Genomic DNA, 72,089 nt, shown 5'->3' on the forward strand with positions numbered 1-72,089 from the left:
CGCAGTCCGCACAAAATGGAATCGCGGACCACGTTGAAGCACCGCAGACCACATAAAAAGGATTGCGGTCTGCGGTGGGTGCTTGGTCAAGGCACTGCGTTAGGGTTCTTGATCTTGCATTTTTGTTCAAATTTTCACCTAACTTTGTCCCTACTCAATTTACCCAGTTAATAATACTCCTCAAGCATGAAAAACTTAACAGTTAAACTAAACTAACATCAAAATTGAAGAATTATGGGGGAAAGAAGCCTACACAGTTAATAGAAAATGACATAAAATGAAATTAACTAATTAAAATAACAAGAAGTGGTTCAATTGTTAATAGATATTGAGAAGAAGTGAAGAAACACAATGCAAACAAGCTAGTATAAAGAAGAGGGAAGATGAACAGTGATTTTTAGGTCTTTGAGAATCAATTTTTCGAAAAGGGTAACCGGTGACCTTAGAGGTATATTTATAGAAAATCACGTGGGACACATCCTCACCTACTAGCGCGGCCGCACAAAACGGACCGCGGACCGCGCTGGGTTTGTTTAGAAGAAGCTTGAGAAGGCAACCTCCGCGGTCCGCACAAAACCGACCGCGGCCGTGGAGGTCCACCGCGGTCCGCACTAAATGGAATGCGGCGGCGGTGGCAATCATCATAGATCACCTCACTTGTCCTTCACCAGTGCGGACCGCACAAAGTGCAATGCGGCCGCACTGGCAGCTTCAGAGACTGTTCATTTTTCCCAAATTGTTTTGCACTGTATCAACACAGTCCCTGCAACATCTCACAACCAATTAGCTCAAAAATCAATCCTACACTACAAATAAAATAAAATAAAACAAGAAGAAAAAGACATGGGTTGCCTCCCAAGAAGCGCCTGATTTAATGTCGCGGCACGACGCATGTTACCATCACATCACTTTAGATGAAGAAGTGCCACCACGTGGCTGTCATCAAATTTTCCAAGATAATGCTTGACTCGGTGCCCATTAACTCTGAAACCTTCACCATTTTTGTTCCTTAGATCAAGAGCACCAAATGGGGTCACAAACACAACTTCAAATGACCCACTCCACTTTGACTTGAGCTTACCTGAAAATAGACGTAACCAGAAATTGAACAAGAGAACCATATCTCCAACCTTGAACTCCTTACCCCGAGCATATTTATCGTGAAGGTACTTCATTTTGTCCTTATACAAGGATGAACTTGAGTAGGCATGGAATCTAAACTCATCGAGCTCATTGAGTTGTTCAACACGAAGATATGCTGCAACATCCCATTCCAAATTCAACTCCCTCAAAGCCCACATAGCCTTGTGCTCTAACTCAACCGGAAGATGACAAGCTTTTCCAAACACCAACCGATACGGAGACATACCAATCAGAGTTTTGTAAGCCGTCCGATAAGCCCATAGAGCATCATCCAACTTTTTCGACCAATCGGTCCTATTAGCATTGACAGTTTTTGACAAGATGCTCTTAATTTCTCTGTTGGAGATTTTTACTTGACCACTAGCTTGAGGATAATAGGGGTAGAAAACTTATTATTGACACCGTACTTGGAAAGCAACGTGTCAAAAGCCTTGTTGCAAAAGTGAGACCCCCATCACTAATAATCACACGAGGAGTGCCAAACCTTGTGAAAATGCTCTTTTTAAGAAACACAACAACACTCCGGGCTTCATTATTAGGCAAAGCCACGACTCAACCCATTTTGAGACATAATCAACCACCACGAGAATGTAAGTATTCCCACAAGAGCTAACAAATGGACCCATGAAATCGATGCCCCAAACATCAAAGATATCCACTTTAAGAATCGTATTGGGAGGCATCTCATCCTTTTTTGAAATTCCGCCCGCTCTTTGGAACTCATCACATCTCTTCATCAAATCGCCTGCATCTTTGAACAAGGTATGCCAATAAAATCCACAACTAAGAACTTTCGAGGTGGTCCTCACCCCACCATGATGGCCACCATAGGGTGAAGAATGGCAAGCCTCTAAGATACTCAATTGTTCTTCCTCTGGGACACATCTAAGAATCACACCATCCGTGCAAATCTTGAACAAGTATGGCTCATCCCAATAGAAGTCCAAACTATCCCGCTTGAGCTTCTTCCTTTGGTTAGAATGGGATTATTTCGGTCACAAGGTAATTGGCAACATCGGCAAACCATAGCATATCCTTCATTGACACCGCAAGGAGTTGTTCGTCGGGAAATGAATCATTGATCTCAAGGCCATCACAAGGCCTCCCCTCCTCCTCCAAATGGGACAAGTGGTCCGCCACTTGATTCTCACTACCCTTCTGGTCAATAATTTCTAGATCAAACTCTTTAAGAAGTAACACCTATCTCATCAATCTCGCCTTGGAGTCTTTCTTGGTCATCAAATACCTAAGGGCCGCATGGTCGGTGTGCACTATAACTTTGGCCCCCATAAGGTAAGGTCGAAACTTTTCCATAGCAAACACAATAGCCAACAACTCTTTCTCGGTGACTGTATAATTCCTTTGATCCTCATTCATGGTCTTGCTTGCGTAGTACACCGGATGAAATATCTTGTTGATTCTTTGGCCCAAAATATCCCCAACCGCAACGTCACTAGCATCACACATGAGCTCGAGAGGCAAGCTCCAATTTGGTGCGGTAATGATGGGGCTAGAAGTCAACTTGAGCTTGAGAATCTCGAATGCTTGCATACAACCCTCGTTGAACAAGAATTTTGCATCTTTCTCTAGCAACTTGCACAAAGGGTGTACCACTTTAGAAAAATACTTTATGAACCTCTGATAAAAACCCGCGTGCCCAAGAAAACTCCTCACCCCTTTGACAGAAATAGGGGGAGGAAGCCTTGAAATCTCCTCTATCTTGGATTTGTCAACCTCAATTCCTCGCTTCGAGATTTTGTGACCCAACACTATACCCTTTTCAACCATGAAATGACATTTTTCCCAATTGAGTACGAGGTTTGTGTCTTCACACCGGGCCAATACTCTATCAAAATTTTTCAGACACTCATCAAAAGAATCCCTAACCATACTGAAATCATCCATGAAAATCTCCAAGTTATCCTCCACCATGTCGGTAAAAGTAGCCATCATGCAATGTTGGAAGGTTGTCGGAGCATTACACAATCCGAATGGCATTCGAGAGAAGGCGAATGTACCATAGAGACATGTAAAAGTTGTCTTCTCTTGGTCCTTCAGGGCAATTAAAATTTGATTGTACCCCGAGTAACCATCCAAGAAGCAATAGAAACCACACCCCGCAAGACGATCTAGCATTTGGTCAAGGAATGGCAATGAGAAATGATCTTTTTTGGGTCACCTTGTTTAGCTTCCGGTAGTCCATACATACTCTCCACCCGGTGACCATGCGAGTAGGAATGAGTTCATTATTGTCATTGGCCACCACAGTCATACCACCCTTCTTCGGCACACATTGTACCGGAGAAGTCCAAGAACTGTCATAAATAGGATAAACCACACTGGCATCCAACCACTTGATAACCTCTTTCTTCACCACTTCTTGCATCGCCTCATTTAATCTTCTTTGATTCTCCAAGGAAGGCTTTGCATCCTTCTACAAGTTGATTTGTGCATGCAAAATGCGGGGCTTATTCCCCGAATGTCAGCTAGAGTCCATCCAATTGCCCTTTTTTGCTTTTGAAGCACCACCAACGCGGCCTCAACCTGCATGTTAGTAAGTCAAGAAGAAAGAATAACTGGTAAAGTAGAATTTGAACCCAAGAATTCATACCTGAGGTGTGGAGGAAATGGCTTCAAGTCGAACATCGGTGGCTCTTCAATTGATGGCTTTGTTGGTGGAGCTTTCCGATTTTCAAGATCCAAAGATAGCTTCCTCAGCTCATAATAATAAGAGCCTATCCCATGTAGGGCATTGACACTTTCCACTCTACTAGCATCATCATTGACATCCATGTTCAAGAGCACTGCTTCAAGCGGATCTTCCACGTTGATCATAACACTGGTATCATCCACAATCAGTGTTGTGACAAGGTCTACAAATGAGCACACCTCGGTGCTATTGGGCTGCTTCATAGATTTGCAAACGTGGGAAATGACCTTTTAGTCTCCCACTCGGAAAGTGAGCTCACCCGCTTCAACATCAACCAATGCCTTCCCCGTTGCAAGGAAAGGTTTGCCCAAGATAATTGTAACCTCATAGTCCACCTCACAATCCAAAATCACAAAGTCGGCCGACAATATGAATTTGTCCACCCGGACAAGCACATCATCAATAATGCCTAAATGTAGCTTCATCGATCGATCCGCCATTTGAAGTCTCATTAAAGTTGGCATAGGTTGCCCAATACCCAAAGTTTTGAAAACCGAGTAAGACATCAAATTGATACTAGCTCCCAAGTCACAAAGAGTTTTAGCAAAATCCGCACTCCCAATAGTGCAAGGAATGGTGAAAGCACCGGGATCTTCAAGCTTCGGGGCCATTGACGCACTAACCTGGTGATTCATCTTTATAGTTTCACAGTCCATAGAATGCTTCTTTGTAACCAAATCTTTCATGAATTTTGCATAGCCCGACATTTGTTCAAGTGCCTCCACCAGAGGCACATTAATAGATAAGCTCTTCATCATGTCAATGAACTTTTTAAACTAATTATCAATCTTCTTCTTTGCGAGCTTTTGAGGATAAGGTAGAGGTGGCCTTGCCAGAGGAACCTTGGCTTTTGGCAACACCGGCTTGGGCATGTCAATCACGTGTTCCCTAGATGGGTTCACGACATCATGGGTTTCTACCTCGGCCTCACCAATATCAATCCTTACATCATTGTTCACATTCTCTTCAACCACATCTTCAACAATCAAAGGTACATCAACATCCCGCAACTCAACGTCTTCATCCACAACTTGCTTTTGCTTTGATGGATTCACATCACCACCTCTTCCACTTCTTGTTGTAACCGCCATCATATGATTGTTATTTCCACCCTTCGGGTTCACTACCATATCACTTAGTAGAGCACCTTTCAGGCGAATATTCAATGATTGAGAGATTTGTCCTAATTGCACCTCCAAGTTTCGGATAGAGGTGTTTTGAGAAGCTAACTGTGCATCAGAATCTGCATTCCTCTTCATCATCTGCTCGAACATCATTTCAATTCTACCCATATCATTACCAGAAGAACTAGGACCCTGAGAAGAGAAAGGGGGTGGATTGTTCGGTTGTTGGTACATTGGGGGCCTTTGAAAGCCTTGCCCCCGGATGCCTTGGTTTCCATTGTTGTTCCACCCGCCTTGATTGTTGTTGTTGCCCCAATTGTTGTTATTTCCATTCCAATTGCCTTGGTTGTTGTTCTAATTACCCCAATTGTTGTTTTGGTTGTTGTTCCAATTGCCACCACTTTGTTGTTGATTGCCCCAATTTCCTTGGGGTCGCCATTGTTGGTTTGAAGAGTTTCCCCTATTGCCTTGATAGTTGTTGACATATTGTACCTCTTCACTTTGGTCATCATAACCATCATTTTGACACCCATCATATTCACCAACAAATTGCTCAGAATTTCCTTGATTTTGTTGCCTCTTTTGACTTCTCTTGTTGACAAGCATACTAACACCCTCCATGGCATTCACTTGGCGAGGATTCTGAACTTGTTGCAGTTGTGCCTTAGCCAATTGATTCATCGTGGTGGTAAGCTCAGCTATCGCTTGCCCGTGATCATGTAATTCCTTGTGCAAATGGATAACCATAGGGTCACCTTGAGGCATATTTGCTCTACTTTGCCATGCTGAAGATGTGTCCGCCATTTCATCAAGTACATCACATGCCTCCTCATAAGAAAGTTTCATAAAATTGCTCCCGGCCAATTGGTTAACAATGCATTAATTTGTAGTATTTATGCCTCGGTAGAAGGTTTGTTGGATCATGGCCTCGGTCATATCATTATTTGGGCACTCCTTCACCATCATTCTATATCACTCCCAAATCTCATGCAAAAGTTCCGTTGGCTCTTGCTTGAAGGATAATATTTCATCTCGAAGTGCCACCATATGACTAGGAGAGAATAATTTGGCAATAGACTTATCCGCCAACTCATCCCAAGTTGTGATGGAATGGTTGGGGAGTCTGTCGAGACAATCCAATGCCTTTCCCCGAAGTGAGAACGACAAAAGTCTCAATCTCAACGCATCCTCGAACACATTCGTCTGTTTGCTTCCCCAGCATGTATCTACGAACCCCTTGAGATATTTGTAGGCATTTTGATTTGTAGCGCCCGTGAAGTACCCACGCTGCTCAAGTAAGGTCAACATCACATTGGTTATCTGAAAGTTGCCCGCCCGGATTCGGGGTGGGACAATAGCACTTGTGTAGCCCTGGTTCGGTAATACTCTGGGAACCACTCTTGGGGGAACCGGGGGAGGGTCTGGAATATTGTCATTTGGAATAGCATTTGCATTCCAGCCTCTCCGTTGACCTTGAGGCGTAAGAGGCACCTCATATTGTTCAAGATCATCTACCTCCTCCCCCGCTATCACGTTTCCAAGAGGATTATTAGCGTTGTTTAAAGACATATTGGTACCTGAGTAATGACACAAACAAGTAAGTAACAAGGAAGGAAAGAAGAACAATACACAAAACTAACTAAATAGATAGCCAAAATCGTTAGCTCCCCGGCAACTGCGCCAAAAAGTAATCACTTCAAACTCCACACTACTAAAAATTAGGAAGAGAGGGTCGCAATAGCTTTTACCCGATATGAGGGTCGGGATCGATTTCCACAGGGAGCTAGGAATGGAGTCGAGTATCTATCTAGACTAGAAGTGTGTATTTGTTCCAAATGTCACTTCCATACATTTTAGGGTTTTTAGATTATAAACTACTATTACCAAGCTATTATTTGAAACTAGATTATGCTACGAGATAATTGATAAGTTGTATCTAATGGGAAGAAGGGCACTAGGGTCATGGCATTACCTAGGTGGGTAATTGACGGGTAGAAGTTACTAAAGTTCGATTGACATAATTGGGGCTTATGCTATAACCGTTGCACAATTTTACCCACTCTCACACCTCTCGGTAGAGAGAGTGATTTTAGCCAATTGACTCTCTCGAGACCAAACGGGTAGGCAAATTACAAGTGGGGTAATTACTCACTCGAAGTTTAACCCTTTAATTGGGACTATCAATTCTCTTGAGTCCATCCCAATTCCATGTTGGGTCAATTTTGGAGACTTGGGCTCTCTTTCTCAAGAAGAGCCAAGTCAACTTAGCACAAACCAGTGTTTGCAACCACCAATTCATAGATTAAACCATAAAATTGACCCAAATAACAAACATCCATAGTTAATCTAACAATAAATGGCAACACCCATCAATTACCCACACTAGGGTTGAGCCACAACCCTAGCTAATGGGTTTAGCTACTCATGCTTGAAGAAGAAAATAGAGAAATAGATGAAGAACAAGGCATATTAATTAAATGCTAAATGAAAATACAAGAATCTATCGTTAACTTGAAGCTAAGATGCCAAAAAATGGCTACAGATGAAGCTCCCACGAGCGCAGCTAAGTTCTGGATATATCTGATAACCTAAAAATGATAAATTGTTCTATTTATACTAGGCTGGAAAAACTGGATAAAAATACCCCTGCGGGGTCAACGCGGGCCACGTAAAATGAACTGCGGCCGCGCTAGGCTCTTAGACTTTAATTCTGGGTTCTCTGACTTGGGCTCCGCAGGTCACGTAAAATGGATCGCGTCCGCGGAGGCAGCTGTCGCGGTCTGCACAACAATGACCACAGACCGCATTAGCATTTTCCATCTCTCTGAATATCTCTTCCACAGACCGCACAAGAAGGCAGTGCGGCCACAGAACCTTCACCGCGGACCGCGCACTGTGGACCGCGGCTGCGTTGCCTGAGGCCTGGTTTTTGTCATCTCTCTGAATACCTCTTCCGCCGACAGCACAAAAAGGCAATGCGACCACTGCAGCCGCGTTGCTTGAAGCCTGATCTTGCCATCTGTCTGAATCAACTAGTGCGGCCGCATTCCATTTTGTGTGGTCCGCACTAGGCTTGTTTGCCCTCAGTTTACTTTGTCTTTGATACTTGAGTAGGTATCACTCCGTTTGAGCCGATCTTTGACATTTCGTCACTTTGTCGATCAAACCTGCAATCATGCACAACTTATGAGCCTTTTGGGACTATATTGTAATGATTTATAATCAAAACATAAGCAAGAAGGAGCATAAAACTCGTTAAAATCTCTACTTATCACTTACTCAGTCAAAAATCCTCACAGGCCACTCGGGCAATAATAAAACATGGTTCTCAGCCCAAAATATCATTTAAAAGATCATGTAAGTGTTTAAAACAGAGTAAACATGGTTGAGTACGAAAAGAGTGAAATATAGCATGACTGAGTTCAAATATAAATTCAAAGCAGTGAGGAAATACCAGTAAAAATCCCCGAAGGGTTCAAATAGTTGGCACAAGGCCCAAATATGGCATTCAGCCCAAAGTTTGATGATAGCAAATATATTTCAGTCAAATACGCAGTAAAATCATCAATCGGGACAGAGCAAGCCATAATACCCAATAGTGCGCGACTCACGCTCGTCATCAAGCATGTGCCTCACCTCAATATAGCACTATGAAGTGCAATTCAGGGTTTCAAACCCTCAGAACATCATTTACAATCATTACTCACCTCGAACCGGTCAAATCTCTAGCTCGCGATGCCTTTGTCACTCAAATCGGCCTCCACTCGCATCAAATCTATCCAAAATCAGAACGAGGACGTCAAAATATGCTAAGGGAACGAATCCCAAGCGAAAATAATAAAAATACGACACAAATCCCGAAATTACCAAAACCCGACCCCGGGCCCATGTCTCGGAATTTGATAATTTTTACATCAATATATTCCTTATCTCCCCATGAGTTCATACATATCAAAAGTTCTGAAATCCGACCTCAATTGGTCCTTCAAATCCCCAAGAGAATGTCTAAGTTTCCAAGCCCTAGTTTTCCCCAATTTTCACCATTAATTTCCATAATTTCTAGCTCTAATCCGTGAAATAATAGCATAGGAACGAGTTTTAAGTCCAAATTCTTTACCTCAATGAAGTTCCCTTGAAATCCCTCTTTCAAATCGCCCAAAAAGCTCCCAAGCCGAGATAAAAATGGTGAAATAGCTCAAAATTCGCGAAGGCCACGTTTTATACTTTCTGCCCAGAACGTTTCGCATCTGCGGCCCAATACCCGCTTCTGCGGTACCGCATTTGTGGTTGTTTCTCCGCTTCTGCGGTTCCTGACTCCCTCAGCACTTTTCGCTTCTGCGACCTCCCTTATCGCACCTGTGGTCCCCAATCCGCAGGTGCGGAAATACCATAAGCAACAAATTCAGCTGCTGCAACAAAATTTATACTTCTCCATTAACCATCCGAAATCATCCCGAGGCCCCCAGGACCTCAACCAAAAGCACAAACATATCCTAATACCTTATTTAAACTTGTACCAATCTTCAAAACACCTCAAACAACATCAAATCAACCAAAACACATCGGATTCAAGCCAAGTTTTTCTAAAATCTTCCGAATTCCGCTTTTGATCAAAAACCCAACCAAACCACGTCTGAATGACCTGAACTTTTGCATAGACATCCCAAATGACACAACGAAACTACTGCAACTCTCAGAATTCCCTTCCGATACATACATCAAAATCTCACCTACCAACCGGAAATCGCCAAAATATCAACTTTGCCAATTCAAGCCTAAATCTACTACAAACCTCCAAAATTCATTCCGATCATGCTCCTAAGTTACAAATCACCTCCCGAAGCTAACCAAACCATCATAACTCACATCCGAGCCCTCTAACACATATGTCAACATCCAGTTGACCTTTTTCCAACTTAAACTTCCTTAAAAGAGACTAAGTGTCTCAAACCTTACCAAAATCATTTCGAATTTGATCCGACCAACCCCGATACCACATAACACAGATTAACAAAGCATAAAGAAGAAGAAATGGGGGAAATAGAGCGGTAACTCATGAGACGACTGGACGGGTCGTCACATCCTCCCCAACTTAAACAAGCGTTCGTCCGCGAATGAATCAAGAAACATACCTGAAGCCTCAAACAGGTGAGGATATCTTCTTTGCATCTCCTGCTCGGTCTCTCAGGTAGCCTCCTCCACGGGTCGACCTCTCCACTGCACTTTCACCGAAGCTATATCCTTTTACCTCAACTTTCAAACCTGACGACCCAAAATAGCTACTGGCTCCATATCATAAGTCAAATCACCATCCAACTGAACCGTGCTAAAATCCAAAACATGAGATGGATCCCTAATATACTTTCGAAGCATAGAAATATGAAATACCGGATGAACACTCGACAAGCTGGGTGGCAAGGCAAGATCATAAGCCACCTCCCCAATCCTCCGAAGCACCTCAAAAGGCCCAATAAACCGCGGACTCAATTTCCCTTTCTTCCCAAATCTCATAACACACTTCATGGGCAAAACCTTTAATAGAACCTTCTCACCAAGCATATAGGACACATCTCGAACCTTTTTGTCAGCATAACTCTTTTGCCTCGACTGCGCTGTATGAAGCCTCTCCTGCATAACCTTCACCTTTTCTAAGGCATCCTACACCAAGTGTATCCCCAATAGCCTAGCCTCACCGGGCTCAAACCAGCCAACTAGAGATCTACACCGCCTCCCATACAAAGCCTCATATGGAGCCATCTGAATACTCGACTGGTAGCTGTTGTTATAAGCAATCTCCGCAAGCGGTAGAAACTGATCCCATGACCCTCTGAAATAAATCACACAAGCACGCAACACGTCCTCCAGTATCTTAATAGTGCGCTCGGACTGCCCGTCCGTCTAAGGGTGAAAAGTTATGCTCAACTCAACCAGAGTACCCAACTCTCGCTGTATAAACCTCCAAAATTGCGTTGTAAACTGAGTGCCCCTATCCGAAATGATAGAAACTAGGACACCATGCAAACGAAAAATCTCCCGGATATAGATCTCTGCAAACCGCTCCGAAGAATAGGTAGTACACACAGGAATGAAGTGCGTGGACTTGGTCAGCCGATCCACAATTACCCAAATAGCATCGAACTTTCTCAAAGTCCGTGGAAGTCCAACAACAAAGTCCATAGTGATCCTCTCCCACGTCCAGTCGGGAATATCCATCTGCTGTAGCAAGCCACCCGGTCTCTGATGCTCATATTTCACCTACTGACAATTGAGACACCGAGCTACAAATACCATAATGTCTTTCTTCATTCTTCTCCACTAATAATGTTGTTTCAGATCCTGATACATCTTTGTGGCACCCAGATGAATGGAATACCGTGAGCTATGGGCCTTATCCAGAATCAACTCCCGAATCCCATCCACATTGGGCACACAAATCTGGCCCTACATCCTCAACACCCCTTCATCACCAATGGTCACATCTCTGGCATCACCATGCTGAACTCTGTCCTTAAGGACAAGCAAATGCGGATCATCATACTGGCGCTCTCTGATGCGATCATATAAGGAAGATCGAGAAACCACACAAGCCAATACCCGATTGGGCTCCGAAACATCTAACCTCACGAGCTGATTGGCCAAGGCCTAAACATCAACCGCAAAAGGTCTCTCCCCAAATGGAATATATGACAAACTCCCCATACTCACCGTTTTTCGGCTCAAAGCATCGGCCACCACATTGGCCTTTCCTGGATGGTAATAATGTGATATCATAATCCTTAAGCAACTCCAACCACCTCTGCTGCCTCAAATTAAGATCCTTCTGTTTGAACAAGTGCTGGAGGCTACGATGATCAGTAAACACCTCACAAGACACACCATATAAGTAATTCCTCCAAATCTTTAACGAGTGAACTATGGCAGCCAACTCCAAATCATGAACGAGGTAGTTCTTCTCATGGTGCTTCAACTGACGAGAAGCGTAAGCAATAACTCTACCCTCCAGCATCAACACACAACCAATACCAACTCTCGAAGCATCACTATACATGGTATATGAACCTTAAGCAAATGGCAAAACTAGCATTAGAGCTGTGGTCAAAGCTGTCTTGTGCTTCTGAAAGCTCTCCTCACACTCGTCCGATCATACAAATGAAGTACCCTTCTGAGTCAACTTGGTCAAGGGCGATGTGATATATGATAATCCCTAAACAAACTGGCAATAATAGCCTGCCAAACCAAGAAAGTTGTGAATCTTTGTGGCTGAGGACGATTTGGGCCAACTCTGTACCACCTCTATCTTCTTCGGATCAACCTGAATACCCTCGCTGGACGCCACATGCCCCAAGAAAGCCACAGAACTTAGCCAAAATTCATACTTGGAGAATTTTGCATAAAGCTTCTCCTCTCTCAATCTCTGCAACACAACTCTCAAATGCTCCGCGTGCTCCTCCTGACTACGCGAATATACCAGAATATCATCAATGAAGACTATGAGAAATAGTCAAGATAAGGCCGAAACATACTATTCATCAAATGCATGAACGCTGCTGGGGCATTGGTCAGCCCAAAATACATCACCAAAAACTCATAATGACCGTATCGGGTCTTGAAAACTATCTTAAGAACATCCGAGTCCCTGATCTTCAATTGGTGATGGAAAGTAGATCAATCTTGGAGAACACTCTCGCTCCCTAAAGTTGGTTGAATAAATCATCAATGCGAGGCAAAGGATACTTGTTCTTAATTGTTACCTTGTTCAATTGCCTATAATCAATGCACATTCTCATAGTGCCATCCTTATTCTTCACGAATAGAACTGGTGCACCCCCAAGGTGACACACTAGGCCGAATGAACCCTTTATCAAGGAGTTCCTAAAGCTTCTCCTTTAATTCCTTCAACTCCGCTGGTGCCATACGATACGACAAAATAGAAATAGGCTGAGTGCCCAGCACCAAGTCAATACCAAAATCAATATCCTGATCATGTGGCATGCTCGACAGGTCTGCAGGAAACACATCGGGGAAATCCCTCAAAACTGGAACAGAATCAATACTGGGAGTCTCAGCTCCGACATCCCTCACAAAGGCTAGATACGAAAGACAACCCTTCCCAACCATATGCTGGGCTTTCAAGAATGAGATCACTCTACTGGAACACAATCAGTCACACCTCACCACTCAATCCGTGGCACACCCGGTATAGGCAAATGACTGTCTTAGCATGACAGTCTAGAATAGCACGACACGGATATAGATAATCAATGCCCAAAATGACATAGAAATCCACCATACACAATAACAAAAGATCCACACGGGTCTCTAGACCCCCAATAGTCACCACACACGACCGGTACACACGGTTTACAATAACAGTATCGCCCACCGGGGTAGATACATGAACAAATGAAGCAAGAAACTCACGAGACGTACATAAATAATGAGCAAAGTATGATGACACATAATAAAAGGTGGAGCCGGGATCAACTAATACAGAGCATCTCTGTGGCAGACTGAAATAATACCTGTAATAACAGCATCTGAAGCAATAGCATCGGGTCTGCCTGGAAGTGCATAGAAACGGGCTTGACCGCCACCGGATCGACCTCCCCCTCTAGGGCAACCCCTAGCTGAATGACCTCCACCCCTCGTTGGCTGGGTGAGTGGCAGTGAAGTAACTGGCACTAAAGCCAATGACTGACCCCTCTGCTGAGATGAACTCGCAAGACGACGGGGGATTTGCCTCCACATATGACCCATCTCACCACACTCATAACAACTCCTAGGTGCTAGAGAAGGGGACTGAAGGGAACTCCTCACAGCGGAGTGACTAGCAGATGCACTCGGCATAGAAGAGCCTTGAGCTGATAGAGCACGGGACAAACTCTGAGCTGGAAGGGAACTAAGTGATGACTGGCACTGATGAGAACTGTGACAACCATGACCCGATGATGCCCCACGATAACCTGGGCGAGCTAGCTGAACATGCTTGAATGGACGACCTCTGCCGTGCTGAAACTGACCTCTCGAAGGAGCACCACTGTAAGTACCAGATCCTTGAGGCCTCTTGGCCTTTCTCTCCTCGCGCTCCTGGCGACGAACAGACTCAATCTCATGGGCAATATCCACAACCTCCTCAAATGTAGCACCAATCACCCTCTCCCTGGTCATGAGAATGCGAAGCTGATAAGTGAGGCCATCAACAAACCTCCTAATACTCTCTCTATCTGTCGGAACCATCCAAATAGCATGACGAGCTAACTCGAAGAACCTCATCTCGTACTGCGTCACAGTCATCTTTGCCTGATGTAACCACTCAAAATCCTACGCAGCTCCTCTCTGTGGGACTGTGACACATACTTCTCCAGAAAGAGAATGGAGAACTACTACCAAGTAAGGGGTGCTGCACCAATAGGCCTACGCCTCTCAAAAGCCTCCAACCAAGTAAAGGCAGCTCTAGAAAACTGATAAGTAGTAAAAGCGACCCCACTAGTCTCTAGTATACCTGCCGTACGAAGTATCCTCTAGCACATATCTAAGAAACCCTGGGCATCCTCGCCCTCTGCACCATTAAAGGTCAGAGGCTACAGTCTACCAAACCTCTCCAACCTACGCTGCTCATCCTCCGGCATAGCAGGAACTACATAGTCCTAAGCAGCTGCAACCGGCTGGTTGGGTGTGCCCCTAGCATCTAAAATCCCTGCACGACCTGCTCAAGTGTGCGAGCGGCGGGAGTCTAATTACCTCCCCCGGCCTGAGAAGTAGCTGCGACTATAGTGGTTGAAACCGCCTGAGCTAGGCTAGTGCAAACTGATAAGATTTGAGCCAAGGCCTCCTGAAGACCCGGAATCACAATGGGCACAGCTGGTGCCTGAGTTGGTGTTGCAGGAGCGTCCATAACAGGGACTGATCCTGGACTGGGGCAGCTGGTGGATCTGCAGGTGCTGCCCTAGTTGCTCTGCCCCTACCATGACCACGACCACGACCGCGTCCTTGGCCTCTGGTGGCCATAGGCGGTGGTACTGGTGGTCGTCCATCCTGACCGGTAGCACGTGTCCTCACCATCTATGAAAGAATAGAACAACAGAAGTTTATTACTCGGATCAACAAATTCGCACAACAAGAATATGTTGTTTTTCATAAAGGTTCTACAGCCTCTCGAGGATAAATACAGACGTCTCCGTACCAATCCGCGAGACTCTACTAAACCTGCTCATGACTCATGAGACCTATATAACCTAGGCTCTAATACTAACTTGTCATGACCCTAAACCCGAACCCGGTCATGATGGCGCCTCTCGTGAAGACAAGGCCAGCCGATACTTCCCATTTCCAATTTATTAACGATTAAGCATTTAAGAAATAGTCAAAACATGATAAAATAGTTCAAAGTAGCAGATAATATCATAAATACGTGGAGAACAACCCAACACAGCCCGATACCAGGGTGTCACTAGTCATGAGCATCTATAAAACCTAATACAAGTCTGACAAATCCACAAACTATCACGATTGTCTGATTAGAAATAGAAATGATAAAGAGGAGGAAACACACGTCTGCGGACGTCAAGCAACTACCTCGTGAACTCCGAATGTCTGCCGGGAGCTCTCAACTCGCACTGGCAGGATCAACAATGCTTGAATCTGCATACAAGGGTGCAGGGAGTAATGTGAGTACTCCAACTCAGTGAGTAAAAAAGGTAAATAAAGACTGAAAGCAATAAATCACGTAAGGCACAAAGCATTCTATAATGAAGTAGTAAAACCATTTAAAAACAGTAAATCAGTGAAAGATAGGTAAAATCTTCTAACTCATATGTGTTTTCATGAAAAGCTTTTTTCAATACATAAGCAGGTAATTGAGAGTTAATTAGGAAAAATAAACACATAAAGGTTCTCCCCTCGGGCACAGTATCAACAAATCCGCCCCTCGGGTAACATCTCAAAACAGTACCAGCCCCTTGGGCTCAAACTCAGATCACAATACCAGCCCCTCGGGCTCAATCTCACATCACAATGGGTACCCACGTTCACTGGGGGTGTACAGACTCCTAGAGGGGCCTCTTACGGCCCAAGCGCAATATCAAGTCACCTCGTGGCAGCATCACTAGGCCCTCGGCCTCATATCAATCAATCCACCTTGTGGTATACATACCTCAGGCTCTCGGCCTCATAATCAGTATCAAATGTTTCCTCACAATATAGGCCCTCAGCCTTACTCAGTCAAAAATCCTCACAAGCTACTCGGGCAATAGTAAAACATGGTCCTCAGTCCAAAATATCATTTAAAAGATCATGTAAGTATTTAAAACAGAGTAAACATGGCTGAGTACGAAAACAGTAAAATATAGCATGACTGAGTTCAAGTATAAAGTCAAAACAGTGAAAAAATACCAATAAAAATCCCCGAAGGGTTCAAATAGTTGACACAAGGCCCAAATATGGCATTCAGCCCAAATATTGATGATAGCAAATAGATTTCAGTCAAATACGTGGTAAAATTATCAATTGGGACGGACCAAGCGACAATCTCCAATAGTGCACGACCTCACGCTCGTCATCAAGCGTGTGCCTCACCTCAATATAACACTACAATGTGCAATCCGGGGTTTCAAATCCTCAGAACATCATTTACAATCATTACTCACCTCAATCCGGTCAAATCTCTAGCTCGCGACGCCTTTGCCCCTCGAATCGGCCTCCACTCGCATCGAATCTATCCAAAATCAGAATGAGAACGTCAAAATATGCTAAGAGAACGAAGCCCAAGCAAATATAATCAAAATACGACACATATCCCGAAATTACCAAAACCCAACCCCGGGCCCACGTCTCGGAATTCGATAATTTTTACATCAATAGATTCCTTATCTCCCCACGAGATCATATATATCCAAAGTTCTGAAATCCGACCTCAATTGATCCTTCAAATCCCCAAGCAAAGGTCTAAGTTTCCAAGCTCTAGTTTTCCCCAATTTTCACCCTTAATTTCCATAATTTCAAGCTCTAATCCATGAAATAATAGCATATGAACGAGTTTTAAGTCCAAATTTTTTACCTCAATGAAATTCCCTTGAAAACCCTTTTTCAAATAGCCCAAAAAGCTCCCAAGCCAAGATAAAAATGGTGAAATAGCTTAAAATTCACGAAGGTCACATTTTATACTTTCTGCCCAGAACTTTTCGCATTTGCGGCCCAATACCCATTGCGGTACCGCATTTGCGGGTGTTTCTCCGCTTCTGCAGAAATCACTTAACTCACTATTTTCCGCATCTGCGATCCCTCATCCGCATCTGCGACATCACAAAAGTGGTCCATCTCACCGCTTCTGTGGTTCTGACTCCCTCAGCACTTTCCGCTTCTGTGACCTCCCTTATCTCACCTACGGTATCGCACATGCGGTCCCCAATCCGCAGGTGCGAAAATACCAGAAGCAGTAAATTCAGCAGCTACAACAAAATTCCAACTTCTCCGTTAACCATTCGAAATCATCCTGAGGCCCCCAGGACCTCAACCAAAAGCAAAAACATGTCCTAATACCTTATTCAAACTTGTACCAATCTTCAAAACAACATCAAATCAATCAAAACACATCGGATTCAAGCCAAATTTTCTAAAATCTTCCGAATTTCGCTTTTGATCAAAAACCCAACCAAACCACGTCCGAATGACCTGAAATTTTGCACACACATCCCAAATGACACAACGGAACTACTACAACTCTTGGAATTCCATTCCGACCCCTATATCAAAATCTCGCCTACCAACTGGAAATCGTCAAAATATCAATTTCGCCAATTCAAGACTATATCTTCTACGAACCTCCAAAATTCATTACGATCACGCTCCTAAGTCAAAAATCATCTCCCGAAGCTAACTGAACCATTGGAATTCACATACAAGCCCTCTAACACATAAGTCAACATCTGGTTGACTTTGTTTCCAACTTAAACTTCCTTAAAAGAGACTAAGTGTCTCAAACCTTACTAAAATCATTCCAGATTTGATCCGACCAACCCGATATCACATAACACGGATTAACAAAGCATAATGAAGCAGAAATGGGGGAAATAGAGCGGTAACTCATGAGACGACTGACCGGGTCGTCACAAATAGAAGATATTAAATTTCTTTTATTTGTAGTCTCAATATAATCAACCATTTTCACGTATACTTTGGAAACTGAATAAATTTCTTTGAAACTTACTACAACACAATACCTTATTGGTAATCAATTGTGTTTCTCCAAAATAGTATAATTAGCTCTTGCAGAGTTCTTAATTAATTTTGTAGTACCACATATTCATCAAAATTCATATGGTAAATATCTCTTTTAAAGAGAAAGTTATACCATTATAGTTATTGTCAAAATTATATGCAAGATCTGTTTCTTGCATTACCGTTGTCTTTTAATAATCATAATGCCAATATATTTTGGCGAACAATAAGTATGTGACCGATGACCATTTATACCACAATAATGACATGATTCTCTTATTCCTCTCTGTCACGACCCAAAATCCACTAAGGGTCGTGATGTCACCAGACACCGCTGTCAGGCAAGCCAACCAAAATACTTAATTAAATTTTCGTTTTAATAATTTGAAAACTATGATTTTCCTTCAATTTTACCAGTAAAAGATAATCGTTTCAAATCAAATATAAATTTTAAGAAGTTAATACAAGATACCCCATAGTCATCCTAGAACCCGGTGTCACAAGTGCATGAGCATTTACTAGGAATAAAATAAAATATAGTAATTGTTCAGAATACAAGTGACAGAAATGAAAATATGGTACAATACTCTGAAGAAGACTCTACTGGCTACGGTCGTCTCGATAAATGCAACTCAACTGAGCCTCCGTATCAACCCTGCCACTATGCCACTAGCCACACATAAACCTGTGCTACAAAAATGTACAACAAGTGTAGAATGGGTACGAAAACAACGTGAACCCAATGAGTATCCCATCTAATCTCGAAGAAGTAGAGACGAGAGGTCGACTTCGACATTTACTAGTGGTCCAATAGTAATCTATTTTTAATGCAAGTAGTCATGGATTTATTAAGAACGACAGTAATTTCAAATAAGTCACGAACAGGTAAAAGTTCCTTTTTATATTAAAAAGTATCTAGTTTCATAATATAATAATTAACAATTATCTCAAGTCGGGGAGAGCGAATATCAATAAATCTCCAAGCAAGCAATATAAACATGCGCAAATCATGTCGAGGTAGTACGGCCCGATCCAACATAATGTAAAATGTGCACTACCGAGGGTCGAACGGCGCGAACCATAGATGCATCTATTACCCCGCTTGCGAATCATCCATGCGACGCTGTCAACATAAAGTAAACAAACACCCTGCTCGCGAATCATACATGCGACGCAAGTACACTTAAAATCACATATTCAAACAGTTAATCCAGACTTTATCAGGGAACAACTATCCAAGGAGAAATCCAATTCTCTTTTTACAATTCAAGAAAATGAAGCTCAATATTTTAGAAATTCACTTACTAATCCGATGTGATTTAAGGAATTCAAAACGTCAATAGAATTACAAATATTTCCAAGTACAACATGCTTTTGGGTCCTAGACTAGCAAGACAATAGCATAATAGTAGCTACGCACGGACTCTCGTCACCTCATGCGTACGTAGCCCCCACAAATAGGAGCACATAACCAATTAACTCACCTATGGGAACAATTCCCTCTTGCAAGGTTAGAAAGGAGACTCACCTCGCACCGAAGATCCATAACTGGCATTCCACGCTCTTCTGAGGACTCGAATCGATGCACAACGCTCCAAAACTAGCCAATAATTATGCAAATCCATTAATATATGTTCAATTACTCATTACAATCTAATTTATAAAAATTCCTAACCCCGATCGAAAAGTTGACAAAATTACCCTCGGACCCACATGCCCGGATTTCAAAATTTTTCGAAGATAAAGTTTACCCATGAACTCACGAACTCAAATAGACGATTTTCTCTTAATTTCATACCCAAAATTGTGGTCAAAATCCAAGAATACAAATTCTCTAGGTTTTCCTCAAACCCCAGGTTTCTACCAATTTCCATGTCCAAATCTGTATATAACCATGTATTTAACTAAAAACTAGCATAAATTACTTACCTCATGCTTGGTGGTGAAAATGGCACCTCAAAGTTGCTCCAAAATTGGCTCCTATGGAAGAAATGGGGTTGAAATGAACCCAACCCCCGATTTAAAAGAACCTCACTGCCTCCAGCATTTCCGCACTTGCGATCTCTTGACCGCTTATGCGGTCTCGCAGGTGCAAACTAAACGCCGCTTCTGCGCTTCTGTGCTCCAGGGCTCCCAGCCCATTTCGCTTCTGCGTCCTCTCCTCCGCAGATGCGGTCCCGCATCTGTGGCAAAACGACCGCATCTGCGGTCCCAGCCTAGCCGTCCATTTCTGCTTCTGCGGCTCCGTACCTGTGACCTTAGTCTCGCAGGTGCGGTTACACCAGCAACCAGCAACTTCAGCCCTTTCCAAAATTCCATTTTCGATCCGTTAACCACCCGGAATCCACTCGAGGCCCCCGGGACCCCAACCAATCATACCAACTGGTCCCAAAACACATTACGAACTTGCTCGAGGCCTCAAATCATATCAAACAACGCTAAAATCATGAATCGACCTCCAATCCAAGCTTTATGAACTTTAGAATCTCAAACTTCTACTTTCGATGTTTAAACCTATCAAATCACGTTTGATTGACTTCAAATTTTGTATACAAGTCATATTCGACATTACGGACCTACTTCCACTTTCAGAATCAAATTCCGACCCCGATATCAAAAAGTCCACTTTCGGTCAAACTTCTCAAAAACCTTCAAATTTCTATCTTTAGCCAAATGACTCCAAAATGACCCACGGACCTCCGAATTTACTTCCGATCACGCTCCCAACACAAGAATCACCATACAGAGCTACTCCCAAACTCGAAATCCCAAACGGACATCGATAATACTGAAATGCACTTTAACCCAAACTTATGAAATTTCTTCCAAAATGCTAACTTCCACAATAGGCACCAAAACATTCCCGGGTCTTCCAAAACTTGGTCCGGACATATGCCCAAGTCCTAAATCATCATACGAACCTAGTGGAACCTTCAGATCCCGATTCCGAGGTTGTTTACTCTTAAATCCAATTTTAGTCAATTCTTTCAACTTAAAGCTTCCGAATGAGAATTCCCTTTCCAAATCAACTCCGAATTTCCCAAAATTCAATTCCCACCATGCGTACAAGTCATAATACCTGAAGTGAAGCTGTTTATGGTCCCAAATTGCCGAACGACGACCTAGAGCTCAAAATGACCGGTCGGGTCGTTGCATTCTTTCCCATTTAAACATACGTTCATCCTGGAACATGCTGAGAACTGCGCTGGAGTTGTCCGAAATCACTATTTAACTCCTCGTGCACCTACCCGTGCTACCACAACTAAGTTGAGCACATTAGCTCAATCAATTCTGAAGATATTCCTTTTTATTCAAGCAAATAAGCCTTAGAGCCCAATCCCAACATCTGGAATTTTCTGCCATGCCTGTTCCAACATACGCTCACCGAATCAATAACTACACGCAACACCAAAACACGACTGCATACCTTAGTTGAATTCACACCTTGCACCATTTTACTCACAGGACCACAACAACATTCTCTGATCCATTTAGTCAAAATTCCATGACCCTGATGCTCCCATTGCACCTCATGACATTCATAGGTCTTGCTCTAACTCTTATAATACCGCCACGATGGAAGGGATGTGTAGAAATTCATAACCAACTGCTGAATCAATAAATCATTGGGTCTATACTTCTGACAAGAACCCTCACCTCATTCTTAACCGAATAATGGTCTTAACTTCTTAATGTACTTCATATAATCATATTGCACTGATCCTAAATCCAATGATCTCGTCTCACCCAGTACGAACTGCTCAGGCAATGAGCCACCCCCGACATGATCAAAAGTCTCATATTTTTCCACAATGTGCCAATTGGCAACCAATTCGAACGTGATACAAAAGGAAAATGAACTCTAAAAAGGAGATCCAATTACCCCTCTCGCAAATCATGCATACGACGTGGCCAACATAACTAAACAGACACCCCGCTCGCGAATCATACATGCGATGCGGGCACACAGCTAATATGAGCTTTCCTCAAAAAAATAGGAAACAAAACACATAAAAACAGATACGGGGAACTGTACTCAACATCAAACTATTGCGGCACGCAACCCGATCCAAACAATATACCCATGACGGCGTGCCACCCGATCTACACATAAAATTCACAAAGGAGTTACACACCGAGCCAGATTGCTCATTACAGCAAAATACCAAACATCTGTCACAAGCATACTAAGTCCATAATACCATCCCTGGGGAGACATATAGCGCCATATGCTACAAAACTCAAGCACAACTGAGGTGCGATATACGATCTGAATCTCGAGAGCCATCTTGCTCATATAACATCATCTCTGCGCGGAACCTCAACACATAAGAAATTCACCAAGTCGTCTCGCAACTCATACAGTGCAATATATCATTTCATGAAATAGCTGACGACAAAATAGTACCCCGACTACTCTTCCATAAGGAGCGCATGGCTGAAATGAACATATCTAGCCTGATATAGAGCCCATATTCACATTTAAATCCACCACAGACCTCAAGCTGATTCTGATCGCACTGAACTAAGCTAATAACCTTTCAAAGGTCCATATTAACTCCCTATTTATTTTAACAACATACAAGAACAGCCATCATAACCGGAGTAATCAACCACAGTCCACAACCCAATAAACCATGTGCCCTCCAGAAATCAATTCTCAATTTAATGACATCACTACAATCTTCATATTTAATTTAACTCTTCAATCAATCAAGTGGATACATGCCACACTAATACAACCTTCCCGTGGGCACGCTCCCACAACCTTCCATAATAGATAACAGGTTTGTACATCTAAACCACCAGCCGTACTAACGCTGAAAGCGATCAAGAATCCTTAACCAGGATGCAAAGCCTTTTTCCCAAAATACCGATCTTAGGTGACGCTGAAGACAATACCAACTTACCGTACATCAAAACTTTTTTCCTACTCATCCAAGCTCGTGACATCTTTGTCAACACCGAACTGCAACCTTGATCCTCACTTCAAATTCCGAACCACTCACTGCACCTAACATTCCAATATACGATAGAACACGGTTTTAATCATAACTCCGAAACCACTAATAGATTAACACTTCATCATACAAAAAAAATTCACTTAACTCACTTCAGGAGAACCTTTAAGTATTGGTCTAAGCCACCATAACCCTTCTGGGATCCGCTTACACATGTCAGGCCATGGTAGAATGTGCAAAGAGTAAGAAACGTGAATAATTTCATTCATGTCTTTGAATGTCAAGGATTTTTGAAATTCTCTATTGTCCCTCCTTCACTGAAGTACCATCTCCCCTAACTGTTAAAACAATTTCCAGATTTTGCCGGCGAAGTACCTTGCATAATTAAAATTTAGTATTAAAATCCCTCTCCTTTTTCCGTCTGTCTCTTTCTGTAATTCCCTTCTCTCTCTCTCTCTCTCTCTCTCTCTCTCTCTCTCTCTCTCTCTTCTATCGTCTTTCCCTTACCCCACTTCACTAGTTCATCTTCTCCCCCCGCCAAAAAGGTGCACTTGTTCACTTTTTTGTTCCTTTTCTGGCGATTTCTCAGCTATTTCAAACCAGAGTTTCATCTCAGGTTGATATCGTCGCTACAATTTCTTTGAAATCTGATTTTTCGACTCTAATATACATTTACAGTAGTATATTTGACAAAAATTCGATTATATTTTTATTATCTGTAAAAAACTCTTTTACAGTAGTATATGCGTTCTTGTAGTTTAGTTGCATAGTTGTAGAAACTTTTTTGCATGATTCATAGGCTTTCAATTTTTAGATCTACGATTCCATAATTTTTTGTTTTTTTAAAAAAAATATTTTTCCGGTCCTGTCTAGTTGTCTCAACAGAAAAGGCCAAAACATCTACGCCCCATTTTCTTGGGAAGCCTTGACCAGATTTATTGAATTTTTAACTTGACAATTTAAGGAAATTAAATTTTTTGTATTATTTCACCTTGTTTTGTAAATCAACTTCAGGTTTTATTTCACCCTTTTTTTCGCTCATTTGCTATGAGTGGGCCTCACCAGTGGTAGCGATGATATCCCCTCCTGCCTTTATTTGGCTTTGTTGTGTTCTGTGTGTATTTCAGGTTAGGGCTTGTGGCTATTAGAGGAGAATGAAACGTGTGCGTGCAAACATTAAAGAACAACCCGAGCGAGTGTCAGCAAGGGGCAGTGGGAGTTGGACGCGAACGTGCTAGGTGGCTGCAACATCTTCGTATATACCGAGAAAATTCCCAGGTTCTACTAGCGAGAGTTGGTACCTCCCGTTTTTATGTTTATCTCTATTGTGTTACTTAAATAAATTGTTGTCATCTTTCTTCGTATTAGTTATTCACCGTATTAGTGTTCCTGTAGTTGCAACTTGTTTTTTTTCCCTAGTTGGGTCCGTTGCCTTGTGTGTGTTAGTGATTCCTTTAGTTTGTCGTAGGTAAAGTGGCTGTGGTTTGGGATGGTTGAGTGAGGTCATGTCCTCGGGAGGAGTGTGTTGTGAGGAGTGGGGCAGGGTGTGAGGTAGGGCCGGGGTTAGCGGGCGGGATGGGAGGCAATAGAGGTAAAAGGAACAAGGGTGTCTATAGGTTGAGAATTGGGTCATGGAACGTAGGTATATTGACGGGTAAGTCTATAGAGTTGGCGAAGATCCTCCAGAAGAGGAGGGTCAATATAGCTTGTGTTCAGGAGACAAGGTGGGTAGGGTCGAGGGCAAGGGACACAAACGGGTATAAACTTTGGTACTCAGGAGTCCAGAGAGGTAAGAATGGAGTGGGTATCTTGGTGGATAAAGAACTTAGAGATTCTGTGGTTGAGGTTAGATGAGTGAATGATAGATTGATGGCAATTAAGTTGGTGGTTTGTGAGTACACTCTAAATGTTGTTAGCACCTATGTTTCGCATGCGGGCCTAGATGAGGAGGTTAAACGGTGCTTCTGGGAGGGATTAGATGAGATTGTGCGCCAAGTTCCGCCTGCTGAGAAGCTATTCATAGGAGTTGATTTCAATAGTCATATTGGGTCAATCTCTGGTGGTTATGGCGAATGCATGGAGGCTTTGGTTTTGGGGAGAGGAACGGAGGAGGCACCTCGCTTTTGGACTTTGCTAAGGCATTTGGGTTGGTAATTGCGAACTCTAGCTTTCCAAAAAGGGATGAGCATTTGGTTACTTTTTAGAATGCAATGGCGAAGACTCAGATTGATTATCTCCTCCTCATGAGGTATGATAGAGGGATGTGTAAGGATTGCAAGGTGATTCCGGACGAGTTACTCGCGACGCAGTATAGGCTCTTGGTAATGGATGTGGGTATTATGTTAAAGAGGAGGAAAAGGTCTGCTCGAGGAAGACCAAGAATCAAGTGGGGAGCCTTAACTAAGGATAAAGCCCAAGATCTGGAGGGGCGGTTGTCGGCTATGTGAGCCTGGAGGAGCAGTGGCGACGCGAGCTATAGGTGGTCCGTGATAGCAGACTATATAAGGGAGGCTGGGAGAGAGGTGTTAGGGGTCGCGACGGGCGACTATGGTGGGCACAAAGGAGATTGGTGGTGGAATGAAATGGTCCTAGGTAAAGTGGAAGCTAAGAAGGCAGTGTACCTATAGTTAGTGGGGAGCATAGGTGAGGAGAAGAGGCGAGCGTGCATGGAGAGGTATAAAGTAGCCAAGAAGGAAGCTAAGTTGGCGATCACATAGGCTAAGACCACAACGTATGGTCGTATGTATGAGGAACTGGGGGAAAAAGGCGGGGAGAAGAAGTTATTCCAGCTAGCTAAGTTGAGGGAGAGGAAGGCTCGGGATTTGGACCAAGTGAGATGCATTAAGGACAAAGATGGTAGAGTATTGATGGAAAATGCCCAGATTAAGAGGAGATGGCAGACTTACTTTCAGAAACTCCTGAACGAAGAAGGGGATCAGGTTATTGCGCTAGACGATTTTGAGCATTCCGAGAGTCACTGTGACTCTAGGTGCTGCAGGCGTATCATGGTTGAGGAAGTTGTAGGAGCTCTGTATAAGATAAGTAGGGGTAAAGCAACCGGACCAGATGAGATTCCTGTGGAATTTTGGAAGTGTGTTGGGAGAGCAGGTTTAGAGTGGTTGAATGGGTTGTTTAATGTTATTTTTAAGGAGAAGAAGATGTCAGATGAGTGGAGGTGGAGTACGATAGTTCCATTATATAAAAACAAATGTGATATCCAGAGTTGTAACAATTATAGGGGTATCAATTTACTGAGTCATACCATGAAAGTATGGGAGAAGGTGGTTGAAGAGAGGGTGAGGATGATAGTGTTTGTATCCGATAACCAATTCGGGTTCATGCCGGGTCGTTCAACCACAGAAGCTATACACCTTATTAGGCGGTTGGTGGAACTGTACAGAGAGAAAGAAGGATCTGCACATGTGATAAGTTAGGATTTTAAAGTGTTTATGTCCCTACTTGCCTATGCGTTGAGTATAAATTGATACAAAAACAGTCCCAAAATACTCACAAGTTGTGCTTGATTGCAGGGTTGATTGACAAAGTGATGAAATGTCAAAGATCGGCTCAAAAAGGAGTGAAACCTGCTCAAGTATCAAAGACCAAGAGAAGAGAAGAAAAAGGGGCCTAGTGGGTTCAGAGACTGGACATTTTCGAGCCTAAGGTCACGCGGCCGCGGTAGGATTCACGCGGCCCGCGGAGAAGCTTCGCGGACGCACTCCTACTCTGTGCAGTTCGCATTAACAGGGTTCAGCAAATGGGCATTTGTCCCCATGCGGTCCGCGGTCACGTCTACGCGGACTGCGCCAGTTGCCTTCGCGACCGCGATACACTCCCACGCGGTCAAAATCCCCCAGTTCAAGTCATCAAACAACTGAAACCCAAGAGCTAGTGCGGCCGCGGTCAGTTTTGTGCGTCCTACATTGACCCCACATGGGTATTTTTGTCCAGTTTTTCCAGCCTAGTATAAATAGAACATTTTACTATTTTTTTAAAGGGATGGTCATTTTTTGAGAACAGGAGAATAGCTACGCTTGGTGTTGTAGCCATTTTTGGCATATTTGCTTCCCATTAACAATAGATTATTGTAGTTTCTTCTTAGTAATTAATTAATATGTGTAGTTCTTCATCTATTTCTTCAGTTTCTTCTTAAATTATGTGTAGTTAAACCCATTAGCTAGGGTTGTGGCTCAACCCTAGTATGGGTAATTGATGGGTGTTGCCATCTAGGGTTAGATTGACTATGAGTGTTTGTTATTTGGGTTGATTTTATGATTTAATTTAGAATTAGTGGTTGTAAACACTGATTCAAGCTTTGTGGGTTTAACTCTTCTTGAGAAAGAGAGTTTATGACCTCAAAATTGACCCAACAAGGAATTGGGATGGACTCATGAGAAATGATAGTCCCAATTAACGGGTTAAATCTCGAGAGAGTAATCACCTTACTTGAACCCTAGTTGCTTGGTCTAATTTGCCAACCTAATTGGTCTCGAGAGAGTCAATTGGGTAAAATCATTCTCTCTACCGAGAAGTGTGAGAGTGGGTAAAAATTGTGCAACGGTTGTGAGCACGTGAAAACAAGTCAATCGAACCTAAGTAACATCTACCCATCAATTAGCCACCAAGGTAATGCCACGACCCTAATGCTCTTCCTTCCCATTAATTACAACTTAGCAATATTCTCCTAGCATAATCTAGCTTTAATCCGTAGTTTTATAATAGTAGTTATAAATACAAAAACTCAAAAGATGATTGAAGTGACATTAGAAGCACAACCACAACTCTAGGCTAGACGGAAAATACAACTCCACTACTAGCTCATTGTGGAAATTCGATCCCGGACCTCTATTCGGGTAAAAGCTACTGCGATCCGCTCTTCCTACTATAGTGTAGTTTCGAGTCGGCAGTGATCAACCTTTTGGCGCCGTTGCCGGGGAGCTTACGGTGTTGACTATCTGTTTAGTTAGTTTTGTGTTTTGCTTCTCTTTCCTTCTTGTTTACTAATTTTGTTTGTGTCGATCAATCAGGTACAATGGCTTTTAATGCAAATGACCCTCTCGGCAATGTGATAGCGGGGGAGGAGGTAGAGGATCTAGAACCAGATGAGGTCTTACCTTAACTTCCACGGAGAGTCCGACATGTCAATGTAAATGCAAATGAGAACAACAATATTCCAGACCCTCCTCCGAGACCACCGAGAGTGGCTCCCAAAGTTTTACCAAATCAAGGATACGCCAGTGCTATTGTTCCTCCCCAAATCCGGGCGGGGATCTTTCAAATCACAAATGTTATGCTGACCTTGCTCGAGCAAAGAGGGTATTTCACGGGTGCCTCCGATCAAAATGCCTACAAGCACTTGAAGGGGTTCGTGGATACATGCTGGGATAGCAAGCAGACCAACGTGTCCGAGGATGCATTGAGGTTGAGGCTTTTCCCGTTCTCTCTTCGGGGTAAAGCATTGGATTGGTTAGAAAGGCCCCCAATCATTCTATTACAACATGAGATGAATTGGCGGACAAATTTATTTCCAAGTTCTTTTCTCCAAGTCATATGGCAGCTCTTCGGTATGAAATTCTAGCTTTCAAGCAAGAGCCAATGGAACCTTTGCATGAGATATGGGAAAGATATAGAACAATGGTGAAAGAGTGCCCTAATAACGACATGACCGAGGCTATGATTCAACAAACCTTTTATCGGGGCATCAACACCACAAATCAATGCATTGTGAACCAATTGGCCGGAGGGAACTTTATGAAACTTTCTTACCAAGAGGCATGTGATGTACTTGATGAAATGGCCGACACCTCTTCAGCATGGCAAAGCCGAGCAAATGTACCCCAAGGTGACCCCACGGTCATCCATTTGCACAAGGAATTGCACGATCATGGCTAAGCCATCGCCGAGCTTACAATAACTATGAATTAATTAGTAAAGGCGCAATTGCAACAAGTCCAAAACTCATGCCAAGTCAATGCAATGGAAGGTGTTTCTATGTTGAAAAGGAGGCAAAGAGGACAACAACCTCAAGGTAATTGTGAACAATATGACAACAACAATGATGGTGGTGGTTATTCAAATGAGTGCTATGATGATCAAAGCGAAGAGGTCCAATATGTCAACAACTACCAAGGGAATAGAGGTAATTCTTCAAATCAACAATGGCGTCCTCAAGGAAATTGGGGCAATCAACAACAAGGCGGAGGTAATTGGAATAACAGCAACCAAAACAACAATTGGGGTAATCAAAGCAACCAAGGAAATTGGAATGGGAGTAACAATAATTGGAGCAACAACAACAATCAAGGAGGGTGGAACAATAGCGGGAACCAAGGCAACCGGGGGCAAGGCTTTCAAAGGCCCCCCATGTACCAACAACCGAACAATCCACCCCCCTTTCCTTCTCAAGGTCTGAGTTCGTCTGGAAGTGATATGGGGAGAATTGAAAGCATGTTCGAGCAAATGATGAAAAAGAACCAAGATTCTAAGGCCCAATTAGCTTCGCATAACACATCTATCCGGAACTTGACGGTGCAATTAGGCCAAATCTCTCAAACATTGAATACTCGTCCCAAAGGTGCACTACCAAGTGATACGGTGGTGAATCCGAAGGGTGGGAATAATAATCATGTGATGACATTTACAACAAGAAGTGAGAGAGGCGGTGATGTAAATGCCTCAATGCCAAAGCAAGTTGTGGATGAAGATGTTGAGTTGCGGGATGATGATGTACCTTTGATTGTTGATGATATGGTTAATCAAAATGCAAACAATGATGTGCGGATTGATATTAATGATGAGGCCGAGGTAGAGTCTCAAGATGCCATAAACCCGTCTAGGGAACACGTGATTGACATGCCCGAGCCGGTTGTACAAAAAGCCAAGGAACCTTTGCCTAGGCCACATCCACCTTATCCTCAATGGTTAGCAAAGCAAAAGAGTGACAATCAATTCAAAAAATTTATTGACATGATGAAGAGCCTCACAATCAATGTCCCTTTGGTTGAGGCACTTGAGCAAATGTCGGGGTAAGCAAAGTTTATGAAAGATTTGGTTACAAAGAAGAGGTTGATGGAGTATGAAACAATTAAGATGACTCATCAAGTGAGTGCCATAGTGAATTCAATGGCACCCAAGCTTGAGGATCCCGGAGCTTTTACTATCCCTTGTACCATCGGAAGTGCGGATTTTGCAAAGGCCCTTTGTGACTTGGGGGCTAGTATTAATTTGATGTCGTACTCGGTCTTCAAGAATTTGGGAATTGGGAAACCTTGACCTATCTCAATGAGACTTTAAATGGAAGATCGATCGATGAAGCGACCCTTGGGCATAATCGATGATGTTCTTGTCCGTGTTGATAAATTTATATTGCCGGCTGACTTTGTCATATTAGATTGTGAGGTAGATTTTGAAGTGCCGATTATTCTTGGAAGACCTTTCCTAGCTACGGGGAAGACATTAGTTGATATTGAAGCGGGTGAGTTGACATTTCGAGTGGGAGATGAGAAGGTGGTATTCCATGTTTGCAAATCAATGAGACAACCAAATAGCATGGAGGTGTGTTCTTTTGTGGACATTGTCACAGCCGTGATAGTGGATGACACAAGTTCCATGATCAATGTTGAAGAGCCTCTTGAGGTCGTGGTTCTTAACATGGATGTCAATGATGATGCTAGTAGAGTGGAGTGCGTGAATGCATTGCATGGTATGGGTTCATATTCTTATGAGCCTAGAAGGCTATCTTTGGATCTTGAAAACCGCAAAACTCCACCAACGAAGCCATCGATTGAGGAGCCACCGGTGTTGGAGTTGAATCCACTTCCTCCACACCTCAAGTATGAATTCTTGGGTTCAAATTCTACTTTACCTATCATTATTTATTCTTGCCTTACTAACATGCAGGTTAAGGACACCTTGGCGGTTCTTTAAAGGCAAAAGAGGGCAATCGGATGGACTCTAGCTGATATTCGGGGTATAAGCCCCGCCTTTTGCATGCATAAAATCATATTGGAGGAGGATGCGAGGCCTTCACTTGAGCATCAAAGAAGACTAAATGAGGCTATGCAAGAATTAGTAAAGAAAGAGGTTATCAAGTGGCTTGACAAAGGTGTGGTTTATCCCATTTCTGACAGTTCATGGACTTCTCCGATACAATGTGTAGCGAAAAAGGTGGAATGATTGTGGTGACCAACGACAACAATGAGCTTATTCCAACTCGGACAATGACGGGTTGAAGAGTTTGCATGGATTATCGGGAGCTGAACAAGGTGACTAGAAAAGATCATTTCTCATTGCCATTCCTTGACCAAATGCTTGATCGTCTTGCAGGCCGGGCTTTCTATTGATTTTTGGATGGTTACTCGGGGTACAATCAAATTCTCATTGCCCCGGAGGACCAAGAGAAGACGACTTTCACATGTCCTTATGGCACATTCGCTTTCTCCAGAATGCCATTTGGATTATGTAATGCTCCGGCGACCTTCCAACGTTGCATGATGGCTATTTTCACCGACATGGTGGAGGCTATCTTGGAGGTCTTCATGGATGATTTTAGCGTGGTTGGGGATTCTTTTGAGGAGTGCTTGGTAAACTTGGATAGTGTGTTGGCTCGGTGTGAAGATACCAACCTTGTTTTAAACGGGGAAAAGTGCCATTTTATGGTAGAAAAGGGTATAGTGTTGGGTCACAAGATCTCGAAGCGAGGAATTGAAGTTGATAAGGCCAAGATCGAGGTTATTTCAAGGGTTCCTCCCCCTACTTCTGTCAAAGGGGTGAGGATTTTTCTTGGGCATGCGGGTTTCTACCGAAGGTTCATCAAAGACTTTTCTAAGGTAGTAAACCCGTTGTGCAAATTGCTAGAGAAAGATGTCAAGTTTGTTTTTGATGAGAAATGCATGAAGGCTTTTGAGCTCCTTAAACAAAAGTTGACCACTACCCCCATCATCACCGCACCAAATTGGAGCTTACCATTCAAGCTCACGTGCGACACGAGTGACATTGTGGTGGGGGCGGTTTTAGGCCAAAGGATCAACAAGATGTTCCATCTGGTGTACTACTCAAGCAAGACCATGAATGAGGCTCAAAGGAACTACACAGTTACCAAAAAGGAGTTGTTGGTTATTGTTTTTGCTATGGAAAAGTTCCATACTTACCTTATGGGGGCTAAAGTTATTGTGCACACCGACCATGACGCCCTTAGATATTTGATGACCAAGAAAGATTCAAAGGCAAGATTGATGAGATGGGTTCTTCTCCTTTAAGAGTTTGATTTAGAAATTGTTGACCGGAAGGGTAGCGAGAATCAAGTGGCGGACCACTTGTCCCGTTTGGAGGATGAGGGGAGGCCTTGTGACAGCCTTGAGATCAATGATACATTTCCCGACGAGCAACTCCTTGCGGTGTCAATAAGTGGAATATCGTGGTTTGCCGATATTGCAAACTATCTTGTTGCCGGAATCATCCCATGTGAGCTCTCTTCTAACCAAAGGAAGAAGCTCAAATGGGATAGCTTGGATTATTATTGGGATGAGCCCTATTTGTTTAAGATTTGCACCGATGGTGTGATTCGATGATGTGTCCCGGAAGAGGAGCAATTGGGTATTTTGGAAGCTTGACATTCCTCACCCTATGGTGGCCATCATGGTGGGGTGAGAATGGCTTGTAAAGTGCTTAGTTGCGGATTTTATTGGCCTACTTTGTTTAAAGATTCCAGTGATATGGTCAAAAGATGTGATGAATGCCAACGAGCCAGTGGAATTTCAAAAAGGGATAAAATGCCCCTCAATACAATTCTCGAGGTAGACATTTTTTATGTTTGGGGCATCAACTTCATGGGTCCTTTCGTGAGCTCTTGTGGAAACACTTACATTCTGGTAGAGGTAGATTATGTCTCCAAGTGGGTTGAAGCCGTGGCTTTGCCCAACAATGAAGCCCGGAGTGTTGTGGCATTTCTTAAAAAGAGTATCTTCACGAGGTTTGACACTCCCCGTGCTATCATTAGTGACGGGGGATCTCACTTTTGCAACAATGCTTTTGATTCATTGCTAGCCAAATGTGGAGTTAATCACAAAGTAGCCACCCCCTATCATCCTCAAGATAGCGGTCAAGTGGAAGTCTCCAACCGAGAAATTAAGAGTATCTTGTCTAAAACTGTAAATGCAAATAGGACCGATTGGTCGAAAAAATTGGATGATGCTCTTTGGGCCTATCGGACAGCTTACAAGACTCCGATTGGTATGTCCCCATACCAGTTGGTGTTTGGGAAAGCTTTCCATCTTTCGGTGGAATTGGAGCACAAGGCTATGTGGGCCTTGAGGAAGTTGAACTTAGAATGGGATGTTGCTGCAAATCTGAGGGTTGAACAACTTAATGAGCTCAATGAGTTTAGATTCCATGCATACTCTAGCTCGTCCTTGTATAAGGACAAAATAAAGTACCTTCACGACAAATATGCTCCGGGCAAGGAGTTCAAAGTTGGGGATATGGTTCTCTTGTTTAATTCCCGGTTACGTCTGTTTCCGGGTAAGCTCAAGTCAAAGTGGAGTGGGCCATTTGAAGTTGTGTTCATGACCCCGCTTGGTGCTCTTGATCTTAAAAACAAAAATGGTGAAGCCTTCAGAGTCAATGGTCACCGGGTCAAACATTATCTCGGAAAGTTTGATGGCAGCCACGTAGTGGCGCTTCTTCATCTAAAGTGATGTGGTGGTAACATGCGTCATGTCGCGATATTAAATCAGGCGCTTCTTGGGAGGTAACCCATGTGTAGCTTAGGATTTTTGAGCTAACTATTTATGAGATGTTGCAGGGATTGTGTTGAAGCAGTGCAAAACAAAGTTGGAAAATAGCATAGTCTCTGAAGATTGCCAGCGCGGCCGCGGTGCAATTTGTGCGGTCCGTGCTGGCATGAGTCAAAAGGGGGACTCTCTGAAGTTCTTCACCACTGCCACGGTCAAGTTAGTGCGGTCCACGGTGGGCTAACGCGGCCGTAGTACACGTCTGTGCGGTCCGCGTAGGCTTCATCACGAGGGGTCACACAAATAAACCCAGCGCGGTCCGCGGTCACTTTTTGTGCGGCTGCGCTGGTAGGTGAGTACGGGTCCTACTAGGGCTCTATAATAGAGACCAAGGGTCTCATTTTACCATTTTTGCAAATTGGAAACCCAGAACCCTAATTCTACTGTTCATCCCCGTCCAAAACTGAGATTCTTACTTGTGTGGATAGATTGCATTCATTCTTCATAATCCTGGTAACATTTCATGCATTTTTGATTATTACTCTTTTATTTTAATTTTAATTGCTTGCCAGTATTCTGTAACTTCTTTGCCTTCACAATTGTCTTCGAATTGTTAGTCTAGGGTAGCTTCCATGTTAGTTTGAAATAACTAACGATTGGGTACATGAGTAGGGACAAGTAGGGGTAAAACGTTGAACAAAAATAGAACAAAAGCATGCAATCCCTAGTTTACTCACTGAACCTAACCCAGTGCAGCCCGCGGTCGCCTTAGCACGGTCCACTGTGCCCTAACGCGGTCCGTGTTACGCTTCCACGTGGTCCGTGATGCTTGAATGACTAAGGAACACTTTGTGTCCATCACAACTGCGGTAACGTTTGTACGGTCCGCGCTAGCCCACCGCAGCCACGACCCCATTTTGTGCGGACCGCGGTGTGAGATTCAAAGAAGACCCTTCCTGGGGTTTTGATCAGTGCGGCCCGCGGTCGCCTTAGCGCTGTCCTTGGTGCCTCCAACGCGGCCACATTCCTGATGGCGCGGTCCGCGGTGCCTGGTTCTGCAGCAGTGTCTGCAACTTTCATTTTGCTTCTGCAATTTTAATTCAGTCACATGTTTCACTGCCTATGCTTCAACTAACAATGTGAGATGTGCTTGTTTGCAAACAATGGTAAAACAACGAGGAAGAGGTGCTAAACAACCCGGCCGAGGTGACTCCTCCCGGGGAGGAAAAAGGAAACAAGTTAAACTCACGTCCCGACCTAAACTGAAAACAAAGGAAACAAATTGCTATAGACGACCAATCGAGGAGTGAGTACGTACCATCCCAGGACCTCTCTTCTGATCAGGGCCAGCTACTGCAGTCCCGGCTTCACATACTGCCCAATCCCCACAACGTATACATTCTGAGTCGTCTGATGGCTCAGCATCAGGCAGTGGTGAATACTCCACCTCCCCCACAGTTTCAGTATCTGGGAAGAGTGCAGAAGGCGGGACTAATAGTGATAATAAGGTACCGGACAATGGGGTAACCCAGGTTGGGGGTGTTGAGAGAACTAGAAAACCTGAAGTTTGGGAAGATCGGTTTGTCAACCAGGTGGCGTTCCACAAATTTAGAGAATGGTGGCCGGCACGGAAGTTGATACTTGAGCGGAGCTTTATTGACAAAGACCCTCTACCCCTAAACCCCAATGTGCATAGACAGTTCCAGGCTCGAGTGGTTTGGGAGTTCTTTAAAGACAATTGTTTGAAGGCAAATGAGCATATGGTCAAGGAGTTTTACAGTAATGTGGCTCATATCATGAAAGGCACTAAAGTGATGAAAGTGAGAAACAAAAATGTGGTTTTCACCGGGAAGGCGTTGAATGAGTATTTGGGGTTCATTGACGAAGATGAGTCCCTGTACAATGAAAAGTTAGCAATGGGCGAGGAGGTTCGTCCATGGTTAGCTTCGTACCTGGCAATTATGGGTATGGTTCCATAATGGCTACAAGCAGGGACCAAAATACTTCGAAGAACTTTCAACTTCGAGGCTAGAGGGTGGTTGACCTTTGTATGCAGTCAGCTCGACCCGACCACTCATGATCAGACTATTCCACTTGCCCGGGTGGTTCTTATTGCTTCTATTATGGCAGGTTACCCTATCAATGTGGGAAATGTGATGTCCTGCACCATTTCTACAGTAGGGGTTGAGCATGACCGGAACTACCCTTTTCTCAGCACCCTTACTATGTATTTCCGGGACTTGGAGGTGGAGAAGAGACCGTTTGACGTCAAGGTAAAACTTGTGGCTCCATTCTCCTGGTACAGTTTGAAGGGGCCAGACAACCTCAAAGACAAAAGTTACAAGCCACCTTCCTCTACTCCAGCTAGCCAGTCTGAGGAGCCAGTGGCGGTAGTGTCTTTGGTTGAGCCCCCCCACATAGCCTTCCACCATGCCTACGGTCACCACTGATAATGATTTGCCTCTATGACCCTCCTCCTTTGCTGGCCCCAGTACTTCAGTTGACACGGGGTCCCTTCTTCCCGGTCTCATCCTTTCATGACCCAGTAGTTGAGCCGGACACTAGCCAGTTTGAACAACTGGATGTCAGCTGCGACATCCAAGTTGTCTACATTGTCTGCTACAGTTAAGGCCCATTCAACACCTTCCACTACTGAGTTTCCTCAGTCCATTTATGACACACTCCAGAAGCTCCTGGAAAATTAGGAGAAGATTATGAGGACTCAGGACGCCTTGACTATGGCAGTGGATTCATATGGAAAGGCTTTGAGGGAGCTTGCCAAGGAGCACAAGAATATGAGGAAGTCAAGGGCGTCCAAGGAGTCGGTGAGAGTGCTACGGACTGATGTGGACAGGCTATTGGCAGACCAGATGCCTTTAGACTTATTATTCGGGGATCCAGCCCTAGCAGCAGCACCAGTTCCACAGCCAAAGCAGGAGTAGGAGCAGGCACTCATGCCCCCAAGAAAGAAGAGGAAGCTCCCCAGTTCAGTTGGTGCAGTTATTGAGCTACCAGACATACAGGAGACCCCCTCCAGTGATGCACCTATCTGTCAGCTGGTTCAGGAGTAGGCCCCAGTCCTAGCAGCTGAGCAGCAGGAGATCAGGAACCAGTCTGAGGTTCCCATGCATACAGAGGACTTGGGGACCACTGATGATCCCATGCAGACGGACCAGGCCTAGGGAGATCCTATATCCTTTCTTTTGTTTTGATATTTATTTGATAGTTGGCATTGGGACAATGCCAGCTTTTATTCGTGGGGGTGCACCCTACTTTTTCTGGATGACTGTATATATATAGATTCTTAGTTTATTTTTATTGATTTTGTGTCCTTTTACTTTGGGTTGTATATAACTTTACATTTCTGTATATATTCATCCCCCGTTGTATATTCTACTCCCCTATTGTACATATTTATTCTATTTTCTATTTTCGCAAAAAATTCATTTTTAGCTTTGTAGGTAGGCTCGTAGCCGCTTGTTTTGATTTTGGCATTTCCAATAAGCCCTTGGTTTTCTTAATGCCACGGTTCTTTCCAAGGGTGGAGTATTGTGCGAACCGGGTGGCTCTTCCCAATGATAGATGGCGTGACAACCTTCTTAAGGGTTTGAGTCTGCTTCTTTGATTTTTCTTTTGTTTTTGATAGCGTAGTTAAAGGCACCTCAAGTAAAGCTTCACTTGGGCCTAACACATTTGCCTTTGATCCCATGGTCAAAGACATAATGTTGTGTTCAGGATGGTGAAAGTCGTGGCTTTGAGACTCTTACGTTGACCAAACGATCATCATGTGGTCTTTTTGGACCATTGTGTGTTTAAATCATAACTAAGGTCGTTGTGGGCCCTCGACTTGATGTATTTAGCAAATCCCTAGTGTGTGTGGTGAGGAATTAAAATTTGAGTCCAAGTCCCGAGCCACTGGTCTAGAACTTGCCCTGAATGTCTGTTGAGGAAAAATCCTAGGTGAAATTTGACTTAAGAAATGATTATAGGCTCTCCTTGATCCAAATGCTAAGTTGAAAAATTTCATAGCCTTCCAATGAAATAATCCCTAGATAACCCTTTTGAGCCTTAAACCTTTTTCTTTCAAAAACCAATGCTACAAGCTTATACCCGTTCTAAACGATTACCCTCTCTTGGCACCCAAATATTCCCTTGAGTAATGGTAAAAATCTAAGTTTGGGGGAGAGACAAGAAAGGAAGCAAATCAGTAAGGTACAAAAGAAAGAAAAGAAGGCAATGAAAAAGCAAGAAAAGAAAAAGGACAAAAAGAAAGTCCCATGTGAACAAGAATAAAAAGGGATTCAAGGAAAACAAAAGTGAAAAAAAGGTGTGGAGAAAGTAGAAAAAGGAGAAATATTTTGAATTGTATAAGAAAGAGTGACAATGTGTCTCTCTAACCCCTTGTGAAGAAGTGAAATCCTCAAAAAGAGCCAAGAAAGTTGCGCCGAAATGAATCAAAAGAAGTGCTTAAGGGAAGATTGAACCCACGTGAATAAAAATATGTCCTACCCTTGCCTAAAAGCCTTCACAATGACTCCACAGAAGCCCTATTTGATCTCAAGTTGAAGGGAGCTTACATTAGTGGATACTTACATAAGGGGCAAACATATGGTACTTAGAGCCGGACTTGTGACCTTCCTTTTTGAGAGAGATGAGTGAAATTTTATTTGCTTCGATTTGTGTGTCAATATTTAAAAGGTGAGGTTCGCTTAGGCAGAGTTGAGAATGTGAGAGTTTGGGTTCCACAATAACCAAAGTAAGTGAGAAAAGCTCTTTGATGAAATGTGTCAACTCTTGATGCTCTTGTGTCGCACTTGATCCATAGTTTTCAAAGTTTTAAATGTGTTAATGATTGCATTCGTATTGAGGGAAATTGTTAGTACCAATTGATGCTTGTTGAGGTTATTTTAGGATAGATGGAATTACTGGGATGTTCCTTTAAGGGGTAAGTCTTATTTTGTTTGCTTGAGGACAAGCAAAGGTTTAAGTTTGGGGGAGTTGATAAGTTAGGATTTTAAAGTGTTTATGTCCTTACTTGCCTATGCTTTGAGTATAAATTGATACAAAAATAGTCCCAAAATGCTCACAAGTTGTGTTTGATTGCAGGGTTGATTGACAAAGTGACGAAATATCAAAGATCGGCTCAAAAATGAGTGAAACCTGCTCAAGTATCAAAGACCAAGAGAAGTGAAGAAAAAAGGGGCCTAGTGTAGACCGCGTAACAATGACCGCGGCCGCACTAGGAGGTTCAGAGACTGGACATTTTTGAGCCTAAGGTCACTCGGTCGCGGTAGGATTCATGCGGCCCGCGAAGAAGCTTCGCGGCCGCACTCCTGCTCTGTGCGGTCCGCGTTCATAGGGTTCAGCAAAGGGCATTTGTTCTCATGCGGTTCGCGGACACGTCTGCGCGGACCGTGCCAGTTGCTTTCGCGGACGCGGTACACTCCAACATGGTCCGCATCCCCCAGTTCAAGTCATCAAACAACTAAAACCCAAGAGCTAGTGCGGCCGCGGTCCGTTTTGTGCGGCCCACACTGACCCCACAGGGGTATTTTTGTCCAGTTTTTCTAGCCTAGTATAAATAGAATATTTTACTATTTTTTTAAAGGAAGGGTCAGATGTGAGAACAGGAGAATAGCTATGCTTGGTGTTGTAGCCATTTTTGGCATATTTGCTTCCCATTAACAATAGATTATTGTAGTTTCTTCTTAGTAATTAATTAATATGTGTAGTTCTTCATCTATTTCTTCAGTTTCTTCTTTAATTATGTGTAGCTAAACCCATTAGCTAGGGTTGTGGCTCAACCCTAGTGTGGGTAATTGATGGGTGTTGCCATCTAGGGTTAGATTGACTATGAGTGTTTGTTATTTGGGTTGATTTTATGATTTAATTTAGAATTGGTGGTTGCAAATACTGATTCAAGCTTTGTGGGTTTAACTCTTCTTGAGAAAGAGAGTTTATGACCTCAAAATTGACCCAACAAGGAATTAGGATGGAATCATGAGAAATGATGGTCCCAATTAACGGGTTAAATCTCGAGAGAGTAATCACCCTACTTGAACCCTAGTTGCTTGGTCTAATTTGTCAACCCAATTGGTCTCAAGAGAGTCAATTGGGTAAAATCATTCTCTCTACCGAGAGGTGTGAGAATGGGTAAAAATTGTGCAACGGTTGTGAGCACGTGATTTTTTGCCTCACAAGAACTACTCCAAAAGAAATCACAAATAATTTTTCTTTGTATGCAATTTTTAGAATTTATGTGACATTTTTTTGGATAATTATTTGTGTTTTGTCCGTAAGTGTTTACTTTGTTATAGTTAAATGAAAAAATAAAATAAAAATACATGTTGCATGCATATCTAGGATTTAATTATGCATTTAAGCATTTAAGAATTTAAAAAATCACAAAAATATGCATTTATCCTATTTTTGTCATTTAAATGTGTCATTGTGTGATTAATGTTCTGTCTTGTATGATTAATGGTTGTTAAAGGGTGATTAATATTTTGTAAGGTTAATTTTTATTTTTATAATTAACATTAGGAATTTAATAATTAGGAATAAAATTAGAAAATGAAAAGAGTTGAAAACGGATCTGGGCCAAGAATTTTAACAAAAAATCAGGCCCAAAACAGCCAAAAGACCCGGCCAAGTCCAGTCTACATGCAACCAAATCCAAACGATGCCGTATTGGCACTTCAAATCTGGGCCGTTGATTCGTTTCAATCAAACGGTCCAGTTCAGCCCCTGCATAAATGAAACGACGGCGTTTTAGGCAATCAGATCTGAACCATTCATCTATCTTGATCCAACAGCCTCAAGAACTCACCAAGACCCGATCCACTTCACCCCCGGGCCAACCCATTCCCCTAGCTTAAACCAAACGACATCGTTCAGTTAAGTGAGTTGATCCAGGCCATTGATCATGTTTGATCTGACGGTCAAGATCAATCCACCCCACCCGTATATAAGTCCTAAAACATACCCCACTCCCCAAACCAAACACCCCCCTGTCCTGTTCATCGTCTCTTTCAAGAGACCAGATGAACCCCACCGTCCACCACCGTGCACCGCCCACCGGAAATCGCCTCACGGTGGTTCCGGTGGTCCAAATGACCCCATCTTAACAACATAGCTTCCTCACAACACCCTCTTTACGAATCTGGTGTTAGTTTCCCTCGAATCAGACCACAACGTCTCGAATCTTCGATCAAAGGTTGGTATGAAAATCCAACTTTCTCCGATGGTCTCCAAATTAACACCATAGTCTCCCCGGTCCATCCTCATCATGAACTTGTTAGTAGCATGGTTCGAATCTTCCTGTAACTGCTCGAATCTTCATTTGAAGATTCGAGTAAAACCTAACCCTACCCCAATGTACCCCAAACTCGCACCAGTCACTTTCCTAACCTCACTCGTAACCAAACCAAACTTGGTTTGGTTCAAATCTGCCCAGAAATAGTTGAGCCCTAAATCAAAGAATCAGAAACCCTAAAAAATTCAAATCGTGGAATTTGACCAAATTAAATGAGGGATTGAGGTCTAAGAGACTTTAATCGAGGTATTCTCAATTGAGAATACTTCGAATAAAGTCTGTTCAGCCTCAAAAGGTCCGAATCGAAGTTGAGCCTGTGTCCGTATAAATTTGAAGATTCAGAGGTATTTTTCCTACTTCTTTTTGTATCCTATGTGTATATTGTTGCTTGTTTCAGTAGTCTGTGTAATTTTCCTATCTGTTTATTTGATTCTGTCTCATACCCGTTTATTTGATCAAAGTATAGCATTGTTTCTGTTTGTTGTGATTGTTTACAATGTGTGTAATCGACTCGATTAAGTTCGTCGATTAGTTGTTTTATAAATTCTTGTTTCCGTTAATGATGATTGAAATAACCTGTTTGTCTATTTTGGGATTGATTGTTATCAACTATTATAGATAATCAGTTGATTATTACTCGTCAATTAAATCATTTTTGTAAATCAATAAGTTCGTCAAATGGATGTTGTGTATGTTGATCTCTAGGCAGTTAGTTTCAGGGCATTGTCAATATACTGACAATGCTCCTGCATGTGTTTGATCTTAGTTCTATTTTCAATTTCAGTTTAAATTGTCCTACTGAGTTTTGTGTGGTGTTAATATGTTTTATTCAAGTTCAGCCTATTAGTTCCATGTTTGAATTCAGTTTTGTCAATTAGTTATTAGAAATGTGGTATGCTGGATCGATCATAGATTGCATTTCCCTGTTTGGCACAATCTGTGAGGATAGAATGTATGTTTGATTTATTTTAGGAATTGGTTATTAGTTGTTAGGCAATTTAGTTTAGATAATTGTTGAATTTGGGCAGTTTTAGTCTGGGGGCAGTAATATTAAGGGATTTTCAGGGGTATTTTGGGAATGAAACAGCAAGAATAATATGTTAGTATTAATGTGATAGTAGTGGAATGTTAATAGCTATTAATTAATCCTAATGGGGAGCCAAAGGAAGTGGAAGGGGCTGAAAATCAGGAAAAAAGTTTTACTTGATGGGATTTAAAGTAGTAAAGCAGATTTTGAGTAGGATTTTCTGATTTTTGAAAAAAGAAGAAGTGTTGGGCAGACTTGTATAAAGAGGGGGGTGTTGGGAACTAATCGAGAAGAGGGACAGAGAGAAAGAATTACACTGAGATAACAGAAATAGAGAGAATAACAAAAGAAAGAGAGGAAATCTGCATTTGAATCTGAAAAAGATATAGAATGAAAAACAGAAAAAATAGACATAGAAAGAAACAGAAAAACAGAAAAAAAAGAGGAGAATCAGATAGAGGGGAACAAATCTGAAACAGATAGAGAAGAAAGAAAGAAAATCTGAAACATTGTTTTCTTGAATCTGTCCGGGTTTGTTTGTTGATATTGTTTGGTTTAAATCTGAAATTTTCTTAAATTTCTGTTACTGTTCGTCTGGTTTCACGGGTCTTGTTGTTTTGCTCAAATCTGCTGAGTTATTGGTATATTCTGCTGGTTTTGTTGCTGCTGCTACTGCTGAACTTTACCTCTTTCACCCTCATTTCCAGGTACATATCTGTAGACTCATGTCATGAAAAGCTTCAATATTGCCAGTAAATGAAATCTGGAATTTCAAATATGTCTGTTGTTCATCTTAAGGCATTAGTTGAGTTTAATTTTTTTATTAACTATTAGCTTGTGCTTGACATGATGACTATTAGTTAATCATTCCCTTTTGAAGTTCGTATAAGCGTTGTAATAATGTTATCTATTTCAGAATTTCATTAAGTATAGTTATGTTCGAATTGTCAAGATAGGGAACATGGCAGAAAGTTGGCCATTAATTAAATCTTGTGATATTGTTAGCTAAGTATAGAATAGTATGGAAATATCAAGAAACTATATTACTAGCCTATTTTGTCAAATATCCGATTTTGTTTAAGGCTAGATGATGTTAGTTGTATTTTGTTCATATATGGCGTAATAACGGTTATGTGTATAACCATAGTGGAAAGGTGAATTGATATAATCCGTTACGTTTACGATGTTGGAATATCACGAATGGTTCAAATGTACAACTACGTTATATGTAATGTCATCTTGTTAAATCGATTTGCAAATTAGTTTTTTTTTTATAACAAATAGCCCAATTACTTTAAGAATGCGATCAATTCATTTCTTAAAAAATAGTATAAAAAATAATGTCAATAATCTTTACAAATTGTAGAGTTAGTGTTTGCAAATAGCTCGCATAGGCCGAGAATAAGAATTGGTTTGATTATATTTATCCCAAACTCCATCATCGTAAGCAGAATTAACCAAATAATTATAACTTTGGACTAAAAACAAGTAGATGAGAAGGAGGTGGGATTTACAAATACGAATTGCCGCATTTAAGTCAAAGATATACAAAAATAGAGTTCGCTTTAGATGTAACAATTCTTCAAAAACTATTAGTTTGTTTATCAAATTAATTCTTTTCCTTTTTGCAAGCAATTCGCATTTTGAGTATACGAATACCGTATTCACGAAAAATGGTAAATTCAGTCGCACGTTATTTATTTTTCATATCATTAATTCTTTAACTTTAGATAGTTTGAGGTATATAATTCATACGTTTGAGATATAACACAATAAATTTTGAATTCTTTTCAAAAATTTAGAGGCGTCCCAAATAGTGATTTTCCATGACTTTCGCATTATAAATAGATGGATGCAATAAACATTTGTAGAGAATTTATATTACCATCAAGAATTTTTTGCGTAATTAGGGATGCGTTCGCGTGGCCTGATTATACTTCTAAAGGCTATTCGGATTATGCGTTCGCGCAACTTCGAGCAAACTTTTAATAAAAGGGGGGTTCTTAGGAGGATGTTAAATTAATTTCATATAACCCGAGATGTGCAGTTCGCTATTTAATCATACAAGAGGGACGAAATGTTCTTAATTTTATTCTAAGCACCATTTCGAACATAAGTTTTTATATATAATAAAAATATAAAAATATTCTCAATCTTATTGTGTACACGTATGCGTGACACGATTCTTTACATTGTGTACACGTATGCGTGACACGATTCTTTACGTTTATAAAAAATATATAATACGAATATACGTACGCGTGATTCGTTTCAAAGAAGGGTCTATAATTATAAACAATCTAAGGCGGTAACGAAATCATGTAACAACAAAAAATGTATTTAGTAAATCGAGATAATTAAGCCAAGTATAAAACGGTTAAGCGACCGTGCTAGAACCACGGAATTCGGGAATGCCTAACACCTTCTCCCGAATTAACAGAATTCCTTACTCGAATTTCTGGTTCGCAGAATAACAAACAGAGTCATATTTTCCTCGATTCAGGGATTAAAATCGGTGACTTGGGACGCCATAAAATTCCCAGGTGGCGACTTTGAAACAAATAAACGAATCCCATTTCGATTGTCCTTTGATTGGAGAAAACTCCTTCGCACCCTCGCGGGGGCGAAAAAAGGAGGTGTGATAGCTCTGGCGACTCTGGTGGGGATTAAAGTGATAAACCAGAACCACTGGATCTAGATTCAAGAATTCAAGCTTAAAATAACTGTTATAGTTGGCTTTATTTATTATTTGATTTTTACATAATATATGCCTAATGTGCTAAATGATGTTTTTACCGCTTTAATATTATCTAAATTGTGTATATAAAACTGCCACGAAACCCTCCTTCTTTCTGAGTCTTCTGAATTTATGGTGCACATGTGCGCGTGGCCCACCTTTCTGTTAAAAGTCATACCAAATAAGACGAAGTTGGGACAAGTAACTAGGCCGGGTAGACTTTCGTGCTCCCCGTACGTTGCCCCCACTTCGGCTCAAACTGTCTGTTTGGGTAAGTCAGGTCTAGAACAATTTGCCTCAGGTTTTTCACTTAGAATAACTCAGCCTCGTACCGGATCCCTAGTAGGAACGTCTATTTGCATCATATACATTTGACCTTGGAGACTCAACACAGGGGTTGGGTCTGTCTAGGACAGGTGAACCCAAAATGAAAAGACCATCCTGATGCATCCTACTTGCTACTTGTGCATTCATTTGCCTCGGATTTGCTTGTTGACCAGCGTAATTGAAAAAAAAAATCATTGTGAGAGTTGAGAAATAAAATGGGTCGTTTTAGAAAATTCCCAAAAATAGTTTCAAATTTTGAAAAAAAAGTGTTAAATAAAAATGATTTTTTTTGTTTATGAGTGTCTGTTTTCAAAATGAGTCTTGATTTTGTTAAAAATAATCGCAGATACAAAATGAGCACCATCCAAAACCCACCGTCCGCAAATGCAGATGAGTTTCTATTTCGGCTTCAGATGTGGTGGCATGAGTTAGGAGAAGATGGTCAAAAATGGATCATTAAGCATTTGGGAACTCTCACAGATATTATGAAAGTCAAACCACGTGATGATTTGATTGCAGCATTAGTAACTTTTTGGGACCCTGTTCACAATGTCTTTCGCTTCTCTGATTTTGAGCTTACTCCTACATTAGAAGAGATAGCTGGATATGCCGGTTTGACGGAGATTTAAGAAACCAAAGTCTTATATTCCCAAAAGCTCCCTCAGTGCATCGATTCTTTGGGCTCCTGAACATCAGTAATCAAATCAGAAAAAGCAACGTTATCAACGGGTGTTGTTCTTTCAGCTTCCTATATTCAAGGTTCGGAAAGCCAGATGGATTTGAAATTCATGAGAAGGGCCTTACTAACAAGCAGAACAAAGACACCTGGCAGATTCACCATCGCTTCGCTTTCATGGTGGATTTTCTAGGAATCATGGTCTTCCCAAACAAAGAACGAACAATTGATATTCGCACAGCGAAAGTCATACAGGTCCTCACTACCAAAGAAAATCACACCCTTGCCCCTATCATTCTCTCAGACATTTATCGGGCGTTGACTTTATGTAAATCAGGGGCAAAGGTCTTCGAAGGGTGCAAAATTTTGTTGCAAATGTGGATGATTGAACATCTCCAACATCACCCCAAGTTCATACAGTATGGTCCAAGCAATGATAATTTCATCGAGAGTTATGAAGAAAGAATAAAATATTATAAGTCTCCAGAAGGGGTCGAAGCCTGGGTATCTCATCTAAGATCTTTAACGGCAAGTCAAATTGAGTGGACTTTGGGATGGCTCCTGGTAAGGGAAGTGATACACATGTCAACCTTGAATAGTTATTTGCTACTATTGGGATTGATAAGCATCCAGCCATATGCGCCACAGAGAGTTCTAAGACAACTAGGGAGATACCAAGTGGTTCCTGATGATGAAGATTTGAGTATGCAAGTAATCGAGTTACACCTTGAAGCCACTCTTCCCGAGGCTTTAATTCAGCAAATGTGAAATGGATGTCTATACTTGAAAGATGATACTCAAGTTCCAGACACTACAAAGGGCGAGATGAATCCAGGATATGCGAGGTGGTTTGAGAAACGATCCCGCGTAGATGATGCACCAGAACCCGATCTAAGAAGGCCTATAAAAAGACCCCATGTTCAAACCTTTAACGATAAAATCCAAGAGCGGTTGATTTGGGGAGAAAAGGAAAAGGGGTACAAAGCAACTATCCATGCCTTAAAGGAAAATCTGAAGAACCTCAATTTGGAGAAAGACTTACAAGCACAAGAAGCAGAAGGTGAGAAGAAGAGTCTGGCTTGTGAGAATAAAAATCTTCACGCTCAATTTCAAAAAATGAAGAAAGCTTCTGAAACACCAATGAGGAGTTGGAAGGATCAAAAAATCATCGCCAATCTTTTGGAAAAAATGCAAGATTGTGATTCCATTTTGGCAAAAACCGAAAAGGCGTTGAGCAAAGCTAAAGAAAGAATCCAACAATTAAACGAGGAGGCCAGATCTAATAAGGAACGCCAAGTAAGGCAATCCAAAGAAGACAGGGCATAATTCAAGAAAGAGAAAGACCGTTGGATGCATTCAGAAGCCCAACTTCATGCACAATTGGAAGAAGCAAGAAGATACAATAGGGAACATCAGCACGAGGACATCGATAGAGAAAGAGCACATGCAAGACTCGATCAGGCCAGACTCCGAGCTCAATTAGAGTCAGCTTTAGATCGAGAAGACCGTATAAGAGATATAGCCACCACTCGCCAACAACAACTGCAAAACCAAGACCAACGTCTCCAAGATTTCAGGGCACAAATCCATGATTTAGCAGTTTACACCTCTCAAAGTTATGTAAACTGCCAAGGGATGGATTATGAAAGGTTTATAGAGCACGCACCTATTTTTGCCCGTCATCTGGAAATGGAATTAGAAAGAATGTATCGTACGTTGGGAGGTCATCCGGGCCAGCCCCACCATGAACAGATGATCCAATGATTAAAAAACAAAAGTGGGGAGTGGAGCATGTTCACAACTGTTGAGAGTTATGTCTTTTGTTTGATTTGGGTTTGTGTCGAGTTTTTAAACCATTTTTCTTGTAATGTTTTCAAAATGTAATGTCTGGTCCATCTCTGTTTTATTTCAAGAATAAATAAAAGTGTTGACAATTGCTTTACGACCGAACTACGCAAGGTCTGATTCATGCGGGGGCATGATACGTAGGCAATCTCTATAAGATTCGACCATAATCATAAAAGAATAAAATAAAGAGTGAGTAACAATAAAAAATCAAGAAAAGCTGGGATGACACAAGCAGCAGAGCAAATGCATGATAGAAAAGGGTTATTTGTCTAGGAACATTGCATCTCAACGTGCAATTATATATGTGTTAAAACTCTCAAGACTAACAAGTTTGCTCATTTTCCAAAATTCAAGCAGTTAGTTTTTCTAAGAGTATACTGGCATATTATCATTATCACACCAGATCAAAAGGACCGATACCCGAAAGCATGTCTATCTCGGATGTCGACGCAAGTATTGAGATATAGGAGATGGACGTCGGTAAAATGAAGGAAGAGATGATTAAACTTAAGCAGCAAATGGCTGAAATGTATCGGGCCTGGTCCACAGGGCAATCACCCCCATCTTACCCAGCTAACCCTGCCTCCACCCCATCACTAGCCCAAACTCAGGATAATCCTACTACCGAACTATCCTCGAGTTTCCCCATCTACCAACATTACCGAGGCACCATCTCTCATACACCGCAGTCTCCACCTCCTAAACTAGTTCCATACCATCCTCCACCAGCAACTCCTGTCTTCGTGGCACCTCACCCAGATAAATTCCATAAATCTCCTAATGAGCCTATATTCCAGGCCCAAGACAACCAATACTATCCCCCGGAGCCCACTTTCAAAGCCCCCGAAATCCATTCATTTACTCCCCGTTTTGACCTCCCAACAGAAATTGACAAGCCCATCAAAAATACCGAATAAGAAGAGATGTTCCGGAAGGTCAAAAGCCTAGAACAATCGTTCCGATACATGTGAGGGTTAGGAGGGCAGGTCAGTGTGGCCTACAAGGACTTATGCTTGTTCCCAAATGTGCAATTACCAGTTGGTTTCAAGATGCCCAAATTTGACCTATACAACGGGCACGGCGATCTAGTAGCCCACTTGAGGGGTTTCTGCAGCAAGATGTGAGGATCTGGGGGAAAAGACGAATTATTAATGGCCTACTTCAGTCAAAGTTTGAGTGGATCAGCTCTAAAGTGGTATACCCGCCAGGACCATGGGAGATGGTATACTTGGGATGACCTGGCACAGGCATTTGCTTGCCACTTCCAATATAATCTGGAATTCATCCCAGATCGACTATCCCTGACAAAATTTGAGAAAAAGCACAATGAAAGCTTTAGAGAGTATGGTTTCCGGTGGAGGGAACAGGCAGCAAGGGTGGATCCTCCTATAAAGGAAAGTGAAATGGTAGACTACTTCCTACAAGCCTTGGAGCCAACCTACTATGCCCATTTGGTTTCAGCGATTGGAAAATCATTCAACGAAGTAGTGAAGATGGGAGGTATGGTGGAAGAAGGCCTCAAGACGAATAAAATCATGAGTTATTCGGCTATTAAGGCAACTACTCAAGTTATTCAAGGCGGAATAAGAGGGATTGGAAAGAAGAAAAGAGAGGAAGCGGCCATGATTGATTCAGGAACTTGGTCGGGATCCAGAGGATCACCTCAGTACTACAGTCAACATCAATCCCACCAACCAACTTATCACCACAATTCACCCCAACACTACTATCACCCGTCGGAACCTCATTTTTCCATTAACCATGCGCAAGCATACAATCAGCCACCTGCCCACGCTCATTGGCGTGCTCCTGTCTCACCAAGTACCTACCCTTATCCGCGAACCTATCCCGGACCAGGTTTCAGGTCTAATCAAGCATTCAGGGGTGAAAGAGGGCAGAAAAAGAAAACCTTCACTCCGCTGGGAGAATCCTACACTAGTCTGTTCCACAGGCTGAGACAGCTAGATATGCTAAGGCCAATACAATCCAAGCTGCCCAATCCTCCTCCAAAGAATCTGGACTACACCGTTAGCTGTGAGTATTGTTCTGGTACACCAGGCCATGATACGGAAAAGTGCTGGCATTTAAAGAATGCAATACAAGAACTGATCGATACTAATAAAATTGAAGTTCAAACCCCCGAAGCTCCCAATATCAACAGAAATCCAATGCCAGCCCATCAGGAGGCCAATATGATAGAAATAGTACGGGCTGATGGGGAAACAAAGAAGCCGTCACAAACCGTCATGATGATTCGGTCTCATGAAGCCAAGCCAGATGAACAGTTAGCAGAGGAGAAGTCGGTACCTAAGCAGAACAAAAATGGTGATGAGCCATCTGTGGTAGTTGAGAAGGGATCTTCAAGCAAAGTTACTACGAAGCAGGAAAGATCAAAAGTGATTGTACCAGGGGTCTCCAGAAAACCCATCATAGTCGTGGAAGGAGCCCGTGTGGACCGGGTTATTATCAAGCCAGTAACCCAGTTACCAGTGATCAACAGCAAGGCCATTCCATGGAACTACGAACGGGTGACAGTAATGTACAAAGGAAAAGAAGTCAAGGAAGAAGTCTGTGAGGTGCAAGGCTTGACTCGCTCGGGAAGATGTTTTACTCCCGAAGAGTTAAGAAAAACTAAAAATCCAACACCAATGAAGAAAGCTGTGACGGAAGAAGAAGCGGAAGAATTCTTGAGAAAGATGAAGTTCCACGACTATTCTATCGTGGAACAATTGAAAAAGACACCCGCTCAAATTTCATTATTGTCATTGCTGATCCATTCTGACGAGCATCGTCAAGATTTAATGAAGATCCTAAATGAGGCACACGTTCCTGACAAAATCTCCATAAATCACTTGGAAAAAATAGCCAACAAAATCTTTGAGGCAAACAGAATCACATTTTCTGATGATGAATTGCCTGTGGAAGGTACTGAGCACAACAGAGCTTTTTACCTCACCTTGAAATGTGAAAGCTCTGTAGTGACCCGAGTGTTGGTTGACAACGGGTCAAGCGCAAACATCTGCCCTCTCTCCACTCTAAGCAAGTTGAAAATCAAAGAGGAGAGGATCCAGAAGAATAGTATTTGCGTACGGGGGTTTGACGGTGGAAGCAAAGATTCATTTGGAGACATAGTGCTGGAGCTGACAATAGGGCCAGTTGAATTCACAATGGAGTTTCAAGTGTTGGATATAGCTGTTTCTTATAATTTGCTGTTGGGTCGACCATGGATCCATGCTGCCAAAGCAGTCTCGTCAACACTACACCAGGTAGTCAAGTTTGAATGGGATAAACAGGAAATAGTTGTGCATGGGAAAGACAGTTTGAATGCTCACAGCGGTACCATTGTACCAGTCGAGGGAATAGAAAATGACCAAGGACCATGGGTTTACCAGGTTTCCGACACAATGTCGGTAGAAAAAATTCCAGAGGGGAAGTACCTTCCGAATCCAAAGACAACCTCTGCATCAGTCATGGTAGCCTATGAAATGTTAAAGAATGGTTTTGTACCCGGCAAAGGTTTGGGCTCATCTTTGCAAGGCATTATACAACCAGTATCTCTCCCCGAGAACTGGGAAACTTTTGGTTTGGGATTCATACCCACTATCGCAGACGTGAGAAAAGCCAAGAAGCCAAAACAGAAGGCATGTGTCCTTCCAAAGCCAGTCCCACATCTATCAAAATCTTTTGTCAAGCCCGGTACCAGAAATCACCCAATAACAACCATTCCTAAATCCATGATTAATCCTGAGGAGGAATTAATTGATAGATTCGAAAAGCTGTTTGACGATGTAAATATGGTGGAAAGCGGTTCTAGCGACGCAGAAGTTCAATTCGTCGGGCCAGAGACAAAGCTTAATAATTGGAAAGCCATTCCTCTCCCCATTCGAAAGGAGTCTTGGTAGTTTATTTTGTTTTTCCTTCAGTTTGTTTGAGTTACCTCAGGGTTGTAATCCCAATGCTTAACTTACAGTTTGTTTGAAGTGTGCAAACCTTGTTATCTTTCATCATCCAATAAAATACAGTTTCCTTTTCATTATCATTCCTGATAGTTTTCTTTTTCTTTTTCTTCTTTTCTGTACAGTTCTTTTTACGCTGGCTCTAGTGATATGGCATGCATAAGGAATCTTCAGCCCAATCTTAAAAATCAATCTGATTCCGAAATATTAATTCAAGAAGTATATTGTGATTATGAATCAGAATATGATGAGGATGAGGCTTTCGAAGAGATTAGTAAAGAGTTAATTCATTTTGAAGAAAAAACCAAACCTAATTTGAGTGATACCGAAGACATCAATCTAGGAGACACAAATAATATCCGAGAAACTAAAATAAGTGTCCACCTCGAACCAAAGATTAGGGAGGAGTTAATTAAAACACTCATCGACTTCAAAGATGTTTTTGCATGGTCATATGACGACATGTCAGGCTTGAGCACTGATCTAGTGGTTCACAAGTTGCCCACTGATCCAATGGTGCCTCCTGTCAAGCAAAAGCTGAGGAAGTTCAAGACTGATATGAGTGTGAAAATTAAAGAAGAAATTACCAAACAGTTGGATGCAAAGGTCATTCGAGTCACTCGGTATCCTGTTTGGTTGGCTAATGTCGTTCCTGTACCAAAGAAAGACGGCAAAATTAGAGTATGCGTCGACTACCGCAATCTCAACAAAGCAAGTCTGAAGGATAACTTCCCATTACCCAATATCCATATTTTGATCGATAATTGTGCCAAGCATAAGATAGGATCTTTTGTGGATTGTTATGCTGGGTATCATCAAATTCTAATGGATGAAGAAGATGCAGAAAAGACGGCATTCATCACCCCATGGGGAACTTATTGCTACCGGGTAATGCCCTTTGGTTTAAAGAACGCCGGGGCAACTTACATAAGAGCAATGACCACAGTGTTTCATGATATGATACATAAGGAGATTGAGGTATACGTGGACGATGTAATCATAAAATCAAAGCATCAGGCCAACCACGTTGGGGATTTGAGGAAGTTCTTCCTGAGACTTCGCAGGTACAACCTCAAGCTTAACCCTGCCAAATGCGCATTTGGTGTTCCATCTGGAAAGCTATTGGGATTCATAGTCAGTCGGCGAGGCATCGAGCTAGACCCATCAAAGATCAAAGCCATCCAAGAATTGCCACCTCCAAGGAACAAAACTGAAGTAATGAGTTTGTTGGGGAGGTTGAATTATATCAGCAGGTTTATTGCTCAGCTCACGACAACCTGTGAGCCTATTTTCAAATTGTTGAAAAAGGATGCCGCGGTCAAATAGACCGATGAGTTTCAAGAATCGTTTGATAAAATAAAAGGATACTTGTCAAACCCACCCGTGCTGGTCCCGCCAGAGCCAGGAAGACCTTTAATTCTTTACTTGACAGTCTTGGAAAGTTCATTTGGTTGTGTATTGGGGCAACATGACCTCACCGGCAGAAAAGAATAGGCCATCTACTACCTTAGCAAGAATTCACAGCTTATGAGGTTAAGTACACTCATCTGGAAAGGACATGTTGCGCCCTAACTTGGGTAGCTCAGAAATTGAAATACTATTTGTCATCCTACACTACTTACCTCATTTCGCGTCTGGATCCGTTGAAATATATTTTTCAAAAGCCTATGCCAACAGGGAGACTTGCAAAGTGGCAGATATTGCTCACAGAATTTGACATCATCTATGTAACTCGGACTGCAATGAAAGCCCAAGCATTGGTCAATCATTTAGCCGAAAACCCGGTCGACGAGGAATACGAGCCATTGAGAACCTGTTTTCCCGATGAAGAAATAATGCATATCAATGAGATGGAGAAAATTGAAAAACCTGGCTGGAAACTTTTCTTTGATGGGGCCGCTAACATGAAAGGAGTCGGGATAGGAGCTATAATTATTTCTGAGACCGGGCATCACTATCCTGTTACGGCTCAACTTCGATTTTATTGCACCAATAATATGGCTGAGTATGAAGCTTGTATTTTGGGGTTAAGGCTAGCTGCAGACATGGGTATCTAGGAAATCCTGGTCTTGGGAGATTCGGATCTTCTGGTACATCAAACTCAAGGAGAATGGGAAACACGAGACTTGAAGCTCATATCATACCGACAATGTTTACATGATCTTTGTCAGCGGTTTCGATCAGTGGAATTCAGGCATATTCCAAGAATCCATAATGAGGTTGCCGATGCATTGGCTACCCTGACATCAATGTTGCACCATCCGGACAAAGCTTATGTGGATCCATTGCATATTCAAGTCAATGATCAGCACGCTTTTTGCAACATGGTTGAAGAAGAATTTGATGGCGAACCATGGTTCCACGACATCAAGGAGTATATCAGAATGGGGATATATCCAGCACAAGCCACAGGGGATCAAAAGAGAACCATTAGGCGATTGGCAAATGGATTTTTCTTAAGTGGAGGAGTTTTGTATAAAAGAACACCAGACCTTGGATTATTAAGATGCATAGATGTTAAACAAGCTACGACTGTCATGTCTGAAGTACATTCGGGAGTTTGCGGACCCCACATGAGCGGATATGTGTTGGCAAAGAAAATTCTCCGAGCTGGTTACTATTGGCTTACCATGGAGCGAGATTGTATCAGTTTTGCGCGCAAATGTCATCAATGCCAAATACACGGAGATTTGATTCACTCTCCACCATCCGAGTTGCACACAATGTCGGCACCATGGCCCTTCGTCGCTTGGGGCATGGATGTTATTGGACCAATTGAGCCGGCAGCATCCAATGGGCACAAGTTCATTCTGGTATCCATTGATTATTTCACCAAATGGGTTGAGGCCAAAATATTCAAATTAGTGGCCAAGAAAGCTGTAGTAGATTTTGTTCACTCAAATATCATATGTCGATTCGGAATCCCAAAGGTGATCATCACAGATAACGGTGCTAATCTGAATAGTAGCTTAATAAGAGAGGTATGCCAACAGTTTAAGATTGTACATCGCAATTCTACCCCATATCGGCCCAAGGCGAATGGAGCAGTCGAAGCAGCCAACAAAAACATAAAGAAGATACTTCGGAAAATGATAGAAGGTTCAAGACAATGGCATGAAATATTACCATTTGCGTTGTTGGGATATCGCACTACTGTTCACACTTCAGTATGAGCAACTCCTTATTTGTTGGTATATGGCACTGAGGCGGTAATTCCTGCAGAAGTTGAAATTCCTTCCCTTCGGATCGTCGCCGAAGCTAAGATTGATGATGATGAATGGGTCAAAACCCGTTTGGAACAATTAAACTTGATTGATGAAAAATGATTGGCAGCCGTATGTCATGGCCAATTGTATCAAAGAAGAATAGCAAGAGCATACAACAAAAAGGTGCGTCCCCGAAAGTTTGAAGTGGGTCAACATGTGTTGAAACGTATTCTTCCACATCAGGTTGAAGCAAAGGGTAAATTTGCCCCAAATTGGCAAGGACCGTTCATCATGACCAGAGTATTGTCCAATGGCGCATTATGTTTAACAGATATCGAAGGAAAATGCATAGACATGGCTATCAATTCTGATGCGGTAAAGAGATATTATGCATGATTTTTCTCTGGTATAGTTATTGAATGTTTGTATTTGGCATTATTTCGAAGATTGGAATGACAAAGGCAATTTATTCTGCTATCCAAACACTGTACCCCTTGTTCCCCCTTTTGAGCCATATTTGTTTCTTTCCTACCCTCTTTTGGAATCAATTAAAAAAAAGTATTATTATTGGAGTGAACTACGTTTGACCTGATTCCTCAAAGAGGATACGTAGGCGCTTCACGTCTCGGTCATAGGGTGCATAAAAGGAAACATCAAGAGACCCCCAATCAAGAAACTGGGGCAGGAATTGTATGGGCAATAAGAAAAATGATTCCAAGAGTTGTAACTTTAAACCCATATCAAAATTGTTTAACTTTTGATACCCTTGCATTCCAACCGCATACCAAAAGACCTTTCGATCAATCTTAGAAAAATGCCGAGTCAAGCAAATAGGGGTGATTCATAACACTCTGGTCCAAACAAGAAAAGCAATGAAAATGAGAGAGTCTTATAGGTGAAAACCCTCACGGGCACCATGAGACGACAGAAGCTGAGAGAAAGTAAAATGAGAGAGTCTTATTGGTGAAAACCTTCGCAGGCACCATAAGGCGAAAAGGAATTAAGAAATGAACAAATGAGGAAGGTTGGTCGGTGAAAACTCTTTAAGATACTGCAAGTCGAACAAGGTCTGTAAATTGGCAAAAGTAAAATTGGGTTGTGGAAATTTTGGGAAAGCAAAGTGAAACAATTGAAAAGGAGATTGGTTAAAAAGACTAGGCTGATTAATCCAAAATGCATACCCTGATCATTGGTGCCAGTAACTCCAATCAGATAAGTTCCTTATTCCTGTCTCCAACAGTCATCCAAATTTGGATTTTTCTTTCATTCTATATTGTCGAAATCATCATGTTTCGTCACTAATAACCTTACTCTTCTAAAGCTTTTGAGGCAAGTTTCGTTCCAAACGAATAAAAAGGAATGTCAAGGTAGACTACCAAGATTCAAGATCGCATAATGCAAAATGCGGCCATGATAGGCGGGAGGTAATAGGATGAAAATAAGATATGGATGTGAGAAAAGTTGAATTAGAGAAGTGGTTCAGTAATGCCAGGAGAAACATATGGATACAATTGAAAGAGTTTAAAGTGAAAACAACAGTTGGGGATCCTAAGGTTCAGGATCAGTTACGAGGATAAAATAGTCTTTTCAACTGCCCGAAGGCAGTAAAACAAGACAAAGAGAAACCCCGCCCTCAGCAAGAATGCCACAACTAACCACTCTGCTTTAAACTAACAAAATTTTCTTTGATTTAAAACAGAGGCAAAAGCAACATTTGTTTCAGGAAACACCCGGTGATGGAAGTATTAGTAATCAGGCGTCCACCTGGAGAACAAGGAAGAGCAATGGAAGTATTAGCAATCAGGCGCCCACCTGGAGAATGAGGGAATACAGTTGATGTATCAGCAATCAGGAGCCCACCTGGAGAATAAGGGAATACAGTGGAAGTATTAGCAATCAGGCGTCCACCTGGAGAACAAGGAAGAGCAATGGAAGTATTAGCAATCATGCGCCCACCTGGAGAATGAGGGAATATAGTTGAAGTATCAGCAATCAGGAGCCCACCTGGAGAATAAGGGAATACAGTGGAAGTATTAGCAATCAGGCGTCCACCTGGAGAACAAGGAAGAGCAATGGAAGTATTAGCAATCAGGAGCCCACCTAGAGAACAAGGAAGAACAGTTGAAGTATCAGCAATCAGGCGTCCACCTGGAGAACAAGGAAGAACAATGGAAGTATTAGCAATCAGGCGTCCACCTGGAGAACAAGGAAGAACAATGGAAGTATTAGCAATCAGGCGTCCACCTGGAGAACAAGGAAGAACAAGGGAAGTATTAGCAATCAAGCGTCCACCTGGAGAACAAGGAAGGGCAATGAAAATATTAGCAATCAGGCGTCCACCTGGAGAACAAGGAAGAACGATGGAAGTATTAGCAATCAGGCGCCCACCTGGAAAATAAGGGAATACAGTTGAAGTATCAGCAATCAGGAGCCCACCTGGAGAACAAGGAAGAGCGATGGAAGTATTAGCAATCAGGCGCCCACCTGGAGAATAAGGGAATACAGTGGAAGTATCAGCAATCAGGAGCCCACTTGGAGAATAAGGGAATACAATTCAAAATTTTAAGTGATCAGGAGCCCCCCTGAAGAACAGAATGGCAATTTATTGTTGACATTACTGGTTTAAGTCAAGAGCCCGCCCATATAATAGACGAGTGCACTTAAAGTCAATAAAGCAGAGGAATCCAACCAGATCCCCAGCGGGAAACAACAAGAGTCCCAAACAGAGGAAGGAAGTACAAAACACAATGAAAAAAAAACAATGCGAAAAGAAAAAAAAAAGAGTAGTTCGAGATCGGTGGTCAAAGGGAAATACGAGACAAATCAGAAGCAAAGGATACCAAAGAGTCACCAAGACATCAAAGCAACAAGAAACGCGAGGGAATGATCTAGATAAGATTTTGTAATTCATATACCATAGTCTAGTCTAGCTTTTTATTTTTCTTTAAGCAGGGTGTAATAAGGAGGTCAGCAAGCAGTAAAAGCAGCACGCAACAGCAGTAACATCACAGTCCCATGGTAGTCCCAGCTACCAAAACCTCCCGAACTACATTAAACTGATTCCTTTATAGCCAAGGATATGTAGGAAACCTTTGAAGCAGAGGTTCGGTCAAATCTTTCAAAAAATGCTTCCCACAGAGTATTCAAACAGGCAAAAATCGCTCGTATCCGCTCACTTTATCTTTGCACGAAAAATCTTCGAGTTTCCGCACAAAGAGGGGCAGCTGTGAGCACGTGATTTTTTGCCTCACAAGAACTACTCCAAAAGAAATCACAAATAATTTTTCTTTGTATGCAATTTTTAGAATTTATGTGGCATTTTTTTGGATAATTATTTGTGTTTTATCCGTAAGTGTTTACTTTGTTATAGTTAAATAAAAAAATAAAATAAAAATACATGTTGCATGAATATCTAGGATTTAATTATGCATTTAAGAATTAATTAAAAAAATTACAAAAATATGCATTTATCCTATTTTTGTCATTTAAATGTGTCATTGTGTGATTAATGTTTTGTCTTGTGTGATTAATGGTTGTTAAAGGGTGATTAATATTTTGTAAGGTTAATTTTTATTTTTATAATTAACATTAGGAATGTAATAATTAGGAATAAAATTAGAAAATGAAAAGAGTTGAAAACGGATCTGGGCCAAGAATTTTTAACAAAAAATTAGGTCCAAAATAGCCAAAAGACCCGGCCAAGTCCAGTCTATATGCAACCATGTCCAAACGACGTTGTATTGGCACTTCAAATCTGGGCCGTTGATTCGTTTCAATCAAACGGTCCAGTTCAGCCCCTGCATAAATGAAACGACGGCGTTTTAGGCAATCAGATCTGAACCATTCATCTATCTTGATCCAACAGCCTCAAGAACTCACCAAGACCCGATCCACTTCACCCCCGGGCCAACCCATTCCCCTAGCTTAAACCAAACGACATCGTTCAGTTAAGTGAGTTGATCCAGGCCATTGATCATGTTTGATCTGACGGTCAAGATCAATCCACCCCACCCGTATATAAGTCCTAAAACATACCCCACCCCCTAAACCAAACACCCCCCTGTCCTGTTCATCGTCTCTTTCAAGAGACCAGATGAACCCCACCGTCCACCACCGTGCACCGCCCACCGGAAATCGCCTCACGGCGGTTCTGGTGGTCCAAATGACCCCATCTTAACAACATAGCTTCCTCACAACACCCTCTTTACGGATTTGGTGTTAGTTTCCCTTGAATCAGACCACAACGTCTCGAATATTCGATCAAATGTTGGTCTGAAAATCCAACTTTCTCCGATGGTCTCCAAATTAACACCATAGTCTCCCCGGTCCATCCTCATCATGAACTTGTTAGTAGCATGGTTCGAATCTTCCTGGAACTGCTCGAATCTTCATTTGAAGATTCGAGTAAAACCTAACCCTACCCCAATGTACCCCAAACTCGCACCAGTCACTTTCCTAACCTCACTCGTAACCAAACCAAACTTGGTTTGGTTCAAATCTGCCCAGAAATGGTTGAGCCCTAAATCAAAGAATCAGAAACCCTAAAAAATTCAAATCGTGGAATTTGACCAAATTAAATGAGGGATTGAGGTCTAAGAGACTTTAATCGAGGTATTCTCAATTGAGAATACTTCAAATAAAGTCTGTTCAGCCTCAAAAGGTCCGAATCGAAGTTGAGCCTGTGTCCGTATAAATTTGAAGATTCAGAGGTATTTTTCCTACTTCTTTTTGTATCCTATGTGTATGTTGTTGCTTGTTTCAGTAGTCTGTGTAATTTTCCTATCTGTTTATTTGATTCTGTCTCATACCCGTTTATTTGATCAAAGTATAGCATTGTTTCTGTTTGTTGTGATTGTTTACAATGTGTGTAATCGACTCGATTAAGTTCGTCGATTAGTTGTTTTATAAATTCTTGTTTCCGTTAATGCTGATTGAAATAACCTGTTTGTCTATTTTGGGATTGATTGTTATAAATTATTGTAGATAATCAGTTGATTAGTACTCGTCAATTAAATCATTTTTGTAAATCAATAAGTTCGTTAAATGGATGTTGTGTATGTTGATCTCTAGGCAGTTAGTTTCAGGGCATTGTTAATATACTGACAATGCTCCTGCATGTGTTTGATCTTAGTTCGATTTTCAATTTCAGTTTAAATTGTTCTACTGAGTTCTGTGTGGTGTTAATATGTTTTATTCAAGTTCAGCCTATTAGTTCCATGTTTGAATTCAGTTTTGTCAATTAGTTATTAGAAATGTGGTATGCTGGATCGATCATAGATTGCATTTCCCTGTTTGGCACAATCTGTGAGGATAGAATGTATGTTTGATTTATTTTAGGAATTGGTTATTAGCTGTTAGGCAATTTAGTTTAGATAATTGTTGAATTTGGGCAGTTTTAGTCTGGGGGCAGTAATATTAAGGGATTTTCAGGGGTATTTTGGGAATGAAACAGTAAGAATAATATGTTAGTATTAGTGTGATAGTAGTGGAATGTTAATAGCTATTAATTAATCCTAATGGGGAGCCAAAGGAAGTGGAAGGGGCTGAAAATCAGGAAAAAAGTTTTACTTAATGGGATTTAAAGTAGTAAAGCAGATTTTGAGTGGGATTTTCTGATTTTTGAAAAAAGAAGAAGTGTTGGGCAGACTTGTATAAAGAGGGGGGTGTTGGGAACTAATCGAGAAGAGGGACAGAGAGAAAGAATTACACAGAGAGAACAGAAATAGAGAGAATAACAAAAGAAAGAGAGGAAATTTGCATTTGAATCTGAAAAAGATATAGAAAGAAAAACAGAAAAAATAGACATAGAAAGAAACAGAAAAACAGAAAAGAAAAAAAAAAGAGGAGAATCAGATAGAGGGGAACAAATCTGAAACAGATAGAGAAGAAAGAAAGAAAATCTGAAACATTATTTTCTTGAATCTGTCCGGGTTTGTTTGTTTATATTGTTTGGTTTAAATCTGAAATTTTCTTAAATTTCTGTTACTGTTCGTCTGGTTTCATGGGTCTTGTTGTTTTGCTCAAATCTGTTGAGTTATTGGTATATTCTGCTGGTTTTGTTGTTGCTGCTACTGCTGAACTTTACCTCTTTCACCCTCATTTCCAGGTACATATCTGTAGACTCATGTCATGAAAAGCTTCAATATTTCCAGTAAATGAAATCTGGAATTTCAAATATGTCTGTTGTTCATCTTAAGGCATTAGTTGAGTTTAATTTTTTTATTAACTATTAGCTTGTGCTTGACATGATGACTATTAGTTAATCATTCCCTTTTGAAGTTCGTATAAGCGTTGTAATAATGTTATCTATTTCAGAATTTCATTAAGTATAGTTATGTTCGAATTGTCAAGATAGGGAACATGGCAGAAAGTTGGCCATTAATTAAATCTTGTGATATTGTTAGCTAAGTATAGAATAGTATGGAAATATCAAGAAACTATATTACTAGCCTATTTTGTCAAATATCCGATTTTGTTTAAGGCTAGATGATGTTAGTTGTATTTTGTTCATATATGGCGTAATAACGGTTATATGTATAACCATAGTGGAAAGGTGAATTGATATAATCCGTTACGTTTACGATGTTGGAATATCACGAATGGTTCAGATGTACAACTACGTTACATGTAATGTCATCTTGCTAAATCGATTTGCAAATTAGTTTTTTTTATAACAAATAGCCCAATTACTTTAAGAATGCGATCAATTCATTTCTTAAAAAATAGTATAAAAAATAATGTCAATAATTTTTACAAATTGTAGAGTTAGTATTTGCAAATAGCTCGCATAGGCCGAGAATAAGAATTGGTTTGATTATATTTATCCCAAACTCCATCATCGTAAGCAAAATTAACCAAATAATTATAACTTTGGACTAAAAACAAGTAGATGAGAAGGAGGTGGGATTTACAAATACGAATTGCCGCATTTAAGTCAAAGATATACAAAAATAGAGTTCGCTTTAGATGTAACAATTCTTCAAAAACTATTAGTTTGTTTATCAAATTAATTCTTTTCCTTTTTGCAAGCAATTCACATTTTGAGTATACGAATACCGTATTCACAAAAAATGGTAAATTTAGTCGCACGTTATTTATTTTTCATATCATTAATTCTTTAACTTTAGATAGTTTTGAGGTATATAATTCATGCGTTTGAGATATAACACAATAAATTTTGAATTCTTTTAAAAAATTTAGAGGCGTCCCAAATAGTGATTTTCCATGACTTTCACATTAAAAATAGATGGATGCAATAAACATTTGTAGAGAAATTATATTACCATCAAGAATTTTTTGCGTAATTAGGGATGCGTTCGCGGGACCTGATTATACTTCTAAAGGCAATTCGGATTATGCGTTCGCGCAACTTCGAGCAAACTTTTAATAAAAGGGGGGTTCTTAGGAGGATGTTAAATTAATTTCATATTACCCGAGATGTGCAGTTCGCTATTTAATCATACAAGAGGGACGAAATGTTCTTAATTTTATTCTAAGCACCATTTCGAACATAAGTTTTTATATATAATAAAAATATAAAAATATTCTCAATCTTATTGTGTACACGTATGCGTGACACGATTGTACACGTATGCGTGACACGATTCTTTACGTTTATAAAAAATATATAATACGAATATACGTACGCGTGATTCGTTTCAAAGAAGGGTCTATAATTATAAACAATCTAAGGCGGTAACGAAATCATGTAACAACAAAAAATGTATTTAGTAAATCGAGATAATTAAGCCAAGTATAAGAATGGTTAAGCGACCGTGCTAGAACCACGAAATTCGGGAATGCCTAACACCTTCTCCCGAATTAACAGAATTCCTTACTCGGATTTCTGGTTCGCAGAATAACAAACAGAGTCAAATTTTCCTCGATTCAGGGATTAAAATCGGTGACTTGGGACGCCATAAAATTCCCAGGTGGCGACTCTGAAACAAATAAATGAATCCCGTTTCGATTGTCCTTTGATTGGACAAAACCCCTTCGCACCCTCGCGGGGGCGGAAAAAGGAGGTGTGACAACGGTTATAGCATAACCCCCAAACAAGTCAATCGAACCTAAGTAACATCTACCCGTCAATTAGACACCAAGGTAATGCCACAATGCTAGTGCTCTTCCTTCTCATTAATTATAACATAGCAATATTCTCCTAGCATAATCTAGCTTTAATCCGTAGTTTTATAATAGTAGTTATAAATACAAAAACTCAAAAGATGATTGAAGTGACATTAGAAGCACAACCACAACTCTAGGCTAGACGGAAAATACAACTCCACTACTAGCTCCTTGTGGAAATTCGATCCTGGACCTTTATTTGGGTAAAAGCTATTGCGATCCGCTCTTCCTACCATAGTGTAGTGTCAAGTCGACAGTGATCAACATGGTGTTTATTGACCTAGAGAAAGCATATGACAAGGTTCCTAGAGAAGTTCTTTGGAGATGCTTGGAGGCAAAAGGTCGGTCCTTTACATTATGGCGATTAAGGACATTTATATTGGGACAAAGACTCGAGTTAAGACAGTAGGAGGCGATTCTAACCATTTTTCGGTGGAAAAGGGATTACACCAAGGTTCTGTCCTCAGTCCATTTTTGTTCGCCCTGTTGCTGGATGCGTTAGCACACCATATTCAAAGGGAGGTGCCATAGTGCATGCTATTTTCCGATGACATAGTTCTAATTGATGAGTCGCGAGCCGGTATTAAAGATAGGTTGGAGGTTTGGAGACAGGCTCTTGAGTCTAAGGGTTTCAAGTTGAGCAGGACAAAGACGGAATACCTGGAATGTAAGTTTAGCTCTGAACTAAGGGAAGTGGACGTGGATGTGAGGCTTGAATCACAGATCATCCCAAGTAGAGGCAGCTTCAAGTACCTTGGGTCAGTTATCTAGAGGGTAGGGGAGATTGATGAGGATGTTACACATCGTATTGGTGTAGGATGGATGAAGTGGAGGTTAGCATCTAGAGTCCTGTGTGATAAAAGAGTGCCACCGTTACTCAAAGGTAAGTTCTATAAAGCGGTTGTTAGATCGGCCATGATGTATGGGGCTGAGTGTTGGCCTGTAAAGAACTCACATATCTAGAAGATGAAAGTAGCGGAAATGGGGATGTTGAGGTGGATGTGCGGGTACACTAGAATGGATAAGATTAGGAATGATGATATTCGGGAGAAGGTGCATGTGGCCCCCATTGATGACAAGATGCGGGAAGCGAGACTCAGATGGTTCGGGCATGTTCAAAGGAGAAGCCCAGATGCGCTAGTTAGAAGATGTGAGCAGTTGGTTGTGGAGGGCACGAGAAGAGGTAAAGGGCGACCTAAGAAGTATTGGAGAGAGGTGATCAGGCAGGATATGGCGAGGCTTCAGATTTCCGAGGGCATAACACTGCATAGGGAGATGTGGAGATCGAGTATTAGGGTTGTAGGTTAGGTACCAGTCTGGTAGGGTTTTTGTCTAGGATAGTTAGTGGCAATGTTGTGTCTTACTATTTCACTTTTCAGCGCAGGAACTATTTACTAGCTATCGCTTTTGCTTTGCATCTTTCTTCTAAAGTTTATATTGTTCCTATTTTCATATGATTTCTTTGTTGATACTAATATTGTCTCATTTTTGTATTTTTGCTTTCTTGACCCGAGGGTCTTTCGGAAACAACCTCTCTACCCATTCGGGGTAGGGGTAAGGTCTGCGTACACACTACCCTCCCCAGACCCCATTAATGGGATTTTGCTGGGTTGTTGTTGTTGTCTTTGAATGTCAAATACATGGCTTTATATACAAGAAGAGGTTAGAAACAGAATTATCTAAATCCCATAAAATCTGGGATTATACAGAAAAAAAATAAAAAAGAATCAAAATTTGATATTCTAGATTACAACAATTATCTCTAAAAATCTTAGAGGATCAAATCTTGATATGGAGAATATCTTCCTGAAATCCTCTATCATTCAACACTCCCCCTCAAGCTGGTGAATGGACATCTTCCATTCCTAGCTTGCTTATCAGGTCTTGAAACACATTGTTTGGCAGTCCTTTTGTTAAAACATCGGCCAACCGATCTTTTATAGATACAAATGGCGTACAGATGAGTCCACTATCTAATTTTGCCTTAATGAAGTATCTATCTACCTCAATATGCTTAGTGTGATCATGCTGTATAGGATTATGAGCTATACTTATTGCTGATTTATTGTCACAATATAGTCTCATAAGTCCTTCCCATCTTATCTTCAAATCATCAAGGATTATCTTTAACCATAACAACTCACAAACTCCCATCGCCATAGATCTGAACTCGGATTCTGCGCTTGATCTGGCCACAACATTTTATTTTTTACTTCTCCAAGTTACAAGATTTCCTCCTAAAAGGGTACAGTATCCAGAAGTTGACCTTCGAATCCACTAGTGAACCAGCATAATTCGCATCAGTATAAGCCTCTAAAACCATGTCTCCTCCTCTTCTGAATAGTATTCCTTTTCCGGGACTTCTTTTAAGATATTGTAGAATCCTGTTGGACACTTGGAGATTCATTTCTCTAGGGTCATGCATAAATTGGCTAACAACACTTACAACAAAGGCAATATCTGGCCTTGTATGGGACAAGTAGATCAATTCCCTACTTGCCTTTGATACGAGCCTTTATCTACCACAAAATCTTCTGGAGCATTACACAACCCATAATTATATTCAATTAGTGTGGCCACTGGTTTATACCCTAATTTTCCTATTTCTTTCAGCAAATCAAGCACATATTTTTGTTGGGAAGTAAAGATTCCTTGTTTAGAATGTGCTACTTCAATTCCCAAAAAATACTTTAATTTTCCAAGATCTTTGATATCAAATTCCTTGAGTAAGCAATTCTTCAAATTGTGCATCTCCTCTGAATCATCACCTGTTACTATGATATCATCTACATAGACTAGTAGAGCAGTTACCTTTCCTGTTTTTGAGTGCCTTATGAACAAGGTATGGTCTCCTTGACTCTTCCGATAGCCTAGCTTGATCATAACCTTTGTAAATCTTCCAAACCATGCACGGGGTGATTGCTTTAGTCCATAGAGTGCCTTCTTCAGTCTGCATACCATTTCCTTCTTGCTTTCAAAACCAGGTGGTACCTATATATAGATCTCCTCATCTAAATCTCCATGTAGAAAAGCATTTTTAACATTTAATTGTTGTAGGTTCCAATTAAAAATCGCAGTCAATGACAATAAGATCCTCACTGTATTCATTTTTGCCACTGGGGCAAAAGTCTCCAAATAATCAATTCCATAGGTCTGTGTGTAACCCTTTGTTACCAAAGGTGCTTTAAATCTTTCTATAAACCCATATGACTTGTATTTCATGGTAAACACCCATCTACACCCTACCGGCTTTTTCCCTTTTGGTAATTCCACCATTTCCCAAGTTTTATTCTTCTGCAATGCTTCCATTTTAACCTTCATAGCTTCTTCCCACTCTTTGTTACCTAATGCTTCAGACAAATCTTTTGGAATAGGAATTGTGTGGAGGTTACTGAGAAAAGCTTTATGGCTTGGGGATAGGTTTTGATATGTCAAAGAAAGGCACAAAGGGTGTTGTGTGCAGGTTCTGGCTCCTTTTCTAAGTGCAATGGGAAGGTAAAGGTCATTTGGTTGGTTATGTTCTTCATAATCAGTTTAGTTTGGTGTTTCTGATGGTTCAACAGGTTCAGGATAGGTATTAGTAGTAGTAACATGAGGAGATAATTGTGGTTGAGTAGTTTGACCAGTTAGCCTCTTTCTTCTGGAATAAACCTGTAATGGTGGATTACTTCCTTGAATTCCTTTATCTATATCAAGATTAGAAGACTCAATAAGTTCATTAGGATTTAGAGACTCAGATGAGCGAAGAGATGGTGACTCAGGCAAGGACATAGATAAGGATTTGTCATGGCTAGGAATAGACAAATCCAGTAGTGATAAGTCTAGAGAACCTTTTCCATCCAATGACTCCCCCTAAATGTAAGAATTTTTAAAAAATGACTCACTTTCATCAAATGTGACATCAGCTGAAACAAAAAAATTCTTGGTTGATGGTTGGTAACACTATATCCTTTTTGAGTGGGAGAATATCCAATGAAAACACACTTAAAAGCACGTGGATCTAATTTGCCTCTATTCTGAGAATGAATGTGAACATAGACAATACTCCAAAGATTCTAGGAATCAATTTACTGGAATTTTCGAAATTCGGGAAGAAACTCCTAAGAGTATCAAGTGGGCTCTTAAAATTCAGAATTCTTGATGGTATTTTGTTACTAAGATATGCAACAGTTAGGACAGCTTCCCCCAATACTGATTTGGAACCCTTTTGTGAAATAATAGTGATCTAGTAATGTCAAGTAACAAACCGTTTCTTCTCTCCGCTATCCCATTTTGTTGAGAAGTATTGACACATGAATATTTGTGAATAATTACCTCATTTTTGAAGAAAACAGAGATGTTTTGATTGAAGTAGTCCTTGGCATTATCAGAACGGAATCTTTTAATTGTCACATCAAATTGGGTTTTAACCAGATTAAAAAAGGTAGGAAGAATATGGCTGACATCTGATTTTTGCTTTAACAAATAGATCCATGTTACTCTTGTACAATCATCAATGAATGACAAACCATCTAGCACCGGAAATATTAGAAATGGAAGAGGGTCCCCATACATCACTATGAATAAGAGAAAATGGAGTCTGACTTCTTTTGTTGCTTATTGGAAAGGAAACATGTTTATGTTTTGTAATTTCACAATCTTCATAATGAAAAGACTCAACAACCAAATTTTTGAATAACAATGGAAACATTAGCTTGATTACATTAAAAAAGGATGACCTAAGTGACGATGATAGAGCCAAACTCTCTCTTTATTAGACATAACAGATTCAGACAAGAATGAACTAGATAAGGAATTCTTAATTGTATCTCCACCATTGTGAAAATCCAGAAAATAAAGACCACATTTCTTACTAGCACGCCCAATCATCTCCTTCGTGTCCTGTTTCTGAAGTGCACAATATGAAGAGAAAAAGGTTACTTTACATTTGGAATATTTGGTGACTTTGTGGACAGAAATGAGATTCGCAAATAACTTTGGGACATGAAGAACATTCTTAAGTATCAAAGACTTTCTCAGTTGTATATCTCCTTGGCAATCTACAGTAATAACTGAACCATCGGCTATAGTTATTTTTTATAGCTAGGGAAAGGTGAATATAATATAAAGAGATGGGAGGAACAAGTCATATGATCAGTTGCCCCAGAATCAACCACCCACATTGGAGAAAATTTGTCTCTAACATTAGCAACAAAAGTGGAAGAAATACCTGCAAAGGCCATTGAACAACTACCTGCCGAAGATGATATCTCCAGAGATTCCAGCAATGTCTTCAATTTCTCAATATCTTCTTTGTTGAATTCTGGGAGTAATGGACTTTTTTCATCAACCTGAGGGTTGCTAGTAATGTGTGACTGCTTTCCATCAAAAGTATTTTTGGTTGGAGGTTTACCGTTGAGTTTCCAACATCTCTCTCTCGTATGCCGGTACTTTTTGCAGTAAGTGCAGTAAAGATTGTCCCTGTTGACAATCAGTTAGAATGAACTTGCGGGCTTGATGGTGCTCTCCAACTGTGAAACTTCAGATTCCTTTTTATTTGTCCCTTTTGTCATAAGAGCTAATCCTTCATTTATTTGAGTTTCAAGCATAACACTCCTCCATCCTTCCTCTGTCCGTATAATGGCCATAGTCTCATTCAATGATGGCAGATCTTCTTTCTCTAAAATTTGCACTCGTACAACATCAAACTCTGCATTTAGCCCTGCAAGAAAATCATAAATCCTTTCTTTTTCAATAAATCTTTTCAAAATTACAGCATCGTCTGTGCAACGCATTTGAATGCATTGATAGTGATCCATCTCTTGCCATAACCCCTATAAAAGGTTAGAATATTCAGTGACAGATCGAGCTCCCTGTTTTGTTGCAGATAATTTTGTTTTTATTTTATAAATCCTGGAAGCATCATGAACTTTAGAGTATGTCTCTTTCACTGCATCCCAAATTTCCTTAGCAGTATTCAGAAACATAACAGTATCACTAATTTCTGGAAGAATGGAGTTCCATAACCATGACATCACCATTGAATCATGTTCATCCCATGCATTAAACTTGGGGTCTTCTTTGGATGGTCTGATACCGAGGAGATGTCCTAATTTCCCTTTACCTTTTAGAAAGGTACGAACAAGCTGAGACCATTTTACATAATTTTTCCCAATCAACCGATAAGAGGCTTGAATATTTTGTAAATCTCCAGTTGAAACTGTAGAGCTATGCTCTACAGTGGCAGAAATATTTTTAGAGACTGGAGTATTCGCAATAGTACTCTTTTCGGACATGGTTTTCAAATGATTTCAACCCTTGGGCGGAATAAAGAGGACAAATGTGATGAAAAGATGGATGAATGAAAAACAAATCAGTTAGTAATAAGCCTAAGGCTCTGATACCTTGTGGAAAGAGTATGAAACTTGAATAATTTCATTCATGTCTTTGAATGTCAAATACACGGCTTTAAATACAAGAAGAGATTACAAACAGAATCATCTAAATCCCATAAAATCTGGGATTATACAGAATAAAATAAAAAAGAATCATAATTTGATATTCTAGATTACAACAATTATCTCTAAAAATCTTAGAGGATCAAATCTTGATATGGAGAATATCTTCTTGAAATCCTCTGTCATTCAACATAGAAGAATATTTCAAAATAATATCAATTAAGGCGGCTGACAGGCCTCACATGTACCGTCACAAATCACTTGCATAACTTGGTCACGCTGCAGGAACTGATCACTACCACCAATATGCAAATTCAACTATGGCTAATTAATCTATCTTCTTCCCATTTATCCTGATTGCCTTAGAAATAATAATAACTCCATTCAACACATAACACACCCCATCCTCACTCGTCCTGAGTGACCTTGAATCATGAGACCACGTTGTCTCTAATCCCACGAACCATTTCATACCTCCCTTGTGCGCACATTCACATCCTTAATTAGTATGCCTATTCTATAGTCCCTCTACGAATCCGAATTCTTTTCTCATTTTCCTCCCAAATGCTACATTGCAAGTCAAAACATCATAGAACATTCTGGGCCTCTTCTCATAAGCTGCTACAAAAGCTTGATTCTTAACCGTACTTGTAGGCTCGAAATCATTAGGCACCACACTTTAACTTTTGAATTCACTAGGACCATTGCTGAGAGCCACCCGCTCTGACTTGGTGATCGAATCCTACCATGCACTACTATTGAGTAGCAATAGAGGGTCGAAGCAGCTTTTACCCGATTTAGCATCGGGGTCGATTTTCACAGTGAGCTAGATGTTGGAGTCGGGTATCTATCTAATTTAGAGTTGGGTATGTGTTCCAAATTACACTTCTAAATATTTTTTGTTTTTTTTGTTTTACTTCTACTTTTATCAAACTACAATGGTAAATTAAACTAGAATAAGCTAAGAGTAAAATATTGCGGGTTGTTCAAATGGTTTAAAAGGCACTGGGGTAGTGACTTTCGCCTAGGTGGTCAATTGACGGATACTTGAGACTAAGGCATAATTGACATATTTGGGGAGTATGATATAACCATTGCATGATTTTACCCACTCTATCTCGGTGGTTCAAGTGATTTTGCCCGAATTGACTTTCTCAAGACCAATTGGGTATGCAAATTTGCACAAGCAATCAAGGTTCAAGTCGGGTATTACTCTCTCGAGGTTTAACCCTTTAATTGGGGCTATCAATCTCTTGAGTACACTCCAATTCCTTATTGGACCAATTTCAGAGACTCAAGCTCTCTTTCTCAAGAAGAGCTCAAGTCAACTAAATAGAAACTAGTGTTTGCAACCACTAATTCAGCAATTAAACATGAAATTAGCCTAAATATCAAACATTCATAGTCAATCTAACCCTAAAACATAAGACCCATCAATTACCCACACTAGGGTTGAGACACAACCCTAGTTTATGGGTTTAGCTACTCATAATTAAAGAAGAAAAGCAAGAAATAGATGAAGAAAAATTGATATTAATTAATTACTAAGATAAACAAGAAGATTCAATGTTGAAATGTAGATAAAATTTCCCAAAATAGCTAAAATATTCGAACCCATGAGCGCAGCTCTCAGCTAAAACTATCTGATGACCTAAAAATGGGAAAAGAAGTTATTTATACTGAGCTGAAAAATCTGGACAGAAATACCCATGCGGGGCTAGTGCGGACCGCACAAAATCACGTGCGGCTGCACTAAGACTTTAAACCTGAAAATCCAGCTCTCTGAACTCAGGCAATGCTGACCGCATAGAATGGAGTGCGACCGCAGAGGCTTCTAGTGCGGTCCGCATTGGCATGAAACTCGAAACTGGCAACTCTATGATCCTTCTTGCTGCGGACCACACTAAATCGAGTGGCCGCATTGATCCCAGTGCGGACTGCACAAAACCTAGTGCGGCCGCATTGCCATTTTTGCCTGAATATCATACTCTCTGAACCTCACTTGTGCGGACCGCACAGAATAGTGTGCGACTGCACTGGCCTTGTTTTGTCTAAGCTTTATCTTGTCTTGATACTTGTGCAAGTTTCACTCCTTTTGAGTTGATCTTTAAGTATTCCCGCCTTGTTGATCAAACCTGCAATCAAGCACAACTTGTGAGCCTTTGGGACTATTTTGTACACATTTCTAATCAAAACTTAAGCAAGAAGGAGTATAAAATGTAGCAAAATCCCTAGTTATCAACTCCCCCAAACTTAAGCTTTTTCTTGTCCTCAAACAAACAAAATAAGACCCACCCCTCAAGTGAAAATCCCAGAAAATTCAGCTGTCCTAAAGTAACCTCATCTAGCATCAATTGAAACTAACAATTGCCCTCAATACAAATGAATCATTAACAACATTTACTCTTTGAAACACCATGGATTAAGTGCGACACAAGAGCATCAAAAGTTGACTCAACACATCAAAAAACTCTTTCTATTACTTTGGTCATTGTGGAACCCGAACTCACACATCCTCAACTCTCCCTAAGCAAACCTCACCTTTAGAAT

This window comes from Nicotiana tabacum, chromosome 10 (genome assembly GCF_000715075.1).
Source record: "Nicotiana tabacum cultivar K326 chromosome 10, ASM71507v2, whole genome shotgun sequence".
Lineage (NCBI taxonomy): Eukaryota > Viridiplantae > Streptophyta > Magnoliopsida > Solanales > Solanaceae > Nicotiana > Nicotiana tabacum.